Here is a 72,089-nt window from a genome sequence, read left to right as displayed (position 1 = left end):
CTGATCTAACAGTTTTGACCATTTTATCAAATTGATTTTTAATTTTGACAATAAAATTCTGCAATAAATCCCTTGTCTGACCTTTATTGTTCATTAAGAAAACCCAAGTATGCCTACTGTAGTCATCAACTATAGTGAGAAAATACTTATGGCCATGGACAGAAGAAGTGGAAAGAGGGCCCCATATGTCACAGTGGATAATTTGGAAACAATCAGTAGTCAAAGAATTACTTCTAGGAAAAGGTAGTTTATGTTGTTTAGCATAGTGGCAAGCATCACAAACAATATCAGGACTCATTTGTACATAAGGGAACTTTGCACATATCTGTTTCATAGTATTATGTCCAGGGTGGCCTAACCTATAGTGCCACAAATTTACATCAACATGTTCATAAGAGAAAACAGATTTAGAAATGTAATTCTGATCTGGGTTAGGAATGGCTTGTAGATAATAGAGTCCTTTGGACGGTTTAGCATACCCAATCATCTTCAATGTAAAATTCTCCCTTATCTGACAAACCTCAAAAGAAAAGGTTAGATTGCAATTTGAGCCTCTGATGAGACTTTGGACAGAAATCAGATTGAAACAAAAATCTGGGATATACAGGACATTAAAAATAACCAAAACTTTAGAAAATTGCACAGTCCCTGCATGTTCGGCAGTGATAATAGTGTTGTTTGGCAATCTAATAGAAATAGGTTTAATTTTGTAAAAAGTAACAAAGTTTTTCTTATCATGGGTCACATGGTCTGTGGCCCCTGTGTCAAGAATCCAAGAAGAAATACCTTGTTTAACCTCTGTGTTGTCTCTCTGCACCTGGTTAATTTTGTGAGTGGGTTCATCAACCTTCTCTATCATTTTGAGGAGCTTCTGCATCTGTTCAGGGGTAAAGGAATTGAGGGCAGCGTTGGTGCTGACCTGGTGTGCCGATTGAACACCCTCTAGACCAGAACTGTTTTGACAAACATTGCCAGAGCTCCAGTCTCCTTTCCTGTCCGGATTGTTGTCTGGTTTCTTGTACCAAGGGGGGTAACCGTGTTTGGAATAGCACTCATCAATGGTATGATTCATTTTATTGCTATAGGAGCACTGTTTTCCATAGTTAGGGTTCCTTCCTCTCCCCCTTCCTTGACCACGTGGCCCATTACCACGTCCTTGGCTTTTCCAGTTGTTGTTTCTTTCAGCAGTGCTGGCCAGAACTTTGGTTTCAGCAGTTTGGCTCTGACTGACAGTGGCCAAATCTTGTCTCTCTTGCCTTTCTTGTTGCATGATGAGGGAGAAAACTCTATTGATGTTAGGGAGAGGATCCATCAAAAGGATTTGGGTTCTTACAATATTGTATGTGTCATTCAGCCCTTTCAAGAAGCATTTACATGTTTTATTTCTTTGTACTTCAGAGAAATCTTTGAAAGCTCACAGCTGCAGGGAATATCACAGGTACAAGTGGGTATAGGTCTAAGGGATTCTAATTCTTCCCAAAGAATTTTTAAATCTGTGAAGAATTGGCTAACACCTCTATCTCCCTGTTTAATTGAGTGGATGTCTTGGAGTAGATCAGAAATTTTGAAATAGTCACCTTTAGAGAATCTTTCTTTCAACTCTTCCCATAGCTCCTTGGCTTCTTCTACATATATTACGCTTTCTGCAATCTCTGGAGAGAGAGTCTTTATCATCCAAGAAAGAACCATCATATTACATCTCTCCCAATCATCAAACAAAACCTCACTTCTTTGAGGTTTCTTGATTGACCCATCTATAAACTTGATTTTATTCTTGGAAAGGAGAGCCCTTCTCATGCTTATGCTCCAAGAAGAGTAATTGCTGTCATTTAGAACTTGAGAGATGAGAGTGAGTCCTGGATTCTCCCCAGGATGCAAGTAGAAAGGGCTGGTAGGATTAGCAGATTGATCTATGTGCTCCATAACAGTAGAAATCAATCAAAAGGTAAAAACAAGAATCAGTCCAAGAATAGATGCTAGACTTGAAAACAGGGGCAGCGGAAGCAGAGTAGATTTAAAACCTGCTCTGATACCATATTAAAATATGGCCCAATATGTCTCTGAGCACTGTGCGGCCCAATTGTGGCAAAGGCCCGTGAGAACATAATGTCTCTCTTGGACATGCGTACTGACGAAGAGACATCCTTCGTTCAGACAGCCGTGAGAGAGACAGAGCCTAGGGCTCTTCCAGTAGCTAAAGAGAAAATCGGAATGTCGTGCTCCAGTACATGGACGTCCGGGAAAGGAAGATGCAATCGGCACAAAAGCTTCGTCGGAGGTAAGAAAACGCTCTTGCTTTATTTACAGTAATAAAAACTGATTATGAGTTACTTGTTACAACTGAAAAGAAAAATGGAGAACTCTATTTATAGAGTTCTTTGAGAAAAGGGAGAACAACGAGAATGGTAAACTAAAATAGCCGATTACTGTCTTTTTGACCGTAATCTCAATAATATATACATTTAAAAATATATAGTAAAAAATACAATTTTTGCATTTGGAAAAAAGAACAACTCTTCTCTCAACTACATAAGTTGTCAAATATAAAACATTATTATAATATTTAAATAGTAAAGGATGACTTTACTATTACATATAACATCCTTTATTTTCAAATTGTAACATAATAAAAATATCAATATATTGATAATAAAAATAAAATAATGGATAATCATAAGTGTGAATTGTTTTTTTCTAGCTTTCACAATTCACTTTCATTTATCATCATGAACTTATAGTAGTTTAACATCAAAATAATAATATAAGGATGTTATAAAGCAACTTTGGGAATTTAAATGAGTATATTATTGGTTCATTTATCTTTATCAACCACTGAGAAAAAAAATTTAAATACTTATAAAATAAAGCGAAATCAATGAATTTACGAAGAATATTTTGTATTGTTTTGATATAATACGAATTGTTTAAATTAAATTGATGATAATAAAATTACATGTATTATAATTCAACGTTGATTGCTTACACTTTCATTTCCTATATGTGATTTGTCAAATTCCTGAAAATGACACTTGGAAGAGAGGGACAGATGTCTCCAATAAAAGAGATTGAGCATTTTATAGAACTTTCCAAACTGTAGCTCATCTCATTTTCTCAGAATCTGTATCTCTTTAAAACTCAAGCCTCTACCTTTTCTCCTCTTTCTCTCTAGAAATTCTTCATCTCCTTTCATCTTTTCTTCAACCAGCCATAGTATGAGAAATTTTGGGAGTCAAGATTTTCTTTTCCACCGATCAAAATCAAACTTAGAGTCGGTAAGTTCATCCTCTTCTTAGAAATTCTGTTTCCTGGCACATGCAAGCCAAGTTTCTGGTTGCATGTGTTCATCAGCTTCTTCTTCTTATTTCTGATCACTTTTCTGGTATTTTGGGTTGGTCCGTTACCAAAAATCGGTGAACTGAAGGTTCTTGAGATTTTCTGGTGTTAAGAGCAAATTTATGAAGTGGTAGAGCTGTTCGGTCCGGTTAAGAGGTAAGGGAAGTTAGTTAATATAATTATGATCTTCTGAGTATGAAAATGTTGTTTGATGATCTTGCATGTGTATGAAATTGGATTTTTGGTGTGCTCGACATTGTCTCGTGAACTGCCATATTCTGTGAACATGTTGATTTGTTTTCTGTAGTGCTTTGTTACTGTACCGTGTGAATTTCTAGGAATTTGAGTAGTGAAATTGGGGAATTGAGATTTAGTATGGAGTTGGTTGATAGGAAGAGTCTGGACAAGTTGTTTTGGACCTGTTAGAATTCTTAGAACCTTTAAAATGTGGAAAAAGTGGGAAAATAGATCTTTTGGTTATTGGGTTGTTGTTTATGCAGAATTTTGGAGTGAAATCTGGTATGGGATTCCTTGGATTTATGTTAGAAAGATTTAGGTACTCTTGCATAGGTGTAAATGTGTATATGATTCGTGTTTAGAAGATTAGAAGTTTTGAAAATGTTTAGTTTTGTAAAGTCTGATGTGTTCATAATTTTGCAGTAGTTTCTGCAGAATTATGAAGAAAGCTGAGGGTGCGCTGTTGACCGCTCGACCGTACGCTAATTTGGACGTTCGGCCGTGTTCAAGTACTCGGTCATTAACTGGGTCGATCTCTTTAGAGTCTTACCAGTTCATGACCATTCGGTTTTAGGTGTGGGTGGTCTTTCTCTTGTGTTCGGTCTTAACTGAGTTCTGTTTTGTGGAGTTCTCAGTTAATGACCGGACGGTCTTGCACTAGTACTCGGTCTGGTATTGGTGTTCGGTCCTAACTGTGTTCGGCCTCTGATGGGCCTCACCTGTTAATGACCGTTCGGTCAAGCTAGAGTGTTCAGTCCTAAGAGAGTATTGTCTAAGTTCAGAGTGTTCGACTTTAGGAGGGTACTTGTCTTGATAGTGCTCGGACTGGTATTAGTGTTTTGTCTTTCCCTGGTGATTGGTTCTTAATAGTGTTCAGCCTTTTCCTTAACCTTATCTAGTATGGATCGTTCGGTCCTGTTCAGTGGATAATGAAAGACCGCTCGATCTAACACTAAGTGTTCGGTCTAAGTGCTTAGTATTCGGTCCAAGCTCTAAGTGTTCGGTTGTTATAGTGTTTGACCCTCAAATTGTATTTGGCTCATGTTTGAGCCTTATTATTTAAATTGACCGTTTGGTCATATTTATGGGTGATAGTCGTTACCGTTCGGTTCTATACTAGGATAGTGAGAAATCGTTCGGTCTCCAACATTCACAGGGTGTTCGGCCTTGTCTATAGGTTGTGTTGATCTTTCACGTTCGGTTGTGCTCAAGTGTAGCGGTGGTTTTACCGTTCGGTTTGATTTTACTTAAATGTGTTATGAATGAAGAAATATGATGGCAGTAAAGTATGATGTGATTTGTCTCATATGGATATGAAGGAGTATTCCAAGGAGGCATATCTCAGGATTGGTTATTGAATGGTAAAGTATGAATGTGATTATGCTTAGTTGGCGTTTATCCTGATATTCTGTGATTACTCATTCTCAAGTAAAGAAGAGTAACTCATGGGTGAGAATAGCAGGAGGTCCTAGTCCATAAGGTGAACTTGGGCGAGGTATAACGGACTAACCTCGGGTGGCAGCTATTGAGGGCATCCCAGCTATTACATCACCCGAGTGCAAAAACGTCGTAGCTACACAGAATTCATACAGTCCGGACAGTCAGAGTAAAAGTGGTCGGTCATTCCATGTATTATATGTTCGATCATTGCTGGAAATATATGTTTGGTTGTTGCATGATTGACATGTTGGTTTTTGTTTACTCTTATGTTTGTCTGAATGATATGTTATCATAGTTAATTAAATTACACTAGCTTACCCTTATTTTCCTGTCTGGTCATGTTGTCCGTTCGGTCATCTTTGTCATTGCAATGATCACCCTGTGGGTGTGAGCAGAAGGTGAGGAGGGTTCTCTGGAGCAGGCGCTGGTAGAAGAGGATGGTTTCCGTTAAGGGTAAGACCGTTCGGTCTTGTGCTTGTTTTCGTTCTCAGTGTAGGACCGTTTGGTTGATACACTTCTTGTATGACCAATCGGTATGCTCTTATGGTTTGTATCAGTGTAGGTTTCTCTAAAGTTTTTAATTTATGGTTATTTTAGGATATAAGTTAGATTTATTTCCTGCAACTGTTCTATTTTATTGTAAATGTAAGAACTCTTAAGTATAGTTTACAGCTATATTTTTGGGATGTTACATGGTTTTTACTTGCACTGATTTTTCTATGTACACGAGCAGATATAGGTATTAATGCAAGAAAGGATTTGCAAGAAGACAAAGATTTGATTTTATTTTTATCTATTGTAAATATTTGTACTAATATTAAGGAAGTTTGGATTAGTATATTGTATGGTTATAAACTTTGTAAAAACAATATTTTGATAAGGATAAAAATACACTTAGTTTAAATTTTAAGATGTTAATAAACTTTTCAATTTAAAATTTTGGATGTCATTCTACCCAATAGCAAGCTTGATTTCCAATTATTACTACACAAGAAAATAGAATTATTGAAGAGACAATTTGTTGGTAATTACAAAAACCCATTGCTAAATCAAAATCACTGACAAATTATCAACATCCAAAGGTCCTTTAGGGAAAATTTCACCAAAAAATAGGAAAAAATTTCACCGACAAATTATTCTTTGGTAAATTTAGATAGGAAAAATTTGTCAATAAAAACTGAAGAATCTTGATAGTTGATAATTATTTATCGGTAAATATCTCGATATTAGTTCTTTATCACCATCATCTCATTTTTTTTTTCTTCTTCTACTTCTTATACTTATTCCTCTTCTTTTTCTTCTTCATATTCTTCTTTTTCCTATTTCTATTCTTCTCTTCTTCTTTCACCTTTCATCCTCTTCGTCTTCTTTCTCCTCTTTCTTCATATTTTTCACACTCTACAATTAATTTATAAGAAATATTTTGTCAAATTTGACAAAAAAATTAGCATTTATATTACGGATGAATTTACTAACAAACTTTAAAAAAATCCAAGACTTAATAGGTTTTTGGCTCTTAATATTTGAAGAATTTACTCAACATAATGCCTCAAAAAAAAAAATTCCTCTCTTCAGTCCTCATTTTATTTAAAAGGAATCGATGTGGTTCTTTCTATTAAATTGGTGTTGGCCTCATTTCATAAAAATCAATGCTTTACTTTTTTATATACATTGATTTTCCAAATTTATAAATATTTTTATTTAATTTAATTATATGAGAAAGGAAGGTGTGTTCAAATAATGTGATAAAAGGTAACACATTAAAAATAGATTATTAAGATTTCAAAAAAGTTAAAAATCAAATGACTAAGATAAATAATATATAATACATATATAAAATTTTAGATTAAATGCAATTTGTTGACGTATAAATTCAAGACTCCAAATCTCTCTAACATCCCACGGAAAACCTCACATTTAATTCCAGGGTAATTAGTGTGATCGGTAATAAGTTATTTGTATAACATGTAAAGTGAATGATTTGTTAACTTATGATGACTAATTCTTATCAAGAAACATCTACCACCAATAAGAGAAAATTGTGCAACGTAAACAGCTTCACGGGTTTTCCCAATACGTTAGTCCCGAAAGAAAGACACACGTTACAGTGAATTTACTTTTACCATTCAAATTTCAATTATTATGATAATAGATTTGAAAGTTGAACTTTTTCGTCACTGCAAACATCACCTCCTGCAGGGATTATTATGTTTCTTATATGTCGCATTCAGGGAGAGTATTATTCAAATTCATTTAACCATAAGATTGAAGTCCAAATTCCTCACCATCAAAATACAGTAATATATCACCTAATCCAATTAATCTGATTCCTATTTTGCTAATTTTACGAATGTATCAAAATAAAAATAAAAATACCTGTTAAACTAATATTTTAATAAACAATACATAAAAATGGGATAAATTAAGATACTTATATTATGTGTAAAAGAGAAGATTTTATCATGGTATCCAATACCTCTTAGGTGTTGTAAAAGTAACTTTATATTGCAAAAGTTACTCTTAGTTGCGGATGAAAATTAATTGATGTACATGCCCCTAGCCTTAGTCTTGTTCTGCTTCTATTGTTTTTCGCAAGGAACGTTTTTGCTTTCAACGTCATTCTCGCAAAGCAAGTTCCCAATGTTTATTATTTTGTTTTCAACCTTTTTTTTCAAACCGTATTCATTAGCATATTTTTGGAGAATCCTTGAATCACGGGCTTTATGGTTGGTTGGGAAACTCTATAAATAGATAATTGTGCTCACCTCCAAAACACACAACATTTATCTTATTTTCTTTTCTTAATTTCTTCATTCTCTCTTCTTTCATATAAAATCATGGGTTTTCTTTTTTTACTTTTTTTAGAGTTCTTTGCAAGTTTTGATATCTTCAAAAATTTATAGAAAGTTCATATTGTATTTTAAAGGACTTGTCCAACACACAACAGATAAATACTTAAGGTCAGTGATCTACACGCCTTGAGAAATTTTTTTTTCATGTTTTGTATTAGTTTTTCTACAACAATCTTAATCTTAAAGACTTATGACTGGTAATAACAACTCAAACCTGGAGAACAACAATATTGTTTCCGCAACTCAAACGATCGCTTTTGCTCTTTCATTTTTAGAACTAGACTCTTGTCTTCCTCCAAGATATGTCAACATATACTTTACTTTGTGCACTTTCTAACGATTTATTTGATGCGTATTGTTCCTATAAGGAGGCGAAAGACATTTGGGATTCGTTGATTCTCAAATACATTGTTGAAGATGTCGTTAGACAAATGTTCATTATGTAGAACTACTACTGCTGGGAAATGATTGAAGATAAGGATATAAAGTTTCAAATCAGTGAGTATCACAAGCTACTCGAAGATATCAAGGCAGAGAGCATTCTTCTACCAGATGAATTTGTTTCAGAACTTCTAATCGAGAAATTGTCACCATCTTGGATTGCTGAAATACAAACACAAGAAGATGTCACTTTAGAGCTCATCCCACATATAATTATTAAAGATACCAATAGGAATGAGTGTGCTACTGTAAAGGCCAAAGCCTTGCCTACAAAAGCAAATATGTAGAAAACAAACCTGCTCCAAAAAGGTATGAACACAAACCATATCACAATAGAAACAATAATTTTCAAAAAAACGAAAATCCTCTTAGAGAAAATATAGCCAAAGGAGATTATATTATTGCTACAATTGCTTCACAAGTAAATCTGGTGACAAATGTGAGCAAGTGAGTGGTAGACTCTAGTGCTACCAGGCATATCTGTGCAAACAGAAGTGTCTTTACCTCTTACACAAGTGTAGGGGATGAAAAAGAACATGTTTACCTCGGTGATTCTAGGACAACTCCAGTTCTAAGAAAAGGGAAACTTCTACTCAAGCTCAAATCTGGAAAGACTCTGGTCTTAAGTGATGTGTTATACATGCCATCAATCAGAGTTAATTTAATCTCTTTAGCACTACTAGGAAAAATGAGTGTTAAAGTGTCATTCGAGTCTCACAAGATTGCAATGATAAAAAATAATGTTTTGTGAAAAAAATGATACTGTGATCAAGGTCTCTTTATACTCAACATTTCTGAAAATATTAATGAATCTTCTTCTTCTTATATTATTGATTTATATGATACATGGCATGCTACATTAGGACATGTGAAATATTCTTATGTTATGAAATTACAACGACTAGAATTAATTAATATGTATGATAAGCAGAGTAGTAAATGTGATATATGTGTAGAATATAAAATAACAAATAAAACATGTTATCATGTAGATCGTGAAACCGAATTGTTAGGACTAATTCATATTGATCTAGATAATTTGAAAAAATCATGTCTAGAGGCGGTAAAAATTATTTTGTAACTTTTATAGATTATTATTCTAGATACACCAAAGTGTACTTAATCAAACATAAAGATGAAGTCTTTAATGTGTTTTTAACCTATAAAACATAAGTGGAAAATCAATGAAATAAGAAAATTAAGAGGATTATATTAGATAAAGGTGGTGAATATGTATTGTTTAATGAATTTTGTGTTAGAGAAGATATTGTCCATGAAGTAACCCCACCATATTCACCTGAGTCTAATGGAGTAGCTGAGAGAAAGAATAGAACTCCTAAGAAAAGGATGAATGTTATGTTTATTAGTTCTAGTATACTTGATAATCTTTGGAGAGAAGTCCTACTTACTGCATGCTTCTTACAAAATAGAATATCTCATAAGAAATCTGCTAAAACTTCCTATAACCTTTGGAAAGATTATCAACCTAACCTTAAATATCTAAGAGTGTGAGAGTGTCTAGCTAAGGTAATGTTATCTAATCATAAGAAAAGTAAAATAGGCTCTAAAACCTTTGATTACATGTTTTTAGGCTATGTTGAACATAGTGTTGCCTATAGGTTTATTGTTTTTAAAAATGATATACTTGAGAGTAATTATCCAATAGCGACGAAAAATGTTGAGTTTTTTTAACATGAGTTTTCCTTAAAGGTTAATTAGACGTCTCAACCTGTAGATAATAATAATAGTGATGTCTTATGTGAGGATTTAAGAAGAAGTAAATGATAGAGGAAGGAAACTTCCATTGGTAATGATTTGTATACTTATCTAGTTGATAATGATCCAACTAGCTTTATAGAAGCCATTAGTGCTCCTGACGCAAAATAATGGGATAAGGCCATTAGAACTGAAATTGAATCAATTCAGAAAAATAATACTTGGACCTTAGTAGATTTGCTTAAAGGAGCAAAACTAATTAGTTGTAAGTGAATCTTCAAGAAAAGTATCATCCCAATAGATCATAAAGAAGTATAAGGCAAGATTAGTAGTAAAACGTTTTATTAAAAAACCCAACATAGATTATTTTGACACTTTTGTTCATGTAACTAGGATTTTCTCTATTCGAGTATTGTTAGCCTTAGTAGATATTCATAAGCTAGTGACACACCAAATGGATGTTAAAACTGCCTTTTTAAATGGTGATTTGAAGAAAAATATTTATATGACTCAACGTGAAGGGCGTGATGTACCTAGTCAAGAGAATAAAGTATGCAAACTTTTAAAATTTTTGTATGGGTTGAAATAAGTACCAAAACAACGACATGAAAAAACTTGATAATGCATTGCTAAGTGATGATTTTTCACCTAATGATTGTGATAAATGTGTGTATTTTAAATCTGAAAATGGTGATTATATCATTATATGCTTGTATGTGAATGACATGGTGATCTTTGATACATGCAATGAGATTATCGCTATAACTAAATTGTTTTTATGATCAAACTTTGAAATTAAATACATGAGGTGAAACCAATGTGATTTTAGGTGTTAGAATCATAAGAAAGGAAGATAGTATGTTATGATCCCAAAAACAATAAAACTTCTTAAAAAGTTTGGGTATTATAATTTCAAACCTGTGAATACCCCTATGATGTTAACTTTAAATTAATGGAAAATACAAGAAAATCTATCTCTCCATCTCAATATGCCTAAATAATTACAAGCTTACTGTACTTGATGAGCTTTTCTAGACCTAATATTGCTTATGCAATGGACTAAATAGGTAAACTCAATATCCAGATCAGGAACATTAGGATACACCATTTAGGCTTACGAGATACTTAAGAGGTTTAATGAATTATGTCATTGAATATAGTGACTTTCCCGCAATACTAAAAAGATACAATGATGCTAACCGAATCTCTTAATCAGATAAGACAAAATTCACTAATGATTATGTATTAACACTTATGGGTGGTGCGATTAAATGAAGATTAGTCAAATAAATAATTATTGCAAAACCAATAATGGAATCTGAGTTTGTTGCTCCTAAGATAGTTAGTAATGAGACTGAATGATTGAAAAGCTTCTTAGCAAACATTCCACTAAAAATAAAACCAACCTCGTTGGTGTCAATACACTTTCGTTATCAATCCGCAATAATAATAATAGCAAAAAACATGAATTTCAATAGAAATAATAAAACAGAAAATTGAAACACAATTTGATGAAATAATTGCCAAAAAGTGAAACTATTTTCGTTAATTAAATAAAGTCAAAATAGAATCTAACACATCTCTTAATAAACCCTTGAAAACAAATATAATTTTATAAACATCGAAAGTAATAAAATTTACACCACTTTCAAACAAACAAACGATTATGAGTAAAAATAAATCACTTATTAGTATTGATAGTACTAATTTGATTTTAAATAAAAAGTGTTAAAAATTACGTTATTAAAAGATTAAACTTTGTAATTAAAGTTTGATGAAAATTTTAGTTTAAACCAACTTTTCAATGATATCATATCTCTTCATATTTATATATGATTTACAACATCCAATTGATAAAATCATAAGTAAAGACACCCTGTGAGATGTTGGCATGTTCTCATCATGAAAACTAAACACAATCATGACCTAAGAAACACAACAATAACAAAAATTATGAAGATATATTATGGTTTATAAAATTAAAAACAAGTTTTTCTTTTATTTCAACTTTTGTTTCTTGTCTTTTACCATACCTGAGATTAATGGAAAATCAACTTGAATCTTAGCTGATACACATGGAGCCCGAGCTTTTTCCACAACTCTCGTTCTGCTTCCAACGAATTTTTCACAAGAAACGCTTTTATTTTCATGTTCTCCGCAAGACACACTCCCAACATCTATTTTTACGGAATCTTTGAATCATAGACAATATAAGTAGTTCATAAATTCTATATTTATAAAAACTTGTGTTCACTTCCAAAACACTGTAACACTTCTCATTCTCTCTTCTTCATTTCTTCATTCTCTCTTAATTTCTTCATTCTCTCCCTTCTTTTATATAAAATCATAGATTTATTCTTTTACTCTTTTAGTGTTCGTTATTAATATTAATATCCTCATGAAAAAATTCTAAAAAATTTCTATTATATCCTCATAAATTTCTGAAAAATTTCTATTATATTCACTTGTGTAACACTAACAAAAATAAATCTGTAAAGACAATGCATTATACACTTTATAAATTTTTTATTCATTGTGTCAATTTTTCGACAACATTAGGTGACCATAAATCTCTAAAACATTCTTCCTTTAATTATATATTCAATAAAACATTTCCAGATGTAGATCACCATCATCCTTTAATACAATATTTACATACCGATCATAATCCATCACATATCATTCATAATCTACTAGAACATCATATGTAAAAGTGCAGACAAATACCAAATCTGAAGCATCAGCTAAACAGCAAATATCACTTGTATTAAAGATGTATGCCGTACACAATCATGGATTCGCATACATAATCTGTGTTACATACACAATCATGTATGTCGTACAGCAAATATCCCATATGCTTACACAGATAACCAATGGAATGATTTAGTATAGTTGTTAGAAGTGCATATGCATAATAAATATTATATACCATATACCATTCTCATTTTAGATGTTTATCAGAATCCACTTCTTGGAGACAAGTAAAATGCATTCTGAAGAGTAGTATTTCAGAAACGGAAGCTAAGTTCAAGACACTAAATCTTACTTAGAGCAGTCACATCCTAAAAATGAAGAATCTTGTCTAACTTCCATAAACTTTGCAACTGTCTGTCCAATGGACAACACAAAACGCTTTGAATTAATTATATTATCGTATTGTATACTCGCAGAATCACTGAAACGCAGAAAAATTGAAATTGCACAGATTCTGTTAACATTGTTTAATAGCTAACAGATTCTCCACTTGAACGTGTATTTCCAAAAACCGCACCGACAAAACTCCAGCATACATAAATAACGGAAAGTTATTTATTCAACGCAGGGTTCAGATCACTTACAGCACAAAGAACGGAAAAATGTAATAACTTACACAACAATAATGGCGTTTAAATATCCTTCTGAAGCAGCCTTTTCAAGAATGCACGCTTACAGAAAGGGCTTAAGAATGTTCTAACTGATAATAGACTGGACTACTAAGTCAAAGTGTTCGAGGATGTCACATAAATTGTCGTACGCTTTTCGTATCATTTCTTTGTTAAGATTTGCAACCGCTACAACGTTCGGTGGAATTCAAAGGTTTCCCTAATCACTGTCAAGATTTGAGTTAATGTTAAACCGTGATGCTTACGACCCAAAACTCCATCACAATTTCTGTAGCCGAGGCAGAAAAAGCTTACCCTCGTTGCAACCAACGAAAAGATTAAGAGATATAAAAAAGTAAAAAGAAATGAAAGGTAAAAAGGGTGACGTGCGTGCCTGCCATAACAGAAACGCGCAAAAAATACACCATTGTAGACAACACAGGTAAATAAAGTGTTAAACAGATATACTCACCTTCATTCCTTTAGATATGTTTGTGTTCGATTGTCAAAAGGGTATTGGTCTCCAAACAGGAAGGAGTGAGGCCAGCACAGCATGACCTAGTAAGGGTTAGCACTCACTGCCTCACTAACCAAAGCTAGATCATGCTGGCAGCTTCACTTTTTCCTTTGTGATCTTTTTCACCACACCATTTCTCCGAGTTCAGCAGTTAGATGTGGTTATCTTGTACAGGAAAAAAACAAGGTAACAGACATACGGAACCACAAAAGACAAACGGAGGAATGCAGATAAACGCTTGGAACACGGAGGAGTGAACATGTACAATGAAACTGTAACATGCAATTAAAACAAGGTATGAAGAAGAATATGAGGAATGGAAAAAACACCTCGAGGTGATTGAACAAGTAGATTTGTTTCCAAAGTTGAGATATACATGAATAATATGAAATGGTAGAAAAGACACAGAAGCATGAGCTAAAGGGTAGGCTATATATAGGAGAAATGAAAAATGCAGAAGGAGAGAGAGGAAGGTGGGGTGAGAGACATAACCCACCTTGTGCAACAGTGAATAAAAGAAAGGATGAAAGATGCACAGTGAAATTAAGAAGGGAAATTTAAGAGAGAGAGAGAAGAAGTGAGAAGATGCATGATGAGTTGTCTTGGTTGGCTAATGGGGTCAGAGGCATAGCTAGTTAGCTATTAGGGCGGCATGGCAGTGGAGGGATTCTGACTCTATCAGCCTTTTCTTCCTCTGTTGCACCTATTCCAATTGCCACCTCCAACAATATTATATAACTATTTCCTTTTTTCGAACCATTTTTTTCTTCTTTAGTTATGTTTTTTCTTCTTATAATTATTTTACAACTATTTATTTTATACTAATAAGAAAAGTAACTTTAAATTTCGCAATGTGTGTGGGGTAGATTATTTTGTTTTCTGCATTAAAAAAATTAATAATAACAATTAACGAATCAATATAAAATGTTCTTTAATATGTAAACATATTTTAAGGGATATGAGATACTTTAGAAAACATTACAGAAGAAAAAGAGAAGAAAAAGAGAAGAAAAAGTGGTGTGAGGTGTGAAATCATCCTCTAATATATTCGGAAAAGAAACCCTAAAGAATACAATATTCAGAAATGAAATGTTTAAATATATCTCCTGGTGATGAATGCATATAATGGTAAAAGTTTTTCAATTTTGCATTGTGTGGTCCAACAAATGCTATAATATGCATGAAGACTAGTTCTAGAAAGTTAAAAGTAAGAAGGAGATAACTAATATCTCATATTCAAAGTTGACAATAGGTAATTTAGCAATAACATAGGTTTAGTATAATATAAAGCTGTGGAATGTAGAAATTTCTTCATTGTTTCTCTGATACCTAAACAATGTGAAGTATATAATAATATAACACGTTAGAAATTAGAACATAAACGCAGCAGAAGAGTCTTGTGGCGAAGAATGGTACGTATAACATTAACATATGATGAATATTTTGTGAGTACGGAAAGAATGGAATAAAATTGTTATTGGTGATGTGCATGACATAGGCAATTATGAATATAGATTCAGACTAATAAATAGAGTGTTGGGGGAGAGAGAGAAGGGCAGAGCCCCTACAAGAGAAAAACAAAACAATTATTGGGTTTGGGAAGAGAAGAGAGAAAGATGGTGTGGTTTAGAATTTCTATGCAAAAATTGGGTTTGTTTGAATGTGTCTTCTTCTCTCTCCCGCTGTTTATTCAACAAGTGTAGAGTGATCAACCTCAGTTGTCAATTCATGTTTCGGGTTACTTCAATTCAATGTCGTTTTTCAGTTTCCACTTCTCATAAATCGAGAAAAGCAACTAACCTAATACACATATCCCTTTGCTACCATCATCATCATCATCACGCCCCTTCATTTTCTCTCAATTAATATTTTATTTGAGTTCAGGGTTCAGATATTTGGTGGGAGAGATAAAAAAGAAAATGTATTTTACTATGATGATAATGGTGGTAACTATAATGGTCCTATTTAATGCTTTTAAGAATTGAGATTGCATTATGTAGTTGTTATGCAGTGAAGTGAATTCATTTGAAGAAGTGTGTTTGAGTTTTGTTTGTGACAGCTACGTTCTGTGAACTCTGATCTATATCTGGTTATAGCTTCATAGACCTGTAACAAATCGACAATCCAATTAATTATCTACTTCGCTGTCTTCTGTGTTGTGTTTCTCTTGGACATCTCAATTTCTATCCATCTTCTTATTATAATAAATACCACTTCTTCATCCTTTCATAAAAGCGATTATTTTTTCTAGAAATTTAAGTTTAATTCATTTTTTTAAATAATATGTTTACTATAAAGCATGATTAAACTAAAGATAGATTAATCAAAAGTAGAAAGTGTTATATAGATGGAAACCCATAATTAGGTAAAGATAGTTCGTTGAATAAGGTCATAGGTAACAAGTTGTTATTCACAAAGCTTGAGTCAGTGAAAGTAGAATAAAAATGACAAGAAAAAAAAAAACACTTGCATTAATATAAAAGATTGGTGCAAATTAATATTTTAATCCATAGATGTGGTGAGAGTGTTAGAAAGACGAGTGTAATAAGTGTTTGTAATTAAATGAATTTGACTATCTCTTATTTATATATTTCTTACTCTATCAGTCAAACTAAAGAATTGTGACATATTTACACTGTTTTCTAACCCTATATCTATTATTTTGACATTTGTTTCCCTAAAGTTTATCCTCAACACTTATAATAGTAATTATTCTTTTGAAAAATATATCACGTTCTTTGGAAAAGTTTTTTTTAATAATAATAACTTATCAAATATGATCATTTTTAGAGAAATGTTCATAAATGTTCATCCTATTTTTATATAACCCTTAAAAATGATTTCTTCAATATTTTACTTTAACATCCAACAAATTGATGGTGAAGCCTTTCTTATGGCAGAAGCTTCAAAGATTTCAAGAGCTTTTTTTTAAAGGACCTTAATTTGGAATGGATTGACCCACCTCGGGGATTGCACTAGTCGTGACCTTTTCTTAGATAAAATGACCAATTTGTCCTTGTATTTTTTTCAAACTTCACTCTCACTCTCAATATCATTCCACAAATTATTTAATATTCTAATGAAACATTAGTCAGAAATTAATTTCGGGTTTCAATTAAAAAAATATTCTGAAAATTTATTTACCATATTTTCATTTTCTTTTTATTTCAATTAACTAAAAGGAGTGAAATTTCACCATTAATGACAACTAGTGAAAAAAATTGATGCATAATTGAAAAATAGGATAAACTTAATTTATATCTAATTCATAATTATCTAAATATATATAATTTTAAAATTAGTTTCAATATATTTATCTAAAATTTGAAATTATACTTTTGTATTTAAAATTTAATATAATAATTGAATTTGGATTGGATATAAATTAGATAGTTTTTTGAAAAGTTTGAATTAGTTTAAGTATGAAAAGGTAAATTAAGTGTATAATACTATCATATTGAGCTAGATTGAACACATGTAAGGTCAGATTGGGTTGAACTTAAATAATATAAAGTTGGATTGGATTGGAACCACACTAAAGTTAAATTAAGTTAGGTTAGCGAGTTTAGAAAAAAAACTAACTTAATCATAAGTTGGGCCAAGTCCAAGGTAAGGTGTGCTAGGTTAACTCTAAATAAGAAGTGCTTCTCTCTACACCACCACACCCTGTAGGGAGGTACAACACACACACATAGATCTCTACACTAGTAAGATATGTCCACTTTGGGTCAAACTCTCACGGATTTACTTTTGGTACCACTCCAAAAAGCCTCTTACTGATGGAGGTATCTTATGTGTATATAAACTCATGTTCATCTCTTATTTTATTCGATGTGGGACTTTGTTTGTACCCAACATCCTCCCCTCAAACAAAGGACTATGGTTCTCCTACCTCTACCTCCCCTACAGCGGAAGTCTTTTCTCATCCTCGAGTACACCATGGTCAGCATTGAACATCTTCTTTTTCCTCTTTCACGATCCATGGTCACAATTGAGCATTTCTTGCTCTCCACCTCTCATGACTTGTCTGGCTATCTGTCGGCCACCTGCCAAGGCTTCACCTGATCATGGAGGGACTTACTCGTCTGAGGCCAGTCACCAGACATGAACCATGGGCTCTGAAACCATTTGTAGGGAGATACAACACACACACATATATCTCCACACTGGTAAGATATTATCCGCTTTAAGCCAAGCTCTCACGGATTTACTTTTGGTACCACTCCAAAAGGTCTCTTACCAATGGAGGTATCTTATGTGTATATAAACTCATGTCCATCTCTTCTTATTTTATCCAATGTGGGACTTTGTTTGTATCCAACACACCCTTCTTCTTGCACCTACCCATTCTCCATTTACCCTTGGCAGAAAATTAAAGTTGGTGGTAAATAAAAAATTATTTTTCACCAATATTCAACCACCTCATTTAAAGCAGTCCTCACTATATATACATGCACCCCCACACCCATGGAAATCACGTTTCTTCTTCTTTCTCCTTCTTATGCTATTGTGCATCTTATGGTGGTGCTTCTTTGCGGTGGTGTGTTATTGTGTTGTGTTTGTTTGGAGGTGGCATCTTCTTAGATGAGTTTGGTGGTGCAACAAGGTGGTCTAGTGGTAGTGGTACTAGTGCAAGAAGGTGGTCTGGTGGTGGTGGTGGCAGCAGTAGGAGGGGGTTGTCTTAGGTGCGAAAGCAAAATCGAGAACCCTTCAACGGATATAAAAAATTTGTCAATGAATATCAACATTCGTTGAAGGGAAAACGGTTGTCCATATATTAGTTTAATGCTATTAATTTTAGATTATTTATGAAGTTAGTTTAATAATTTAATTATCATGTAGATATATATTTATGTTTTTCCTATTTTTTTAATTGTTTAATAATTTTATAATTATATAAAAAAATAAAGTTAAGTTGAATTATACCCTTAGAATGATGTGCAAATCCTTAAGGGATATCAACATCCGTTGAAGGGCTAACATATATGGGCATTCATTTCCCCTTCAACGGATGTTCATATCCGTTAACGGATTTGCACATCCGTTGAAGCGTCCACGTTTCGAGCATGTTGTTAATTGTTTATATATGGTTAGTTTATTAATTTAATGTTTTTTTATAATGTTAGTATATATTAGTTTAATGTTATTTATGATGATAGTTTAATAATTTCATTATTATGTAGATATATATTATTTTCGTATTTTTTATTTGTTTAACAATTTTATAATTATATAAAAGTAACGAATTAGTTTAATTATATGAATTATATTTTAATTATATTAATATTTTTATATTTGTCTGATTAATTATTAATTATGTTAATGAGAGTTATTATAAAATGGATTAATATCATCGTATGGATTCTCAATTTGATTATAGTTTAATATAAGATTTGTCTTCTTTCATCAACGAAGTTTTAGAGGGAGATTTGACACATAAATTTATCATAAATGAAATCTTTCGTTCTTGGAGCACTTAATTGAATAGGTAAGAGGGGTCGCTTATAATTAAGGATTTGTCGTGATTATAGTAAGATCTGACATAATTATTGGTGTACGGGGAAGAAAAACGTTTGTCGTACTTGGATGTGAAAGAATTGGGAAATATCGGAAATACAAAGCCGATGTGGTGGCTAGTGTATACCACACTCATAAATGTGAGTGTCCGTTTAGATTAAAGGGTAAACCATGTTCAGAAGGCGACGGATGGGTGTTGAAGGTGATGTGTAGACATCACAACCATGAGTTGGCTGAAACTTTACTTGGTCACCCTTATGCCGGCAGGTTAAATATGTCTGAGCAGTCATTACTCGTTGATATGACAAAGAGTCAAGCTACACATGCAAATATTTTATTAACCCTGAAAGAAAATAATGATCATAATGTCACAAAGATTAAGCAAATCTACAACGTAAGACATGTGTATAAACAATCATTAAGAGGGTTCTAAACTAAACTACGACAGCTTATGATATTGTTGGATCAAGATAAGTACATTCATTGGAGTAGGTGTTTCGACGAATCAGATGTTGTTAGTGACCTATTTTGGACAAATCTAAATGCGGTGAAATTGCTAAACACATTTAATATTGTATTGTTGAAGGATTCGACCTATAAAACAAACAAATATAGACTTTTGGTGCTTGAGATTGTCGGCATGACGTCCACGGAGTTAACCTTCTCAGCCGCATTTTCATTCTTGTCAAGTGAAAGGCAAAACAATTTCTCTTGGGTTTTGGAAAGACTTAAAGGTTTATTTTTAACATCTGAGGGCGAACCTAAAGTCATTGTCAATGACCGAGACTTGGCTTTGATGAATGTCATTGCAAATGTTTTCCCTGAGTCATATCAGATGTTATGTCGATTCCACATCCTTAAAAATGTTAAAAAATGTTAGTTGATTCTACTAATGCTTGGGATGTGTTGATGGAGGCATGGGAAAACGTGATGGATTGTGATGATCAGAACATGTTTGGTGAATATGTCAATCATCTTCAATACACCTCAAGGTCATGGCCTTTATTCTTTGAATACATGCCTCATACTTGGATTATTTCATGCAGTACATACTTTGTAAAGGCCTAGACGAACAGAGTAATACATTTAGGGAACATAACCACCAATATGTATGTTTTAATATTCTTTTATTTAGTTGTTTTTTATAAATATTTTTTGCTACTATAAATAGTTTTCTTTTCTTTCAGGGTTGAGTATGCTCATTGGAGCTTGAAGAGAGTTTTGGGCACTAGTATGGGAGATATTTATTCTTGTTGGGATGATATTCATAACGTCATTATCCTACAACAAAACAAGATTAAGGTGTCATTTGAAAGAAATTTATTGCTCACGAGTGACCGTTTTAAAAGATACAGACTTAGAAAACTTATTGGACGTGTATCCCGATATGCATTGGATCTCATTATTGAGGAATTAGAAAAAGTGCAACAGATAGGATTGAATTCATCAAAGTGTGGATGCGTATTGAGATATACATTCGATCTTCCTTGTGCCTGTGAATTAGCACACTATGACCTTGGGATGATCCCTTTGGGTGAAATTCATATCGTGTGGAGGAGATTGAGTTTTCTAAATGTTGAATTAAATGAAACCTAGCTCGAGTTATCCATTGAATGTGAGCTTAATATGGTTCAAAAATGATTCAATGAGGATGATATTAGAGGTAAAGTCACCATCAAGCAGAAGTTACTTGACATTACTTGTCCTGCAATGACATCCATGGTGCCTCCATTACATAAAGTCAAGACAAAGGGTGCATAATAGTAAGTACGACAAGCGAGTGCAGCAACGCCCCAAACATATCTGTCACATGTGTGTATGTCTCTAAACAATAGTAAATATAACACGCAAATAGAAGTGACACTCTTATTTGCAAATATCGTGCATCCAACTAGATGCAATATATATGCTCTGGCAGCATGCTCCTACTGCTCCGCCTCGCACCACTAAAGATAAATTTGTCTAAGCCAGCTGAGCCTGACTTGCAGCCCCCCTGCTTCTTCCATCTCAGCACCAGTCGTGCCACGATCAACGCCAAGAAGCTCGACAAAGGTTGCACGAGCTTCTTCAAACTCCAACTCCTCCACATCGCAGAACTTTCCCAAGACTAGGAGGTCAAGCAACATTGAAACATTGTCAAGAGTAACATACATCTCACCTATAGGAAGATGAAACTACTCGTCTCGAAATGCCATCTCTCAATGAATCCAAACAATAAGCCATTATCAACGTACTCAAAAGAAATGCGCGAGAGAGGCATCAAAGTAGAATTCAACACAATTTGTTGAATTTCCTCGTGGCACGATCCTAATTTATTTATCTTTTTCCTGTGGGAGATCACCTTCAGGATCTCCCCTCGATCCTACACAATAATATTTCATATAAATTGTATTTAACATAAAGAATAAAAATTATAAATTTAGTTTTCCACTCACCCGACCCTAGGAAATAATATAACGTGTTGAACATAGTGCGTCAATAACGATGAATCACGTGGACCTCCAGGAAATCCACTAACAACCTCATCTATATTCGAAACATCGTCATGGTGTTTGTCCTCATCAACATGGGCCTCAACTGCCTCCTCCTGAAAAGCCTCCTCCTCAACCGCCTCCATCTCAACTACAGGGTCATCCTCTACATGATCATTCATAGGAGCTTGACGCCTTCTCCAAGCGAAGCTGTTGGTCTAGTCCTTGTTTCACCTCGGGAAGAACTCTCACCTCGATAACTAGATGACCGCGTGTTCTTGTCATTTCTGATAAAAAATAAATTATTAAATAAAGCAAAATTAAATAAAATATTGTTTTAAATTTAATTAAATTATATAAATTAAAAAACTATCAAAAAACAATTTCAATTAAAAATAAAATAAAAACTAATAATAATTAATTTATCAACTACAAATAAATTAAATAAATTAAACTATTACGTAATTAATTAAAAAAATAAAATAAAAATAATTTCAACTAACTATAATTAAATTCAATAAAAACTATATTTATTAAATAAAAACAAAATTATTAATATTTAATTCAATAAATATAAATAAATTAATTATATAAAATAATTACGCAATTAATTATAGTTTAAAGAATTCAATTAAAAACTATAAATAGAAAAATTTATAAAACAATAAATTAAGAAACTAAAAAGTTACACAATAAAAAAAAAATGGTTGAAGGCCTCAACGAAAATGGGAGATCTGTTGGGTCTTCAAAGGATGTTGATATTAGTTAACGAATATGGACATCCGTTGAAGGTTCAATGGATCTCCCATTTTCATTGAGGCCTTCAACCATTTTTTTTTTTACTTTTTTTAACAAAATAATTTTTTTTAAAATATTAAATCAATTACAAATGAATATATTCTAAATATAATATAAGTTAAATAAATCTAACAAAAAATTAATTAATAAAAGAAAAAAATCAATACAAAAGGCCAACTAAAATGGGGGATCCGTTGGACTTCAACAGATACTAATATCCGCGACGAATCTCAGTATTTGTTGAAGACCCAACGAATCTCCCATTTTCGTTGAGGCCTCCAACGTTTTCTCTCTTTCGTTTTCATTTTGGCACACAACACATTCAACGCATATATTAAACCTAAATCATCATAACATACCCATAAAAAATAAACCTAAATTAAACATACATTAACAATAAAAAACCTAAATCATCATAACAACAACATGCATTAACAAAGCATTTTCAAAGGAACAATAAACCAACCTGGATCAAAGTGTTTCAAAATGTTGAGGAGACTAAACCAAGCACCAAACGAAGCACACTCCTCTTTGCAAACGAACCAACCACTTCAATGAAAAGGGAAGCAACAGAAATGAAGCAAAGCAAACGGAAATGAAGAAACGTAAATGGAGAAAGAGAGGAAGAGGAGTAGAGAAGGAAGAGGGAAAGAGAGAATCCATAAAATAAAATGTGGGAGTGTGGGTGGGGTGCGACCGTGGAGTGAAAAGGGAAAGATATTAGGGTTTGAAGAAAAAGTGGAAAAGTAAAGTAAAAGTATATAATATTTACTTAAGGTTTTTTTTTGGAATTACGAAAAATTGGAGTGGCGTAGGAAGAAGGGTGTGGTGTAGGGAGAAGCACTCCTAAATAAGAACCATGTCAAGGTTAGGCTGAGGTGGTTAGGCCCAAATCAGGTCAAGTGGGGGTAGGTCAACACCAAATCAAATTGGGTAGACCAAATCGAGTGAGGTTTAAGTTAAGTTGAGTTAGATGGTGAAGTTGGATATAATCTACACTGGTTTGAGTTATTTTGCATCCACATTAAACTTAGTTAGCTTGGTTTCACTTCCAATTATAAATGTAACGAGTAACGCCAAATCAAGTCAAATACATCTTGTTACAACACATTTTCTAATAAATATCAATTAACAAATATAAGAAGGTTATCAAGGTAAAATTTTCATTCAAAATAAAGTTATAAGTACTTATATTTTTAACTATGGACCTAATACAATTTTTCAAAAGGATAAATTCATGTAAAATACTTTTATACTATATTCTTCAATTCCCTGTTATAGCTCCAGAGTTAGTATCCCTGTTAGTTCCTATCTTTGACACCGTTCTTATCTTTTACATGATATTAGAATGATGACATCCTTCATGACTTATCTCATGACTACTTTTCTTCCAAGAACTATAGTATAAGGTGTTTTACTTCAATTTCATCTCATGTCGTAGATGTCTATTCTCTGGTTTTGTTTGTTAACAGATTTATTATTGTTTTTCTCTTACTGTTTTGATTTGTGCTCATTATGTCTTTGGATCTCTCTTACAAAACATCCACTAATTCATCAGGCTACTCTCTTAGTTTATTTGTATACCTTTATTCACTTTCTATTCCTTTAACTAGGTCAGATATAGTCTACAAATATGAATGTAAACACAAATAAAAAATACAATTCAAATTTCTTTGTATTTCAAGTCTATATTTAAATACATTGTAATATTATCATCAACAAATCAAACCAAATACAAATGAATAAAAATTTTGTATGACCGAGATATTAATGAAGGAATATATTTTATATCCTAAGATTATGCAAGGCAACTAAACTGATTGGGTATCAATCTCACAAACTTGCATAAATGCAAAGACTTAACTGTAGCATGTAAATTGATTTGACCCCTGACCACTTCAGTGCATTATTATCCACAATATAATAGCATTAGGAACTTGGAAGAGTTTTGGAAAACCTATTAGTCATAATCAAAAGAAGCCAATGGTTTAATAAGATTACTATAATATTTACTATAGCGTAAAAGAAACAAAGTTATCATAACACAAGTCCTATTCCATAGATATTAAGGTATAACATGCGTATCAATATCAGATAAGCAAATCAATTTTGGAGTATTTGGTCTCCATGGGTTTTATTGAATTTCATGTATCAATATCAGATAAGCATATCAATTTTTTAGAGTATTTGGTCTTCATGGGTTTTATTGAATTTCATATCTAGCCGTTGGCATTCAAGAAAAAAAAAACGAGAATATTACAGTATTTAATGAAAGAGGGAGACAGGAGAGCATCGATACCAAATCTATGATATCCATACTTTTTAATTCCAATTATCTACTACAAAGTTAGCTTTTCATGTATGCCTCATTTTTTTTTTTTTTTTTTTTTTTTTTTTTTTTTTTAACTTTGACACCGTGTTAATTTTCATCAAAACTGTATATTTTTCTTTTCATCTAAAACAGAAGAAATTTCTACTGTCCAAATTTTCTAGGTCCATCAGTCATGGGACTTTCTATGTTGGACATTACATAATTATTATATACAAGCTACATTGTCACTCTACACCATGCTCCAAATTCTTTATATCTATCATATCCAAACTGGAACTGGAGAAGAAGACCTAACATTCCAAGATAATCTCATCCAACTCATCAATGTCATACCGAGACAGGTATTCGATTGATCAATGAATTGGTCTTCACCGATCAATGTTATGTATCGTTCAATATATCTTAGCAAAAGAGAATTCCAAAATCCGAAATACATGGTACCCAATTCAAACAATTTTTTTTTTTTAAGTTTCTAGTTTTGCAACAAATATTACAGTTTAATGTAAATACCAATAAGAAAAGGTAAAGCCCTTCTAATATCAATTATCATGTATCATAGTCATCTGAAATTGACAAGTGAAAGAAGACCATACAATTCTTGTTTAACTATTGATAATTTATCCACATTTTAGAGTCCTCACCTTTCTTATTTATAACAATCTCAACGTTTTTACTTTTTTCATGCTGACACATTGACACCGGTAGAGAAAAAGGGATTTTATAACAGACCAAATTTATCTGTTATAATAAGTTAGCTAACGACATTTTCGTAATAAAATTGAGAGTTATTATAATGTAGTTTTAAAAATCTGTTATAACATAATCCGGTGTCGAAATTGAAATTGAAATTTTGTTTAGAATGTAATGTATCGTATCTAGATAAATCTGTCGTAATAAATTATTTTAAAATTGTTAAACATATACGGTAACGTATCTAGATAAATCTGTAATGAAATCTCTTAATTCTAATTCCATTTTCAAATTTCACACGTTCTGTTTGACCTTACTCTTCGCTCTTCTCTATCCCTAACAAGAAAACGGGAGAGGGTTCACTTCGAACTCCATTTCTGACCTGAGGGGCCGTAAAAGGAGACGGCGACAGCAGTGCCGGCGAAGGCCAGGACGACGTCAGGAGTCGAACCGTCGCCTGTGGCGGTTTCGTTTTCGAAGCTCTTTGCATGTGTTGACCGCTTCGATTGGTTCCTCATGACCGTCGGCTCCCTTGCTGCCGTGGCTCATGGCACCGCGCTCATCATTTACTTGCACTATTTCGCGAAGATCATCCACGTGCTGCGAATGGATCTTAAACTCGGCATGTCACACGAGCAGTTTAACAGGTTCACCGAGGTTAGATTGAGATTTTCATGCAGAAACCCTACTTTTCTCCTTTAATGGTTTTTGCCCCTTTGTTTAAGGCTCATACAATCTTTTGCTATTGAGATGTAGTTGGAAACTTTATCTATCAAATTTACTGACCAAAGAGGTCGGAGAGGGGATTAAGAGAGCTGGAAGGGTAAAGAGGATTGGGGGAATTCTGTGAGATCTGACAAGTAGGAACTACCATGGGAGCTGGAGAAAAACCTTTGAAGTCAAGGTTTCTTACTGGAATCGAGGTATGGGAGCTAAACAAATTTCTTTATTTAGTGTAGAACTTGTATGAGAGTGTAATTGTTTGACTTATAATTCTGTTTTATCTCATGAAATTAGTTGAAATACACAACTTGATTTTGAAATGAATGAAGTAGGATGATGAATAACTGAACCGTATAACTCTTAAATGTCTTGTAAATCTGAGTTTAGAAAGAAAGAAGAGCTTGGGATGGCAATCCCTTCTATGACCACACGCTTTCTCCAAAACTTTTTGATGATTCGTGTGTAATTGGTAGAGCTCTCTGTTTACTCCCTTAGTAGGTTAGTATGAGACTGAATTTCCTTGCAAGTGTTCCATAAGGGCGTGTGATATTCCGTTGAAGGGTCATACACTCATTTTGTTTCTTGGATGACTAGTTGTTTACCTGGTACACGTTATTTTATTCCTTTGCCCATGTTGTACTAAAGCTGATCTACCATGCTATGCTGTTTTATATGGTTAAATTCTTTTATATCTATTTACTACTCTGCTGCATCATATTCTTTTGTTTAGCCATCTTATTTAAAATTTACGGACACATCATATACTTGAGATGACCATGTATAGTTACTTCCTTTAAATTATAATAAGAGAATAAACCATGGCTCATGATGACTGCACGCAAGTTATAAAACTTTAGGTGTCTTGATAGAGTACTATTCTCTTCTTTCTAGATGTTACAGCTTTAGTCATTTCTACTGCCATAAACTTTATCTTTTAGTGTACATGTTTGTCCATCACTATTCACGGCATTAGTTTGGCTAATATATGGGCCACCGAACACTTATTCCTGCATAACTTGAATTGGTGTTTTTGTTTCATTCAAGTGTAAGATTATCCTTTTGGTTTAATAAAGGTAAGGTATGAAAATTATGGTCATATTATAAGCTGAAAACAATTTGTCACCATGGATAGTTTTGTTCACTGAATTTTACTCAAATCTAATGTGTAGTTGATGGTTATTAAAGCTAATATGATACAGTTAATTTCAAGAAGATATTACCAATCTTTGACAGCCTAGAGTGACTCTGTCCTCTTAAATTCTTCTCCTCTTAGTGCTAAATTTTTATTCTGTTATTCCTTGATGAGAAAGGTCTAGCCATGTGACAATGTACAGTATGAAAGCCCTCCACTACTGAAAATTGAATAAGAAATCAGCTTGTAAAGCCTCATAAGCTAAAAGGATTGAAATAGAATTAAAATCTCTATGAATGACCTTTCAAATCTGGTTTATAAAATCTGTCTTTAGAGTTTCTGTCTAGATATGTTTGGTTGATGGCTTGAGTTTATCTCTTGGCCTAGCTTATATTTATTATACATGAAAGGAGTCTAACCGTGGGCTATGCTCCTTCTTCAAATATTTTAACGCCTAGTATGGTGCATCCATTTTCTTTTCTGATTTAAAATCCTGAAATCTGATTATATTTCTATGAATGAATCATGAAAATACGTATATACGTATATGGGGTAGAGCTAGACTTTTGTAAGTTTTCTTTAAAGTAAAAGATTGCTACGTGAAATGGTTTGTTTTTGGATGATAAATAAATTAAGATTGTGGTGGTAGGGTCGTTAATGCATGGATCACTTTTAAGTGGTGCAGATTATTTTTATATTAAAAGCATTCATCACTTTTATAAATAAACGATGCATAGTTTACTGAAATTGAAAGTCATCTTATAATAGGATATTTTGGTTTTCTTTGCAAGAAATGAAACGCAAATTTAAAGAGAAATAATTAATGTTAAAAAAAAATGCTAAATGCCTACGAGTGAATCATCTGTTAGGAGTAAAGAATTGGAACTGATATATATATTGAGTGATGGACATTTACACAACTAAGTGCCTGAACCAAAAATAAATGTTAAGAACTAAAATAAGGGTCTTTATTTAGTATTATAAGGATAAGAATATTCAGGTTTGAATTAGGATTTCATTTTACTTTATGTTATTTTATTTTCTATTTAAGGTAAAATTAGAAATTCTTTTTATTATTATTATGTGTTAGTATAAGGGTGGTTGTTTTATAGTTGAGCGTGTGACTAGTATTATGTGTTAGCCTTTGAACCACAATGTTGTCTATACTCTAAGAATCCTGTCTATACTAAGAATTGGTGATGTTTCCCTTCTCACAGGACACTAAGAATCCTGTCTATACTCTCAACATACCAAAAATCGTCCCCCACAACAACAAAAATCTCCTAACCAACTAACTATTTGTTTTCTTCCTTCTTACATAGACATTTAGTTACCTAGAATGAAAAATAACTCATTCCTAAGAACCCAACAATCAATTTCACCAAGACCAAAGAAAAATGAACATATGTGAATTTGCATTTTCAGCATATTTCATTATGTTTAAGCATTGAATTTACATACTTAGGTATATAGGATCATGATTAGATTTATACCATTGCATCAAACCCAAAATTCTGCATGTTCATGATTGCTGTCACAAGCTATTTTGGTTCTCTTTGCTGTCAAATTTGGTTTGGTAAGTGATTTTCGGATTTTTGAGTTTTTAGCCCAGTTTTTAGAAGAAATGATACTTGTGGTCTCTTTATACTTGTTGCCTCTCTATATATGTGTTAAGTAAGTCATTTATACCATTTTACTCAACAATTGTCATCTTTTTTGTGTCTTAGGTAAAATATATAATTTGGGAAGCACCATTCACCACGAGGCTATTAAAGATGTATGTTGCTAGTGGTGGTTGTAGATATTAGAGGTGTAAGTTTTTCTTTCTATTTTGATTCCTTCCTATATTATTATTATGATGTGATGGATGTCTACCTTTTGTATAGGTCTTTGGAAGCTCATTTCTATCCGTTTCTAAGAAGAAGATGGAAATAATCACACCTAATGTAAGAGAAGGAACCGAGCTTCTTTTATTTTAAGTGTTAATAGAAACTTGGATACAATTCAACAGTGTATGTATATTAATGTAATATTTGGATTTAATATATAGTTTCATGTATAAATGATGTATTAAATATTATTAGACAATTTAATGTTTGAAATGAATTATATTTTGTTAGTTTCATTAAATTTGTTATTATATTGATTAAAATTGATTGGATGAGATGATAATACAAGAATATTATTATAATTTCATTGGATGTCAAATGTAATAATCAATTTTTTTTTTAAAAAAAAACATATATTATGACGTACTAAACAATGTACGTTATTATATGTTGATCACATGTTATAATGTACAAAAATATATATGTAATAATAGATCACATATTATGACGAACAAAAACTTTTACGTTATAATACCACTCTATTATAACACATATAAATGAAAGTGTCATAATAAACTGTGCATATTATGACGGACTTCAGAAACTACGTTATAATATGTTTAACATATCATGACGTAAATTTCTGTTATGTTATAAAATGCGCATACTATATCGTCCAGAATTATGTCTCCATTAATTACGTTATAATATATTATTTTATACGTTATAAAATGTCATTTTCACTAGTGTGACTTGATAAATTAATTCTTCACTCAATCCATAATGTTTTTTTTTTAAATCTTACTACTCACATGGAAGTATCTTATTTAAGGATTTATTTTACACTATTTTTGTCTCAATAGCTAGGTCTAAAAAGAAACTTTACTTTCATCTTCACCGTTCCTATGAAAACACTTATGCACACACCTTCAGTATATTGTTTTCCTAACACCTAGTCACCCTCTATTTGAAACTAGACCATGAAACAATTAAATAAATCATGTAACTCACCCTACACTAAAAAAACAAATATTCATTCTATATCCTTCTTATTCAAAGGTGTTGCCTTATTTTCATCAATAACTATAATAATGCAACCCACGTAGAGTCAAATCATCCTAAAGAATAGGTTAAATCATCTAAATGTTAGCATCTTAAATCACTTAGAATTCTTTTCCCTCAACAATAACAAAATGCCTATAGCATATACAATGTTTCACCAAAATCATTCATAGCACTAAATTGCAAACTTAAAACACAACTTTCAACTCTACAAATAAAGGTTTAACAATTGAAATACTTTTACCAAAACCAAACATATGTTCATCACTAATTTACATACTTTAAATAATAATTATGCAAAACATATTGCCTAAGTTAAAACATATGACTATCGTCAAACCACTTTCAAGTTAAAACATTCATATTTAAGACAGAAAATAATCTTAGATTTAGTTATTAGTGTGCACTCTCATCACTAACTCAAGATTCTTTCTACCTTAAAATTGTTGTTTTCAACAACCAAATCACACAAATTAGACTTGCACAATTATACACACTACAAAACATAACAAACCTACAATCCTTAGTCCAATCCTATTATTGATATGCTCCAAACTCTCACATAACTATCACTAAGATGAGCACACAACCTACTTAACAAGAATATAACACTCCACTTCTCACAGTTCGCCCAAGGTTCAAACTACTATGTTACCATAATGTAACAATCTATTTTTCTAACAGATATAATTTAACAAGTACTAAATACAAAAAGGTTATCAATAACATTAGTAACTAAAAGTAAACTAATTCACATTATAGTTCATAGTTTAAAATAATATTTTGTTTCAAAATACATTCAAATAAAACTAGAAGTACTTCAATTTCTAACTATATATTTAATACAGTTTTTCAAAAGGATAAATTCATGATCTAAAATACTCTCATACTAATTAAATCTTCAATTCCATGTTTCAACTCTAGAGTTACTATCCCCGTTAACTCCTATCTCTACTCCCGTATATATAAAATATATGATTATTGCTAAGAAAAGAAACAAGAAACAATAAAAAAAAACAAAGATAAACTAATTTTTCACAAGAACAAACTCAAATAGAAAGAGATCACATCTCTTCACAAAAATTGTCAAATTAAAAATAGAATAAACTCAATTTACTAAAGTTAATGCATATACTACAAGGGCATAAATTCAATCATTAACTTAGTCTTCCTCCTTTTACCCGATAACATCACTCAATTACTAATGGCCCAAACAACAATTTATTCATTATATAATTCATTTCAAAGAGTAAACAATTCACATTCATCAAATCAAAAACACAGGTGTTAGCCCTCATGGCTCAAACAAATATTAGCTAAGTGGTTCAAACAATACATTGAATCTAGACTATACTTCTAGAAGGCTAGTGTGTTGAATGGACTCGTGAGACTCTACATCTATCATCTGACCCTTCTCTCCTCCTTTTATACAATAATAACTCAAGTGAACATCAAAAATCTCATTCGTTATTGACAAGGTGAACTTTAGTAGCTCTTAAAATATGATCATCTTTCATATCATATTGTTTGCCTCGTGAAGCCTCATTTGACTCTCACCACGTAGTTATCATCCTCTATGTGATTAGATAATAGTCGATTTATGATAGTTCCATATCACAAGTCGATTGTAATACACTTACTCATCCTAGATTAGCATTTCCTCTTGGAAATAGCTAAATTTACAATCCCAACACTAAAACATTCACACATATTAATGCGTTATCAAAAATGGGAAACAAAATCCTAATTATAAAAGATAACAGACAATAGAAGCTATTTAGCAAGATATAAACCATTAAATCAAATATGTTCATACTTTTTTAACCACATTTCAAATTTAGAGATTTTAATCTTTTTAAACCAAGGTATTCAAGTACTTTGAGGGTTGTAAAGAAAATTATTATATAATATCAAAACATCAAATCCTATAACTCCAAATAATAGCTTTACATATTAACATCAATTTCACACTCATTCCTTTCACATCATATAGGCTAACTCTTCCATACATCCATAGAATTGTCGTATTAATACATTATCAATCACATTTGCTTTTTTTGCTTAACAGTTCCATCATACCATCATGAAACCACACTAATTTTGGCTAACAATACCAACCGCAATCAATCTATCTAAATCAATAGTTTCTCATCACATTTATAAAAATTTCACAATTCAAACCAAATCACCCTTTCCCAAGATTAATTAACTACATTAGTACCTTAATTACTATTACAAGTAAAAAATTCATTGAAATTATCTTTATCATAAAATTATTCTCAATGACACGTGATACAGCTAGTGTCACGCTACACTTTTATTGTCACGTGACACGTCAGTTTGACACGTGACAATTTATTTATTATTTAAAAAGAATAAAAATAAATAAAAATATATTTAAAAAAATACAAACTAACAGTAAATATCTAATTGGTTCAATTTTTTAAAATAAGAATCCGACAAAGCAAATCAAAGAACTTGTATGTGACTTTTAATAAAATCTTAAATAATTAAAATAATTAAACCATATTATTTTTATTATTATATGATTTGGTATAATGGAATCTTAGCTACCTCTTTGTAGTCGTATATAGAGTTATGAAATCATCAATGAACAGAAAGTTTTAAAGAGAAAGAAATTAGGAATTTAATTTCAGTGTTACTTCTTGTTTTTCTCCGCTATGCATCTATATATTATTTTGTCTGCTAGACATAGTAGTGCAATTTGGAATTTGTTATTTTGAATTCCACTCTTCTTTTTCCTTGCTCTTATCCATGAATGCAATGTACTTATGTCTTTTGTCCTTTTATAATTGTCATCCATTACAAAGTGTAAGTATGTTCAATTGAATATACCGTTTTCCTTTATTTAATGTTAGTCTTTTTTTTTTCTACTTTCACGAATTACTGAAATTCCATGATCAAAAAATTGAAGACATAGGAATGGGTCGGGTCAGATGCGTACCTACTCGTAATGAAAAAAAAAATCGTAGATATCTACGGATACCGTAAATAATTAAAAAAAATATATTTTATATATTTTTTAAATAAAATTATAAAATATATATATATATATATATATATATATATATATAAAATATGATATAAAGTAAATTAAATATAAATTAAATTTTAATTTTAATTAAATTTAATCTAATAAAATATAAATTGATTTTATTTTTAAATAAATTTAATTTTAAAAAAATAATATTTTTTTATTATTTTTTACGGGTAGCGGGTACCCGCGGACGGATAATTTAATACCCGCACCTGACCCCTTTAGAAGCGGGTATTAAAATATCCGCTACCCATTCCCGCAGGTAATAAATATCTGCGGGTAATAACTACCTGCTGCGATTTTACCCGCGAATATCCGTACTCGCGGATATTTTTATCATCCTTATTGTTGAATGTAGTGAAAAATTATATATGAGATAATTTTCCTTGTGTTGAATATACTTATAGGGTTCTCTATTTATAATAGAAGAAATATGGGTTAAGCCTAAAATACAAATAAAAAATAATAACAAACTAACTAAAGATAAAAGACAAATATAAAATAAAAATAATATATTTAACACTATCTCTCAAGCTTGCGCATACAAATCGTATGTACCAAGTTTGTTACTACTAATATAATCCATAAAGACTTAGTGAAAGTACCTGCTTCTGCACTCGAGTGACACCAAATTGCTAATGATTTGCAAGACGACATAGAAGACGAAATACCAACCCAAAAGACTCCCCCTGAGCAACAAACTTGGGAGGTTGCTCCATGTAAATCTCTTCTTGCAAATCACCGTTGAGGAATGCCACCAGTGGATAAAGAGGTAATTGTTGGAGAGTCATCACAACTATAAATAAACTAACAAAACCCATATTTTCCATAGGAAAAAAAACATATATACGGGTCAAACGCAATGGTGACAAAAAAAGGAGGTCAGAAAAGACACCAGTGGAAGAATCCATGGATGAACAAGAGAGAAATCATAAAAAATCCAAAATTCTCCAATCAAGGTACCCGAAAAAGGAAAAGAGCAACCTCGATGCTCTAAATAGTTGTCTGAGAGGAGACGAGACGTGCGATGATGAACTTGAAAGAGGAAAACAAGTGACATCGACGCTCTAAATTGCTACTAGACATGCCATCATGCACGACGAAAAAAGGGAGTAGATCCACAACTTCAAAAGGCGTTGAGAGCGCGTAGAAGATTTGATGAAGGCGTTGTTGATGACATGGTGGTCGTCTGACCGAGACGATCAAAACCATGTAATCGTCAGTCGAAACTTGGACTCTGATAGTGGCAGCGGTAGATGACGGCGCCGTTGGCGACAGTAGATGGCACCACCACTGGCAGCAACAGATGTAGTGGCAGAGGCACCAAAAAACTTTTCCTCAAAATAACCTGGCTCTAGATACCATGTTAAGAAGTGAATTTTAATTCTAACTAAACCCCACAAACCAACAAATATCGTTAGGATAGACTCTAACATAGCTCTAATACTATATCAGAAAGTGGTTTAAACAACAAGAATATTTTTCCTACCACTAAAGCCCACTTGTGTTGAATATACACACAGAATCCTCTATTTATAATAAAAGAAATATAAACTAAATCCAAAATACAAATAAAAAATAATAACAAACTAACTAAAAATAAAAAATAATTATAAAATAAAAATAATATATGTAGACTTGCTTATGCTTTTAGAACATGCTGTAAGAGAGTGAATCTTTCTTTCCATATTAGAAGTGATTCCTGACAGTCTAATCTATAAACAAATAGACTGCTCCTTCCTGCAACCCATCATTCCGAATTTTATTTTCGGAAAACACTCACAATTTTGGAAATTTTTTTTGGAAATTACACCCAATTTTATTCCGGAAATTTTTTTCTGAAATTATGACAGGGTACAGAGAAAATTGATAAGATGCAGGAACCAACAGCCAACGATTGATGTTGAATGGGTAAATTAGTAACCCATACCCAGTCAAGTTACAAAGTAGTGAATGAAATATCAGCACCAAACAAACTAATGTACGTGATATTTTCTTAAATCAAGTATTGGAAAATCAGACAATCCCTAGTTATATTTTTTATGCTAGTACAAGAAGTTGTACTGATAAGATAAATAATAGTTGTTTCTACCAAATGTTATCAGATGAAAATATATAATTTTGTTTACATTTACTGTATTATTTTACTGTGTCAGTGTATCCAATGCATATTAACATGATTGAGAGCAGAGCAGCAATTGAGAAAGTAGCTCTGGAAATTATGATTACGAAAGCATTAGATTACAAACTATGAAGCTGCAAAGGTGAAAAGTGAGTCAACAAGCAAATAATTAAATGGGAGGAATATTCAGAAAAAAAAAATGTACAAATGTAAGGCAATGACCTTAGTTTCCTCGTTTTCTTTCAGGGGCTCAATAAAAGAAATCCCCAATGATATCATGGAAAAAGAATTCCTGAGAAAGATTGCACTCAACCCACAATCATACCCTCAAATTGGGTCATAATTGCAATCACAATTCATTTCTCGACTAGCCATTTACTATACAACTTAATTACACACTACAATCACATATTTACATAAAAGAAAAAAGCGTAGACCCCTCTGGCAAAATCAAAAATATTCTCCGCCAGTCATCCAAAATACAAGACCGCGGGCAACATTTGCTTTCTCCTCTTCCACCTGCAATCCATCTTTCTTCACAGATGCATCACCCACCAAGTACATTGTACTCTTACACGAATTATGTTCTAGCTCTCTATACCCTGTGTTCTTATCTTTCCTTTTACAACCTTGTTAGCTCTCTTTCAATCTGGCCAGCATTCTTTTGCAATTCTCTCAAATTATGAGCACGATCCATCTTTCCACAATTGAGATCCACTAAGAAGCCAACGTTAGGATTCAACAATTAAAGGCTGGCCAAAAGCTGAAGTCGGCAGAATGAACCACCATTTACCAGTTTCACCCCCGATTTAATGAACCTCGTAGACTCTCTTCAGGCAACGTCCAGGAAAGCAAATGACCACCTGAATCCCCGCTCAGTAACTGTTTTAGGTCAGTCGTAAGGTGGAGGGCTGTAACAGGATGCTTATGGAACTTCAGTACTTTGCGCAAAATCAACTTGTATTCCGGTTCTTTTCCACCAAGATTTAACACTCCCGCCCCTCCAAAACCTGATTTGCTAAGGGAGCTATCCGGGTTGGAGCAGTGAACCATCTGCCACACCTTGACAGCTCCACTCTGATGACCTGTAGCATACCACTTTGTGTCCAACCAATCAGAAAATGTACTGCTTGTCACAGAGAGAATAGAATCAGATGGCAGTTGTGAAGTTTTTATCAGTGCGAGGCAATCCCCATTTATGCTCCAAACAGCCAGAAGAATACCAGCTGCTGTGACAATCTCTCCAGTCAAGTCATTCACAAAAATTGCTGAAACTGGTGCTGGAAATTCTGGGAGCTGTCGTACAAATGACATGGAGCTGAGATCCCATATTATAACTGTGCAATCATCTGACCCGCTCACAATAAGCATATAAGGCTGGCTAACTTGGAGGCATGTAATTTTGGCTGTGTGACCACAAAGTGCCTTCTCCAACTTCAAGCGTCGAAGTGCACGGGCCCCAAACTTGCTCACTCTCCATACATTAACCAGTCCGTCATCAGCACCAGTAACCAGAATTTGACCATCATGACTAGCACTAACGCACTGAATTTGATTACCTCCATGTAAATTTTCATGTGTTGAAAGAAGCTTATCTTGTTCATAGCTCATAAATCTCAAGCTACGATCAGGAAAACCCCAGGCAACATATTTGGTATATGTTCTTGGTTTAAGCAGATTATTAGTTCCAGCTATGAGAATTTTATCATGAAGAGTGACGATTTGGGTGATAGGGGAAGAGCTTTTGCGAATCTCATGTGCAGCAAGATGACTGGAATGTTTAAGGGGATGGGGCGGAAGCTTTCTGTCTGTACGTCTTTTCACATGGGGCTTGAGGAACAATTGTTTAGGGGTCTGCCCAAAATGATTAATTTGGGCTAAAATGGATGCTTTCATAGCGGGATCTGTAACAGAGTCTATGTCTACACTTCCTTCATATGTATAATGATAGAAGACATTAACTGATTCCTCGGCAGCCTGCCATAGTAAAAACAAATTATATTAAGAAAAAAAGATAAAATGAAGGAGTATGTCTTTATAACACATTTGTTGAGAACATTTTTATTGACGCAATCATCAAGAGATGTCAGGTCTCAGTTTAACCATTGTAAATCTACGTCAAAAGGCACATAATGAAATTTCCAAAAGTTTTGGGAGAAGGATTGTAATCTATTAAAAAGTAATAAAAACATTGGTGATCACAATAAAATCCTTGTTATCAAATCAAGTGTAAATGCATAATATTGCACAAATTAAATGCCACTAATTAAGGTAACCCCATTTAATATAGCACATTAAGACAGTCAACAGAATGGAGGCAAATACGACTTGGAATTATACAGAAAGTAGTGAAGTGCTAGAAATAAAAGCATTGTTTTCCCATACATTTCATAACGAAACAAAATATAAGACATCGTTTGGGAGTCCATAATGGGCATGCCCTACAACTATCAGATCACACCCTTCCATATGCATGAATGCGTGTCATTGGAGTATAGTTTTACTGTCATTTATTACTTTTCTTGTACAGAAGTAGATAGTTTAGAAGGTCTTTCACAGCTGACTTCTCTAACTAACCTAGACTGAGTTTGATAACAGCTTTTAGAAGCTATTGACTATATCCTTAGTAATATATAAACCTATTGTAACTCAAACACTTGAGCAGAGAATTCATTTTTCACCACACACAGAAAATTCTCTTAAACTCTGAAATTTAATACATGTGAACAATTAAAGAAACTGACATTAGATTCTAGAACTAAGCCTTTAACAATGCAATAACACAATTTAAAAATTATAAGAACAAACATTAGTCATAGAGGTACAAGTATATATACGGCAAAACAAGACAAGACACCCACCTTCCCTCTTTGCTTATATCCAAAAATGAGGTCCATCCAATGATGCAAATTTTCTGAGACATAATCAGATTCAAGAGCTTCCCTATGCTTACTGATGAACTCTCGAGTGCTACCTTTGGCCCACGGAGGTAGGATAACATCCCCAACCTGAAAAAACACCATAATAATTAAATTTACGAATCAGTTCACTTGCATTTTTTATTCTTGGAGAATTTAGAAATAGCAAAGTATATATTCACAATAGGTAACCTTCTCGCCAGATTGTTTCTCTCCCAAGTCAAGATTGAACCGATTCTCCAAGAACTCGGGCATGTAGAAAAATTCTGGAATTAATTCCTTCACATCAGATGTGTTTCCCTTTCCAGCAGCACTTAGCCAAGTGTCCCTTATGCTATTGAAAAGACGATCAGCATGGTCAAACTGACCACCCTGAAGTTTTTGATTCTCTGTACTAAATGGTGGCAAGCGGAGAAGATAGAATAGGACAATTCCAGCACTAGAATAATGAGATCCATAGTGAAACTTCGGGACCTCCGGATCATCCCAGCTTTCGTATCTAAAACACAGTGATGAAGCTAATGGGCATCAGAAGGAGAAAAAACTGACCTCTGTGATCATGTTCCATGGTCAATATTATTTTTGTACAATTTAATTATTATTATAATATCTTACTTTAGGGTAAGTCTATCAACTATAAACAATTTTCTTGCAAATACAAATAATGTCTTGCATATCCTTCCTGGTATTATAGTTCTAGCATAAGCCCAATATTTCTAGTTCTTTTTTAATGTTATAAATTTGTCTGCGTGCTCTTGAAATCCCATAAAATATTTAGCAAAAATCCCCATGCAATGGATGACTACAATACAACATATATAATCAAAGAAAAATTGCACATACGACAAAATCATAGAACATTGAAAGAGACCAACCTTTTTCTGAACTCATCTTCACCTTCAGGTGTCTGGCAACCCATTGGTTTATCAAGCCTGCGAAATGTTTTCGGATTGGACAAATCAAGATTTTCACTTTCATAATCTGCAAGTACCCACGGAAAAACTGGATATTGGGTAAGATCACTATATCCACGTCCTGCCAAGGTGTTTAGATGCATGAGGTACTGAAAATTACTTATTTCACCATTTTGCCACCTTTTAGAAAATGATTTTGCCATTATCTTGAAAAGACGGCCACCCTCGTTGCTTTCTTGTTTTGATGATCCTGAAATAGTTGTGTCCAACCTGATAAATAAAGCAGACAAATTACATTAAAAAACATGAAACAGGCTAAGACATGCACCCACACACCTAAAAATGTACTATGAGGACCAAATTAGAAAACAAAAGCAAAGCTAAAATATATGGTTCAATAATCCTTCCGTCTCTAGATATAAGGCATTCATAACTACTCCACACTTGTTAAGAAAGTTGGCTAATTTAATAACAATAAATTTATCTTTAATTACGATATTTTTCCAAACTACCCTTAAAAAATTAATCCGTGTAGATAGAGATAGTGATAGTAGTGGAGTTTGATGTTTTAAAACTGAAATTTTCAATATTCTCAAATCTTTGAGAAAGAAACAAATCATAACATTTATTATTTATTAACTAAAATAACCAAGGGTATTTTGGTCAAAAAATAAATAATGCAATGGACAATTCTAGAAGGGTCTTATAAAAAGGGGATCAGGAAATTTCAAAACAATGTCTTATAATTATGGACAGAGAGTATTAGACAACTTAAAATAAAGCACCAGAATGAAGGTACATATTTTAAATCCTTGGTTTTTCTTATGCTACAACTCATCAATATTGTAGCAAAAAACTACGATAAAAAAAAAAAAAAAAAAAAAAAAAAAAAAAAAAAAAACTAAATTTCCAAAGATACGCTGCTTGCAATTGCTAATACGTTATGAAAAAACATATAACTACAAAAAATCCAATACCAAGCAAATTATTAAAGCCAAGGACATAATCTTACATGCTATTCCGAGGAAGATTTAAGGCAACTAGATTTTTAAAAACTTCTTCTCTCTCTTTTTTGTGGAAGACCAAGAGATCATTACATCCATCCATACTAAATATTTCAATAGCAACAGGACGAAGTTGGTAATCACGTTTCAAAATCTCATGAACACTGTCAAACTTCCACATGCGCCAAGGATGAGGTAAGTTTCCACTGGTATGTACTTTCTCCTTACCCCATGCACCACCACTATACGCCCATGCTCTTCCCCCAACCAATGATTTAACTGGTGTATTCCATGACAAAGTTGATTTGGATTGAAAATCCACACTGCCAGTAAAGTCTTTCTTGACACCCAAAGCCTGATCAATAACTGAGAGCTCATCTTCACACTCCTTCTCACAAAAGCAACCAGAATCATCAATATAAAAGTTTTCAATCACATACAAACAGAATTCACCTATCAGGAAAATGCCATCATGTTTGTCAAGACCCATAACCCGTTCACAGTTGTATTTAAATCGGATTTTCTCAAATGGTTCCAGAAAAGGTCTGATCAAGTATTCACCATTGTCGTGCAGTTCTTTATCAGATTTATCATCGACAATCTTAACATCATCAATTCTCATTGAAGAGGATTGCCTTGGAGAACCCATCTCAGATCTTCCGTGTGTGCTTTCTTCTATTGGGAAAGATATTGCACTAGACTTAGCACCATGCTCAAGTGCAGAATGGAGGCTTGCTTCATTCATGCTGCTTGCCTTGTCATCATTCCACTCATTCTTATCATAAACACCATCTTTGACACTATCCAACTTATCAAAGAAAGGTTCATCAAACTGCTCACTGTCAGAACCATTCTGCTTGCTATCATCAGTCAAAAGTTGAAAATAAGGTTTTGAGTCTGATGCATCAGGACCATTTTCAATTTTTCCTCTAGAAAATTCTGCTTTCTCTAACTCAAACTGTCCCTCAAGAATATTCTGTATGGTATCAATTTTCAGTTTGCAGCATTCAAGTTTTTTCCTCATTCGGTATGGACCTTCAATGGGACAAAGCTGCCATTCTGGCTCTTCTGTGAAAAAAGATTTACTTAATGGGAAAATCCCACGTTCATGCACAAGTTGCTGTAGATGGCATTGCCACTCACTCTCTGCATGTAGAATCCATCCATACTTATCTTGCCTAACAACTCTCAACTCAGTAGACATTGCATCACGAACTAAATCCAGTGCATATCTTCTCTCATTTACCTGCTCCCAGTGCCTTAAATCCAATTTTGCAGCTTCTCGAGACTTCCTTGCCATTTCTTTCTTACGACGTCCTTCCATGCCTTTGATTCTAACTCCTGGAAACTTTGCCGATCCTGCAATATACTGCACCCACATAATTCCAGCACACTGCTCCAATACCTTATTAACAACTTGTTCAACGTTTTGATACCACTCAAAAAACTCAGATAAACTTCTAGTCAATAATTTATCAAAACCACCATGGAGCACATCAAGTTGCTGCCCTTGATTAGGTCTAGAAACAAGCAAGTCTTCTAAAGCGGCTCTCCTATGTACCAGAAGATACTTGAACACATCAATGGAAATATTTTGTACAATTTGTCTTCTATCACGGAGAAGAGATATCAGATTCACACATAGACAGCAATTAAGATCTGTATCGGTGTTGCTGGGACAGAATATAATTCTTCTATGAGCAACCAATAATTGTAAGACTGTACTAATGTCAATTCCTGATTCATCTTGAGAAATAGAGGACACTCTCTTTCTTGGTTCATTAAGCAAACCCAACCGCAGAAGAAGATCATCTTCCCCTATATTGACTAAGAATGACGGGAGAAAACAATATAATATCATTCTATTAGTGTTCTTAAGAATTGATTGGATATAAGCCTCTAATTGCTTACTTCCTCTTGATATTGATAAGAGCCTCTTTCCACTAGGAGCAGCTTCTTCAATTCTACCATCTTTGTTTGCCAATTGCAGCATTGATAATAAGAACTCAAGAGTTTTCATTACTGCTGAAGGCTGAGGGAAAGCACCCATGTATACCCGGTCCACAATCATCGAGCACAAAGCATCCAAATTTGAGGACCAGCGAATCTTATCCAATTTTTTCTCATCTTCTTCATCATCACGTAACAGTCTCCTTTCAAGGAAGTTCATAAACCTACTAAGGCATAGACCTTGGAAAACTAATACAGACTCACCATCAACATGTAGATGAACACTTTCCAGGATGCTCTCTATGAGCTGTGATGCTTTGATCTGTTCAGTCACAAAATCAGAAAGAACTTCTGCAATGAAATCCAACACAGCAGTAGCCCCAGCAGAACATGGACCACCGCCATATCCAGAATCGTCTGTGTCCAAAAGCAGCTTTGAGGTAATAACAAAGTGAGCATTCACAGAAGATGTCCCTTGAGAACTAGACTTTTGATTTGGAGATAAATCAAACTCTGTAGCAGACATGGCAGAGTCAAAAGAAGGAGTGGCAGTCAAGGGAGACTTAGCTTCATTATGGCTTCCACTTCCCAGCCAAGATGCCAATGCAACAACTGGTGCTGAAGCAGGCGTATGGGGAACTTTTGAACTGGACTTTTCCGAAAATACAGGAGAGTCCAGCGCAGCAAAGGAGACCGAACTCTGGGAATCTGGTGGTTGGAGTATGTCCAAATTTCCTTTGATGCTGTGAAAGCTGAATTCATGGGAACTGGAAGCAACAGAGCCTTGATCAGCATTGTCACCATCCAAGCTCTGAGCAGTTTGTATGTCTTCACGGACAGATTTATTTGGCTCCAGCTCAGAGACAGTAATATTATTAGGTGATTTCTCACCAGCCATAGAGTTTGGTGGTGCAGTCATATCATCAGAACTCGAACTTACCTGTCCTCGAGGAAAACTTCCAACACTGATGGAGGTTTTGATAGACTGGTCTTGATCCAGAGGCAAGCTAGAAAATGTATTTTGGGAACTGCATGTATCATCACAGTCATTTAAGGTTTTCTCTTCTGTCACTGCCGAGAGTTCTTTGGCCATTTTAACAGCATGCGCAGCCCTGCAAAAGCAAAAGGTTTAGTTCAATAACAAGGACTCAATTCAATTAAGATGATCATCAGATTAAGTAGTCAACATATGATTAAAGAGGAAACAAAAAAATTAGAGAATACAAATAAATGCCATGAAAATAAAAGATATAGAGGTCATCTCATAACAAACCTCACACAAGAAAAATATAGATCTATGCAGTTTTCAAGAAATTCTGCACGTCTACAAACAGCAGTAAAAGGGGGACACATTTTAGCCAGATCAACCATAAATCTTAGAACAGCAGTTGCAGCAGCAGGGGCTGATGCCTCCCCACCCATAAGGCGAGCAGCATATGTCTTGTGCATCAGAGCTTCCCCCTGAAGCTCACCAGCCATGTCTGAATTTCCATCCACAAGTTCAGCCACAAGGCTTGCACCAACCTGGGAAAGATTACCAGTTTGGTGGGCAAGCATTGCTTGCATGCTTACTCTATCAAAAGTTGTTTTTGCCATGGCAATTACAGAATCCAACAACTCTACAAACTTCAGTTCTGTTAAACTTCCATCATTTGGCATAAGGGCATGAAAGTCCAGCATTCGGACCTCTGGTAACCTTGGGTAAACTGGCTTGCCAAATATCAAACAAAATAGAATATAGTAGATGTCTGGGGAATCATAGAAACTGGGAAGCACCCGAACTAAACCTTGATAACCTCCACCTGTGCGAAATTTAATTGCAAATGTTGGAGAGGAAGTAAGACACACACCAAGTAGAGTCATGACCCATCTCATACTAGTGGGATGAACTGCTTCATCAAGAAAATACGTAATTAACTTAGAGGAAACAAGTTTATGCCACAGCTCAAGCAACTCTTCTGATCTAATAGTGACTTGTAGATCAATAAACATCTCTAGTAACATATTTCTGACAATTACATGTTTACCCATTGATTCTCTCATAATTGGACGCTGTGGAACCAACCCTGGGGGATCAAATGTCATAATCACAAATCTAACCACGTTTTCAAGCTCAGAAGATAGAAAGCCATCCTCCAAAATGACCCCAAGCAGTACGACCAATTTTTCAAGGACGGGAACTTCAACATCACCCCTTTGCAACGTCACTAGTAAATGCTGAACAAGGTTAATTCGCCTCAAAATTGTAAGATTGTGATTTCTGTACCAATGCATGGACACTAAATTTTCAAGAAATCCAAGTAATGCAATTTGGATTGAAATTGAGGCCGTTACCCACAATGTCCAATCCAATAAAACATGTTCAACCATGTCTGCATTTGATAAGACAATGCAATTTGAAGTTTCAGCAGCAACATCAGTATTTTCCAGCTCTGAAATGTGACTAAATGAATCTTTTTGTGCAGAAAAATCATCCATGTCCCCAGGAGATCCAACTGAAGAATTCTCATCTGGAAACTTTGACAAAAAATTATCCTCAAGACCAGTTTCCAGCAGAGATGAAGCAGGAGACAGAATAGTCTGAATAGTCTCCAACTTTTTTGGTTCAGAAAAAGAAGCTTCACATGCAGCAATTTGAAAGAAGATATCAAGAGATTGCATGTCAAATAGTGTCATTTTACGACGCAGAAAAAGGGCAAGTAGATGGTATCCCCTATAAGTTTGCATGTCCCTAAGATTCTGAGGATTTTGATGAAGTGCACATGCAAGGAGAGTTAGAGCCATATGCAGCATATCCCTAGTTTCTGCTGCTTCAACAAGAGCAAGAACAAGTTCCATCCCACCAATAGGGCTGATTGTCTCTCCAATCACACCTTGCTTACAGATATAAATATCTCCACCAAGACGTCCAAAACGTGGAATACCTGCAATCTCCAAAATTAAAATAAAACTGATATTGAAGAAACAAATCAAATAAGAGAAAGAAACATAATGTCTAACTTTTCTAAATTTAGTTACACACCTCCAATTGGAGAGGCAGCAGCAGACATGGGATCTACCAGATTAAGCATTGAAAAGCTACCGGATGAACGAATGAATTCCGTGGTAGTTCCATCAAATGCAAAAATAAGTTTCTTTCCAGAAAGCTGTAAAGAAAGATTTCCAAGTCTCTCCAAATCCCAGACAATTCCACTTCCATCTGCTTTTAAGTCTCCCTGCTTGCTTGTAGAATCCAGTCTCTGACCATTAGCAGCCAAAGTTAAATCAGCATCTAAAGAATCTAATATGGCCATACTACCACCACCACAGGCCTGGTTAGGTACAAATTGTAGAAGATCTGTGTCCTGGAATAGTCCCCTGTATCCTCTACCAAGTATGTACATAAAACAAATACATCCTGGGGTAAGCACTTCCTCAAAAAGATAGCAAGAGCGCAGTTTCCATGCCAAGTCACTGACTCTAGCATTTCCAACTGATGTCCCAATAGTAACCTGCAATTGTTTACCAGGTGGACATGGTGAATATCCTAATTTCCCAGTGTGTCTTAACTTTCCATTCAGATAAACATATGCAAAACTAGCTTGGAACAGCCCAGCAAGAGCATTGGGTTTGCTGTGAATGACTGCAAGGTGATGCCACCTTCCCTCTTCAAGTTCCAAACCAGAAAATGATAAGAAAGAAGAGTTGCTGGTTGCAAGGGTAAGAACACCATCCTCCTGGAGATATAATTCTGCATAGGTTGCAGTATCATTGTTAGTAGCACCAACAGAAAAAATCCTTAAGATATGTCGCTCATGCAATCCACTTGAACCAGAGCGCTTCTTGGAAGATGCAAATTTTGAAACGTCAGTGTCTTTTGATTGTGATTTTAAAAAATTACGAAACTGGAACCAACAAACAAATGAATAACCAGCAGCTGGAGGCCATGATCTTTCACCCAAGGAAACATGAATGGCAGCATGCCCAATCTTGCTCATATCCATCTCCACAAATGGTGCCAGAGAAATATTTTCTGAGGCCGTGTCTTCCATAAGAATTAACTTTTCCATCATTTCAACAATTATATGACCTGAATTTTTCATCCTCATTTGCAGAACATATCTAATGAGCATACGAAGTTCAGATGCAGATAGCCTAATCAACAAAACATATTTTTATTCAAATATAAGTACAATAGTAGATTAAAACGAATAATTTTAGAAAAACGGCAGAAAGGATATTCTCCATACCTGTAAGAACCAAGGACTTCCACAATTTTCAACGCATAAGTGAGTAAAGAAGACGAACCCGAAAGAAAAGGTTGGATTGTATCCAGCAAAAGTTCCACACAGCCTAAATATAACATAAAAAAATCAAGTGAGCACTAAAGAATAACAAATAACAACAAACAATATAGTACACACCTGTAGACGTGAGGCTTTCCTGATTAAAGGGACCAGCACGGGCTAACTTTTCAATCAGGTCTAAGAGTTTTAACTGCACCATAGGAGTAAGCAACAATAATGAACGAATCAGAACCTTAACAGCACTAGCATTGTAAACCCGCTCTTTTTCAGGATTAATTGGGCCTGATGGAGTCAATAAAAGATTATGAGACGACTCATTCTCAATTGCATTTGATTTTGTTAAACCCTCTGATGCTAAGAAAGGAGGAATAACAATTTCAAGGGCAAGTTCCAACATCAACTGGATGACTTGTTTTTCATGCTCCACGCACAATAAGCCAGACTCACTAAGAAGATCAAAGAAAGTTTGTGATGATATAATTGTGTGCAACTTCATTCTATTAACAGCATTGTCAGATACTCCAGCAGTTACAACACGCAACAAATACGTAAACACCTTAATGTAAACATTCAATGAAGATTGATCTGAGTCCCCTCCATCACTTTGGAACCCATGTAGAGTTGTGAGTAAAAGGGAAAAACCAGTGGCATCACCAAAAACCTTCTGAGCAGAATTATTAACTCCCAGGATCCGCCATAGTGCTCCCATAGTGTCACACTTTGCATCAAGGGAAAGCTGGTATTGGGATCCTGAAGCACTGTTAACCATTCCACTTTTCAAAATTTCAATCAACGTGCCTAATTCATCAGGATGAGCCTGGAAAAAGTTACAATCAAGTCATCATGATGATTTAAAGTGAAACAACACCTAAGTAATTTTGTAGGTAGGATGCATCCGCACACATTCAAGAATTACTGTTTTGTGATTAGCAACACTTATTATGAGCAAATAACTGCAAAGTCCACTCCAAATATAGAGAATAGAATTTATTTTAGAGAACATGAACAAACCTGAGAGGTATCTTCAATTATAAGACATGACAATATCCTAAGGACTCCTGAACGATGTACCTCAGACACCAGAAAAGGTAATATCACAGTCACACCACCAGATGAGCGGAATGAAGCTTGATTAGCCTCTGCTTTCTTCAATAAAGACACCATACAGTCCCAGGCAATAGCAATTGTATCCTCTACATCAAAAATAGGAAACTTGCCAGAACCAGATTCCATAAGCTTGGGTGATGTAATAATACCATCCTTATTGTCCATATGTTTCTGGAAATTGTTTGAGCTATTTTTCCTCTCCAACTGCCTTGAGTTAACAGTCTGTTGATCAGGAGCCAAAATCCTGTGTTGCTTCAGATCATCTAGCATAACTTCCAAAACACCAACTTCTCGCAAAACTTTCTTGTATTGTTGGTCAAAAGACAAGAGTTTTACAAAGAAAGAAAGAATTGTCTGCTTCAGCTCTGAGGTTATTGGTTGCTGCAACAAACAGCAAAGTGAAAGTAGCTCTTGCTCGGGAACACAATTTACTACAGTCACAGCATACTCCAGAATTTTCAAGATTATCTCTTGCAAATGAGAAGGAAAACCGGCCATATTTAGGATTAAAAGTGGAACAGTTCGTAATTGCTGACACAAGCTATAGTTCTCTATGTGGCCTGAAAATAATTTAAAAAGTCTATTTAATACTTCAGCCTGCAACTTCCAGCTATTAGCTTTGAGGAGAATATCCTGTAACATCTGTACTGCTTCAAGGTCTTTAATTTTATCATTTTCCTTCTCCCAAAGTTCATCACCAAGCCAATCAGAAGATAAGGTACGACTTTTGCTGTGACCACCATCCCTGTTCTGAGTAGATTTAGAACCCTTGCCTACATTAGCACGTGGAGACTCATTTGGTCCGGTTTGAGCTAGACAAACAAGGACATCTAGCAACCTAGACAATGTGGGCGAAAGATATTCACTGGAAGACTGTTCTTGTTCATTGGAATTTTTCTCTCTGCTATTTTGGGATCCATCTGAAGCAATATTTTGCTCATCAAATGTATCTGAATGAGCAGATTGAAATCCCTGATTCTTTGTCATGTTGGACAGAGTTAGTGCAAATTGAACTAGGAATTGATATCCATGGGCATTATGTATATCCTCTCGAAGTCTGACATTAGCAGCCTCTGCAGAACCCATATAACAAATCAGAACTACACAACATTGGCATGCTTTAAAAAATAACTGTAAAAAAATATCTTTAACCACATTTTAGCCAATGATATTGTTATGCGTATAAGAACATTATCCACTGCTCTTCTGATAAAATTAAAAATTACCAGCTCTATACGACAACTCTACACACTTGAGTAACAAATCAACAATGCCTACTGTATATGCAGCATCTCCACAATCAGGATCAAAATCTTTCACAGCCAATAAAAGAACTTTTATCTGCATGGAGGAAAAATAATCACAGGATTAATTACAAAAACATATAATGAATCCTATGAACAATATGGATCAACATTAGTGCAATATTCTACAAAAATGAAACTGCACCAAAGCCACATGCACTAACTTCATAATTGATAAGTGAGTTAAAGCATCATCCAACAGAGTCAGGGGCCACAAACTTTAAAATTTAAAACATTCAGACATGATTTTTTAATAATTTTATTTAGGTTACTAAAGATGAGACTTTAGCACACCAGAACTATTGGTTCAATACAACAATTTCATGAACTATATGACAACTTTCAGAACAGTATTTTGTTTGAATGAAGAAAAATCCAGTATTAATGTTTTGACGTTATGATTATTATGTTAAGATTGATAGATTTGTGTAGAAATACCTAGAATTAGGCAGTTGATTGCTGAAGATATGTTTCTACAAGTTCTAACCTGGTCAGTTACATATTTCACATCAAATGCAGAACTAAGTCAATGTAAGTAGACTGATGCCCTTGTCCATTTTCTATGAATAATCAAACTGAACAAGAAACCAAATCAACCATTCAAGAACAGTGTTGACTGTTATTATAAATCCAACTACTTAAATTTGTTCATAATTTCTCCCCCATGCTAAAGTGTTAGCACCCCTGCCTCATGTCTATAATTTTTTTCAACGTCCATCCCTTAAGCGCTGCAAGGAGGAGCCTGACATGACCTTACAGATTTTTTTGCAGTTGATAACAAATCTGAATTTCTACTACAAAACACATTTTTCTCAAACCCGCAACATATTTTGCAATTATGTAATTAGTACAACGGATCATGTGATATAATGTTTTGTAAAGTGTAGAACATCTGATAGCATAGCAAACCAGTTTGCTCCTCATTTACATGAGATTGCAAGAGACCAAAAGGAGATCCTTTTGTCACAAGAAATCTTAAAACTAACACCAACCCTCCCCTTCACCAATTACTAAAAGCAAAATAACAACAACAACAACAATAATAATAGTAATAATAAATAATTTAAGCTTCTACTACTCTTGGAAACATAACATAATGATGTATCATTGCAAACCACCCCACAGATGTTGTTGAACATTGACATATGCCATCAAAGTGCTAAAGATGAACAAAAACTGCATGGTAATAATATGTAAACAAGAAATACAATATCAGTTCTGAGACAACTTCTTTGACATAAAAAGTGTGTAGTTATGGAAGATAGATGACATACCAAATGATGCTTGCGGATGTACTTAGCCGTGCTTCCATAGTCATTTACCAAAAGAAGACTAAGTATCTAGAATTGCAAAAACATAAGTATTCAATATTCAACCATCAGAATAACATTATCGGTTCAAAATATTCATCATATGAAATATTTACATCAATTCCAATACTAATTTGACTGCAGACAAATGTGCCGCAGTTTACCTGCATAGCATGTCGATGAAGTTGTATGCTGTGCAATGGAACAAGTCCTTCCTTATAACGAGAGAAAACAATCAGAGATCCCTTGGCAACCATTTGAAAAAGAAGCTGAAGTGAATCATCCTCTATCAAACTCTGTGCTGCTGATGGATGGCTTGCTAGAGCTTTCATGATATGCACTACACTTCCTTCCACCTGCATAAGAAAAATACTTTAAAATGCAAACTAAGAAAATGCACAAAAGTGATTTTACAATATCCCAACTAGTTACTCATCACCAAGTTATTTTTTATGGTTTATGCTCTCAGGCTAAGGAAATATAGAGTTTACAAAACCACAACTAGACTAAATAAGGTGAACTCTTTAAAAATAAATGGTTTGCCTACAATCATGTGTAAGAAATAAAAATGCATATTCAACGCAAGTAGATCACGCATAGAACAGAACCTCAAGCCGGCGGTTTTTCCCAACTTCACCATCATAATCATTTTGTAACATGAGGTTTTCTTCATGATCAATAGCACTATTTGACCTTTGAATGGTTGCATCAGGATCAAGAAGGGCATTCAGAGCTTGAATGAGACAGCAAAATATTCCAGAGTCAAGTAGAGATTGCTTGTCAATGGGCTACAAAAAAAAGCATATACATAAAAACTTCTGCTTAAAGCTCAAGAAAATTTAGGTATGGTTACACAAACACAATGAGTCGCAGTAACACCAACCACCAGATTACCACACTAAGTAACAATCCTAACACAATTACCTGCATTAATTACACAAATATTTCCATCCAAACAAATAGCAGACGGAAACACAATTGCATATTTTTCTGTAAACAAATAACATGTATTCTATATCTCCTAATAAAAACTGACTTGGCAAAAAAACTTTCTCAGAAGCATACCCCAGAGACAAGGATTTCCACTGAAGTTAATAAATTTGCCCCAGGACTGATTCCATCCTGCATGGAAAAGAATCTCTGTAAATATAAAAAGCAAATAAAAAAAATATGCAAAAAAGACATATAGAAATGACTAAGAGAAACCTTTGTGACTTCTGAGAAAAACTTTAAAACTTGAACAGCACTCAAAGATCTTGTTTTACTGCTGATTTTTAACTTCTCTATATCTGTCACAAATGCTCTTCCCACAACAAATGAGAATATATGGGTTTCAACTAACCTGTTTACCATTAACATTACAAAAGCCAGTTAATAAACTCCAATCACCAAGATGAATAATACATTTTAACATTTTTAAGAATAGCATGTATATCTAACCAAGAAGATGCAATCTATATTTTTCAAAATCTTCAGAATGAAAATGGTAAAGATATAAACCAACTCCCAAGTTCATTTAATGACAATGGTATCCAGACATATATTCATGCCAGAAGCTGTTAAGACTGGGAAAGGGCAATTTGTTAAAACAGTTAGGATATTGATTAGTTAGTTAAGGGGCTAATGAGTTAAAAAAATAGGAGGATGTAAGGAGAAAGGATTAATGCTTGTTTGTATCATTTGTAAATAGAGCATTAGCTCTTAGTGAAGGGAAAACCCTTAGAGGAGAGATTGCCCTTCTATTCCTCTTGCTTTTAACCCTACAATATATAAAATCTTTCTTTTCTTTCTTATTCCTAATTTGCTGGTTGGTAACAGAATGAGACAAGTTTTCACCTTCAACTGAAAAACAACATCCATAGTTTTAAAATAGCTTGTAGTCGTCTGAACCACAAGGTGCATCAACTAGATATTTAAAGTTCACTTGATCACCCAGAATACTTCCAATTTAAGCCCACTTAAGATACAAAAAACTTAAATATCACTCTTTTCGCCCTCATCAATATATTCATTCCAAAGCACTAGATCATAATAAATAGCTAAGCACATGAGTAACGCTACTGCACCATAAACAACCAAAGCAAATATACATGCAAAAGAATGTTGCAACTTCTAACTGACAATGCAAAGTAGGTTTAGGCTCATCATTCTACAAATCCAATAACTCTTTCTTGAGGACAAAACATTTCCTACTACCACCTAATCAAAACGATGATGCTCATATAGATTACGTTATGGGTAGCAGTGCAATAAAGCTAAGGAAAAATTTCGTTACATTGTAACTAACTGAGCTACATTAGCATGCTGCTTCACTAATCTACAAAAGGCATCTATGCTGAAATTCAAGGCCGCTTCTTTTTCCTGCAAGGAAATGTGAAAACAAAATCAACTACTGATTTATCATCATCAACTACAACATGCGAAATTTGCATGAGACTGTCAAATAAAATAAGCAATGACAAAAACCTTCTCAGAGCTGGACGATCGAAACTCTTCCCAGAATCTCTTGAAGTCCAATTCCAGTTCATGTTTGTCCCTGATTTAAAGATATAAAAGGTCAAAATATCGTCTAACATCTTAATGAGAGTGTGTCATAATAAAAAGAAATCCATGAAAGTCATTCTAACCAATCATGAAACACAGAATTTGAAATTTGGTGCATTAAATAAAGGTATTTTAATATACAGTACAACTAATACACTAATTCACCAAATCATGATATAATCTAATGCAGGAAATGTGCTGAAATATGTCAATGCTGCAATTTGGCAACAAAATCATGCATCAACTAACATCCTCAATGAATGTGTGAAACTAAGAACTGACATGTTTTCATCATTTAAACAATTAGCTAGTCTTCAGTCTTGCAATCAATAAACATGAATGTTTTGCAGCCGCAAATGGCTAAATAAGCAGAAAAGCAAACACGCCCAAAAATTCATACTCCCATTTCGTAATTAAGGTACCCATGATGCTGAAATGACCTATCAAGCAGTTAAGCTCCAATAACTAACGAATAAACCACATTCACCAGTACAAAACTGGAACGTTAGCAGTGAAAAAAAGTCAACAAAATGGAGCTAGTTGCAGACTCCCAAAAAGGGAAATAGATTTAGTAACCATGCGGACAAGTTAAAACTTATCATAAAAAACGGCAATCCATGTGCAACAAAAATACAACTATCACATGTGAATCCACTGCAAATTCTACAAGGAAATTAACAAGATACGGAAAACACACAATTTTGAGCACCATACTTCAAGAACCAAGCTCTTTCCTGCCCAGCACTGTCCCTTTCATATACCGAAAACTGACCTCAGAACAATCCTTAGCTCCTTACAACTTAGCATCGACAACTCACATAAACAGTACAACTGCAGCAAACAGAAAGTAATAGGATCTTACAACTGCACCTAACTCTAAGCTGCGCGTTAACCATAATCTATTCCATCCTTCCACAGTTGAAAAGACACAAACTACAACCACCTCTCTCTACCTTCTATTATATCTTTTAATCTCTGTTCACGAGCAAATCAAAGTCAATGCAACACTCAAATCATCCAACTCGAACAACAATTTTTCATTGTTCAAACTTCACCACATAACTAAGAGCAGCATAAACCCAAAAGAGAAAATTAAAAATAAATAATATATATATATATATATATATATATATATATATATATATATATATATGAATATAAGGACCTGGTAGGGGACGAAGAAGAGGATTGCAAAGCTGAAAAGACATTGTTGTCGCGGGAAGAAGAAGAGGAGGGAGGAGAAGCAGAAGGAGCAGCAGAGGATGGCGATTGAGTGAGGCCAACCTTCTCTTTGAAGTCCTTAAGCAATGTTACCCATTTCATCGTTTCCCTTTGGATCCTTGAAACATATAAACACCTCTATCATCCGATGACCATTCACCAGATCCACCAACTACCTATTTCCCTCCGAAAAGGGAAAAAACAAAACACCATTCAAACCAATCACCCAAACCAAACAATCTGCGATTCCAGCAGCAGCAAATGCGCTCCCTCCCTGCCGATCAAAAATGGCAGCAAGATCTACCAGATTGTGATTCCCAGGTTATGCTTTCCGATTTGTGAATTCAGTTCTTCTCCTCCTTTCCTTTTCCAAATTTTTTTTTTATTTTTTTTTAACTCCCTTCTATCAATCTATTTTTTCTAACTTTTCAGAAAATGTTTGGGTTGTTCGCAGCCCTAGAAAGCAGGGGAGGTAACGAAAGATGAACAAAATATGAGTAGTGTTGTTTTGGAGGAGAAAGAAAAATAAATGCCAGTTACTAAGTTTCTTCAAAACAGAAATATTACAAATATTTTAAAAAAAATGAAAATTTTGGAAATCTTTCGGACGGCCACTCGCACCTCGTTGCATCAACAAATCAAGTTTCTCTCTCTTCCTCTTTCTATTGCTAATTGCTAATATATTATGAAGTCTATCTATTGAGTTTTGAGTTTTCGCGCACACACCTGCGCCACGTCAGCGTCAGTGTGGGGTCCACGAATAGGAAGAGCCCACGTGGAATCCCGTGATTGAAGGCCAATACGTGAAACCCTCGTCCCTCCCACTCTCTCTTATTCTTTTTCCTGCGCTCTGCTATGCTTAACACCCTTCAATTCAATTTCACTGTTATCTTCTTTTCATTTCTCATTTGTTTGCTACATGTGATTAATTTATTTATTTATTTATTTATTATTTCAATTAATTTTTTCATTTTATTTGGGTGTTTAATTAACATATATAATAATATTTTTTTCATTTCTTAATGACAAAGCCTAGGTTTCTTAGCGTTGGAGAAATGGCAATAGAGTTGTTGCTCAATTTCATTTTTACTTTTTCACCTTACCAACCCAATCTAACAGTCTTACATTATATGTGCCATTTGGATGTACCACGAAATTTAAGTTCTTTAACACGCTATAGTTTCGTTATTTATTTATTCATTTATGAAAGGTATTGTATATATTTAAACTTTCAATCCTGGTCAGACAAAATTTAATCCTTTTTCTAAGGAATTTTAGATCAAATTAAAAATAATGTATCTAACTTATATCATGTAAAGGATTTTTTATAAATATGTTTTAAATGATTAATTTTAAGAAAATAACACACATGATGAGATCACCTGATTAATTTTTTATTTTTTATTATTAGAGCACTATTTTTGCGAAGTTCAATTACACGGGAAGATAATTTAATTTTTATTTTAATATTTTTATTATTTTTGAAACATTAAGAAATTTGAAAATTAGTGGTGATGCATGCAAAAGCAGAAAATTTGACCCTGACTAATTATTAGTAGCATCTTTAGACAGTGATTTTACAAGAAAGCACAGTAACTAGTGTTAGCTTGGAGCAACTTTCTCTGATCTAGTAGACCAATTAAATGTTAAGGGTGATTAGCGTTCACTAAACCCAGTGCAACAATGTACCATTAAAGTGTTATTAGCACCAACTTAAGATATTTTAAAATAAAACTGTACTATAAATTAGACTAACTTTAATAAATTTAAAAAATTAAATAAATTTTAAGTCTTTTATAATTTTGTATATATTTACTTCAATCATTATTAGATTTTTATGATTTAGTACTCAAGCATCTTATATTTTTCTATTAAGATAGTGGGGTATAATGTGTATCTTAACTAGGTGACGTTGAAATGTTTTCTCATCACTTTACTTATTTGTATCACATGCTATTTATAATTTTTTATTTAATAATTTTATTATTAAGTATTATTAACAATTTGAATTACTATAATTTTTTTTTTACATCACAACATCAATATTCAACTTTACCCACAATTTTCTCATGAAAAAAAATTCTTGACCACCTTTTCCTCCACATAGAAGTGGTAAAAAAGCTTCTAGAAATAATGTTATTGTCTTAGTCAATCATAAGGGAAACCATATGTGAACAATATGATTCTCTTTCACATCCAAAACCTCTATCTTTCACATTTCGTAAGTGTGTGTTGCAAAATACATAGGTAGGTATCGAACTAAAAAGTTATTTCTACAAGAGAAATACCTAAAACTTCAACGTCGTTCTCAGACAGAGAAAACATTTTGGTGAGTGTTATCTTTTGCACTAAAGAAGAACAATTTGCAATAGTTGAAAGTAAATTTTTGTGAATGTGATTGAAGTTCCAACAAGAGATATTGTAGATTTTATAGTTGATAGGATCTTATCCGAAAAATATTACGATTATTTCTGAATATGGATTCATTTTGTAAATGGATAAAATATGAGATAAAATAAAATCAAAGAAGACGGGGAATAAGAAGAGATAGCAAATGCCAAAATTTACCAATTGATAAGTAAGTGAAGATTCGCCACAAAGATATCAATTAGAACAAGTGTTTTATAACAAAAACTAAGAATTCTCTCTTAAATGAAAATCAATTACATAAATGACCAACCAAATGTATTTACATATGTTTTTTTAGAAACATATATAAATCAACTTAGATATCTAATAACCCTAAAGAAAAGTTAAAATACATCAGCTTGAAAACTAACTTCAAATTAAAAACACAAAAACAAAATGGACTTGTCACCCACGGACACATTTGTTGCTCAATGACAATTACAATCTATAAAACCTAAATTAAATGCTCTCCTAGCAAACTTATAAGACTTAAAAGAAAATTACATTGACTTAAAATATTTCAAAATTATTCTATAAGTGAACTATAAGTTATGATCTTCATATTCTTTGCATTAACATCCTCCACCAAGACCAAACAAACATTAAGTGCAACTTGTTGTGCCTCTCTCTTGACACTTTCAAGTCATCTAACTAATTGATCCCTTTGAGGAGTAAGATAGGTAATGTAAAATCACTTTTAGAAGGATCTCTTTATTCGAAAATGTTGCATTATTGAATATTGTTAATTCTTGTAAGAAAGGTTAGTAAAAATAAGGTTTAATACATCATTTGGTCCCTACTTTTAGGGGTTTGGTTCAAAGTAATCCTACCTTTTAAAAAAGTTCAGTAAGACCCCATATTTCGTTAAAAAATGTTCAATTCGGTCCTTTTCACTCACGTCGTTAAAAACATAACAGTGCAAATGCCTACGTGGCATCTCATAAGCACGTGGCACACGTTAATAGGTGGACTTAAATGATTTTTTAATTTAAAAAAAAAGTCACTGCCACGTCATCATCACCATCTCCAGATAAACCCTAATTTCTCTCCAAGAAACCTTAGCCGCCGCACCATCCAGCGTCGTCACTGCCATCCTCGCCGACAACCGTCTTCTCCAACGCATCAAACGCCATCACCAAAGTTATGCGACGAGAACGCGAGAAACCCTAGGTCTCCACGATTTGCTTGCAGGTCTGATTGTGGTTGCAGGTGGAGACAAGCAGCGGCGCGATTAGTGGTGGAGAAGAGTGGCGATTTGCGATCTGCAGCAGCTATTGATTTGGCTGGTGGTTAGTGGTGGACAATTCTTTGGAGGAGATTGGACGGCAGTGCTACTGGCGCGACGACGATTTGGCTGGTGCGAGGGTGAAAATGGTGAAGATTGGTGGTCGCGACATAGCAAGGGATCGCGTTGGGTGGTGGCGCGAGAACGAAGGTGAGATGCGAAGGTGATGGAGGTGCAACAAAAGGGAGAAGACACTTTGGTGGTGGCGCGTGATGTGTTGGAGAGGACGGCTGCCGGCGAGGATGGCGGTGACAACGCTGGATGGTGCGGCGGCTAGGGTTTCTTGGAGAGAAATTAGGGTTTGTCTGGAGATGGTGATGATGACGTGGCAGGGACTTTTTTTTTAAATTAAAAAATCATTTAAGTCCACCTATTAACGTGTGCAAGAATTATTCTCTGACTTCTCTCGTTGGACAAGATTAATGGCTCGTTACACGAAAGTGCGCCATTAGAAACCTTAATTTTCAAACAAAATGTCATTCAAAACCCCAAAACAACTTAATTACACTTGTACACATTTAATTGGAATTACTATTAACAAAAAACATAAAAATAAATAATTTCCACAAATTAAATGCAGAAATACTCATTTTCAAATTAAAAACACGAAGAGCATAAGTATTAAAAAAATTTAGGGTTTTTTTCGTATGATAGAAAAAGTAAAAGATACAAGAATATTAGTTTTTTTTCAAATGAAAAAAAAAGATATAAGAAGAATATCAAACAAGAACCTCGTTATATATATCCAAAATTATATTTAAAAGGAAATACCAATTTGAATTTAAGAAGAAACTCAAATCAGAACCTTGTTCTGGATACCAAAATGACATGATCCAATCCAAGAAAGATTGCGATAGTTTATGAATTTGGATTCCTTCTGTAAATAGATAAAATATAAGATTATTTTTGTATCAACTGATGGTTATCAGTGTAAATGGTTTGCAAGCATTATGTAGGGAAAAATTGAGATGTCAATGATGGGATAATTGACATTCTTTCTGGGATTGCAAATTAAGCAAATGGAAGGTGGAACCTTCGTATCTCAGAACAAGTATTGTAAGGAGATACTTAAGAAATTTGGAATGGATATTGCAAAGGAGGCAAATACTCCTATGATGACTTCTTGTTACTTGGATAAAGATGAATTAGGTACGAAAGTAAACCAAACTATTTTTAGAGGCATGATTGGATGATTCTTATATCTTACTGCTAGTAGGTCTGATATAATGCAAAGTATGTGTGTTTGTGGTAGATATCAATATAATCCTAAGGAATCACACCTTGTAGCAATTAAGATAATTCTTAAGTGTCTTAAGGGAACTATTTCTTTTGGATTATGGTATCCTTCAAATGTTTCTCATAGTTGAATAGGTTATTCTGATGCTAATTGTAGGGGTTGTAAAATTGATAGAAAGAGTATTAGTGGAACCTGACACTTCTTTGGATGCTCTTTAGTCTCTGGGAACTTTAAGAAACAGGCTTGTGTGACACTATCAACCACAAAGGCTAAGTACATTGCTGCTAGAAATTGTTGTGCTCAAACTATCTAGATGAAATAATAATTAGAACATTTTAATATATTTCTACATCATATTCCATTGAAATTTGATAATACAAGTGCCATAAATCTGATTAAGAATCCTATAATGCATTCTAGAACTAAACACATAATTTTCTCATAGATCACGTCCAAAAGGGTGTTGTGAAATGGAATACACATATACTAAGAACCAATTAGTATATATCTTTACTAAAGCATTGCCTAAGGTAGATTCTTTGAGCTTAGAAAAGACTTAGGAATACTATATATGACCATTAAACTCAATACTCATAATTGAGTTTTTCTAAAAGTTTACGCGTAGATAATTGATTATCAAACATGATAATTGATTATCCTGAGTCTTGAAATATGTCATTTTGGCTTTAGAATAATTGATTACCAAGTGTGATAAGCGATTATCCTAAGTATGTTATATTATTTAAATTTGCAACTAGAATAATTGATAATCTAGATTGATAATTGTTGTCCCTCTTGGGTTCCAACTCCTTGATATATTTGTTCCTCTCCCAATCATACCAATAACCTACAAAATTGAGGAAATTAGTGATCAAATTCATAAAGTATAACCTATCTTCACTTATTTACCAAATTCAACTAAAACAAGAGTTTAAGCAAGCTTCAAAGTCAAAAAGGGTTATTTTAGTATCAAAATAGCATCGCAAATAACGGTAAATTCAACTGTTATAAATAATCGATTATCTTAAGTATTGGAATAAAAAAATTTAGAAATAATAATCGATTATTACATAACGTCTTTAAGTAAAAAACTAGTCGTTACAACGACTATAAACAACTAGATTATCCATAATATGACCATTAGGAACAAGATTTTATAAATAAGAGCTCTAAAAATTGATTATCTTCTCCTAAGCACTCTTATTTCTCAACCACCTTGGATTTTTACCCTTTTCAACAAATTCTAAGTTTTTACAATTCTCAAACCTTTTACACTCAACTTAAATCCAAATCACTTGATAAAAAATGGCATAACCATCACGTAGGAAGATCCTTACAAGGAGAAGAAGATGCCATATTGTTCCTACCCCAACTACTAGGCCTGCAAACATAGAGAGATGGGTTTCTGATCCTGAAAGGAGAAGAGAGTTTTTATCACTTTCTAGAAGAACAAAAAGCTTATCGCACCCATATAAATTGGTTCAATTTTGTTGAATTTCAGTTCCCTCAACTCTTGGTCAATCAAGGGTTGAAGCACTTGGCAGATCTAAAAGGATCTACTACCTCAATCTGGTTCGTGTATTCTACTACAACTTTAAACTCTGAGATGGTGTAGCCTCTTCAAGAGTCAAAGGAGTTGATATTATACTATATGATGATATATGTGCCAATGTTGCCCTCTTCTAATTCGTGAAGATGTTGTGAACATACACGTTGGGTTTGAAGGTTTCAAATAAAGTATTAGTTTTTTTGTCCTTCTTGAAGAATCCTAAACAACCATTCACAAACAAATGTTGGCAGAAGGATTGAAAATGGTTGAACGTCTCATCCATTATCTCATTGTCTGGATTCCTCTCCCCAAACAATCAACCACGCATAATGCTCAGAAACAGACCTCCTCATTATTCATGTACTGTTGAATCATGTTACTATTTAATGGTCCAACCTAATAGTTGACACTATGCACAAGGAAAAGAGGTTTCCAGTTTATCCTCTTTCTTACTCCTTGTTGATTTCAAGGATATGTGACTATAAAGGAGTAAGCACTAAAGGAGAAAAGGTCAGCCACACTCTGGCCTCAAATGAAATTCGCCAAGGGGCACTTAAGCAAATGAGGTTCATTCCTCATGAAAATGTCTTCATTCATAAAGGAGATGTGCTTATTGAAGAAAATGAAGATGATGAGGAACTGCCTTACACTCCTCATGTTGCTAAATCTCCAAGTGTTGTTGTTGAATCCTCATTGATGGGGTTGTCGCGGCCCATACAAATTTGATGTGCAAATAAGAATGCAGTATAAACTAGGAAGTGACTCCTAGGTCGTCTCTCAAGGACCAAATGTGGTTCAGGACTTAGGTCAAAAACGCAGTGGGGGGGGGGGGGGGTTGAAAGTGCTTTTGTGACTAGAAATGAACTAAATTAAAGCATGAAATTAAACATAAGAGACTTAATTAAAAACTCTAAAAGATAAGTGGGAAGTATGAAGATCGAACGGTCTTAAAGTGAAACCAAACGGTTGTAAAGAGGAGACCGAGCGGTCCGTAAAGAAAGGAAATGGAAGTGCAGGAAATTTGGAAACCGAACGGTAAAAGCAACTTAAACAGCAAAGGAAAAGGCCGAACAGTCTTACAGGAATCCGAACGGTACTAACATTGAGACCGAACGGTCTCTAAAGAAAGGAAAAGGAAATGGAAATGAGCACAAACATGAAAGCTGAACGGTAAAAGTAACTTGAACAACAAAGGAAAAGGTCGAACGGTCTCTAACAATGAAGCATGTTAGAGACCGAACGGTATTAATTTAAAACCGAACGGTCTATAAAAATTGCAGAAACAGTAAATGTGCATAATCAAAAAGCAGCACAACGGAAACGAAATTGCAGAAACAAAATGTTGGAACAGTAAACGCGCAGAATACAGAAAACGTAAATGCAGCTGAATGTAAATGCACCAAATGAACTTAAACATAAAACGCAAATCCAAAAACGCAAAACGTGAATGGAAACAATGCTTGCAAATTAGATTAACAGTAACTCGTAAAACTGTAAAACGCACCAGCAAGGAAAGAGATGATGAACAGTAAAATGCAACAGTAAAGAAGACAATGAACAGTAAAATGAAAAGGAAAAGTGGATGCAGCAATGATTTCAACTCTTAATTTGCACTGTAAACAAGATTCAATACATGGAAATGAAAAAGAAACAGAACCTAAACCTCCCAAGAGGGGAGGAGGAAGAAGATGCTCCCCAGAACTAAGTGGCGGCGGGAGACTTTTGTAAAGTGAAGGTGATTTTGGGGTATATAGACCCCAAAAGACAAATCTACCCTTCTAATGGGCTTGTCCTACAAAAAAGACCTAAAATTTGGGCCCCAAGGTCCTAAGGTTGACCCAATAACATTCTATGACGAATTTACATTCTAACACTGATCTGGCCACCCTCTTGAAGTCCCAGAATGTGCTTCCAATACTACTGCTGCTGAGTTCTCTGGTCATCTCATCTGACTGTTCGGTCATTAAAGGCTCTCACCGTTCGGTCAACAATGGTCTGCAGGCTCAGGAAATGGTGTGCAGTGCAGTCTTCACAAGACCGTTCGGTCAAGAGCAATTGCTGAGACCGTTCGGTTCTTTGGTGCTCGTCCATTCTGTTCAGGCTCTAACTCACCGTTCGGTCACTACAAAACCATTCTCATGCTCTCGGCCATTATGTTGAACAATGCTTAGGTGGTAGCTGACTGTTCGGTTCAGGGAAACTCATGCACAAATGTTATTCCGTACGGTTCAATCAGTTGAGGTGGGTTTCCACAGACTGTTCAACAATTCCTTCATCTAACCGATCGGTAGTGTAGTGCTCGGCCATTCATTGCAGGTTCTCAGCAGCTGTTTGGTGTGGGCTTCAACAGACCGCTCGGTCTAGCACATTGTCAAACCATTCGGCCATGAAGGGCTCAAACAAATTGTATACCGTTCGGTCATGTCTCTCACAGACCGTTCGATCAAGAGTCCAGTCAGACCTTTTCTCAACCTCTCAAACAGTAATTGTCCTGCACATAATGATTGAAATAATTAAGCCCAAATAATTCAAATTAATTAAAATAAGAATTAGTCTTGAAATTGGGCCCAAATAGTGAAAATGCAACAATAATTGATAATTAAGCATAATTCACTAACAAAGTATGGTGCAGGAAGCTAAGTGTATAGTGAAAAATGGTGACTCATCACTCATCTTCCATGGAAGAAAATATTACAAACCTCAATAGAAAGATGGAGGAGTTATTCCTCCTTTAAGCCTCTAGGCATGAAGAAGTTTGTAACCTCATTAACAACTTAGACAATAAGATGTATAATATAGAGCTTTAGTTAGATGATTACATGTTTAATGATGAAGTTAATGAAGAATTTAAATAAAACATTTATTTATATATTTTGTTCAAAATTATCTGATGGGGAGCTTCACTTAACTTGAGGTCATATTTTGAAGGGTTGCTTAACTTTACTTGGGTTCATATTTTTTAGGGTAGCATTATTTATTTTTTATTATGATAAAAAAGGGGGAGAAATAGGCTAAGTTTTAAAGCAATGAAAATATTTCTAAAGTCCATCTAATACTACTTTCTTGTCTAAAAACTGTTTGTGCAATTTCCTTTTTCCCTACACTCTTTAACTTTATTATTCTTGTTTAAAGTAATCTACTTTTGTTATAAAATCAATTTATAACAAGAAACAAAATTTAAAAGATAGTTTTATTAAGTAAACCAATTCACTCTTCTCTTAATTTTGTCTATACCCAAACATTCCGCTGCACGATTCTAATAAGCGAGAGAGTACCAAGAGACTAAATTCCTTAAAAATTTGCACAGGGTGTTCGAAACGTTGGAGCTTTTTGACTTACAAATTATGCACTCTCGCTCAACTAGTCATTTGTTTGTCCAACGAATCTACATAATTATTCAAGCAAGTTGCTCTTATCGATGTCATTTTATAAAAATCTTTTTTCTACTCTTAATCAATTTTTATGTCTCACAAATTGGATAAAACAAATTAAAAGAAAAAGAAGACATAATATATATATATATATATATATATATATATATATATATATATATATATATATAACCTATTGTATATTATTCTTATAAATCATATCATCCATATATTTGTGCATGTCATCAACAATATGTATGGGTTATATTAATTAGTTAAAGAAATACAAAAACCATGTAGCACTATTAATTAAATCAACCTAATTATATTTTGGAGGTTTTGTTTCTACTTTATGGAAATACAGCAAAAGCTAAAAATTTATAAACAAATATATAACATTGATGTAGTGTGAGTCCAAAATGATAGTAGATATTTATTTATATTATGTTTTTTAATTGCAGCTTCTAGGTTGTTAAATAAAAGGTTTGTTATTGACCTAGTATTTAGGGGAAAGAGCTACTTTTTAGCTCATGATCTTTGTTGGTTTTGAATTTCAGTGTTTTTTCATTTTTTAGACTATAAGTGTGTATCATTGGTTCCATAATAATATACAAAGAGTGTAGACTTACAATATTCAATATTCATTATCTGTCTTTAGTTTACATCAGGTATCAGAGCTTCTTCACAGGGGCCAGAACCAACAACGTATATTCTTTGTGTAAGAGTAAATTTACAAGGGGTCTGAACCAGGATAGGAGTGAGTGTAAACACTAGTAGGGTGCAAACCGTGAGTGTGAGTGGTTAGAAAAGGTTGGAGCATGTCATATTCCAACAAGTATGTGCAACCATCAATTCTCAAGTTTTATGGCCATTATGATCATTGGGCAAAGATGATGGAGAACTTTCTCCAATCCAAAGAGTTTTGGAATTTGATGGAACATGGTATTATGGATGTTTCTAACAAGGTCAATGCAACAGAAGCTGAAAATAGATTAATGGAGGAGCAAAAGTTGAAAGATTTGAAAATAAAAAATTATCTCTATCATGCAATTGATGGGGAAATTCTATACATTATTCTCAATGATGAGACGTCCAAGAATATATGGGACTCAACGAAACAGAAGTTTCAAGGATCAACTCGACTGAAACGAGCACAATTGCAAGCTCTACGCAAGGATTTTGAACTCCTACAAATGAAGGATGAAGACTCTGTGAATTCATATTTTTCCCAAACCCTGAAGAATGTTAAGAGCATGAAAGCATGTGGTGAAAACATCCAAGAATTACATAATATGCTCTATTGAAGAATCGTACAACATAGAAGCCATGACCATTGATGAACTCCAAAGTAGCCTTTTGGTTCATGAATAATGAATGATGTTGGGTGTAGATGAAGAGCAAGTAATGTAGGCTGTGACATATGAGAAAAATGGAAGAGGAAGGGGGTTTCTTTCGAGGAAAAGGTAGAGGAAGATAGTTATTCAACAAAGCAGATCTTGAATGCTTCAAATATCACAGATTAAGACATTTTCAATATAAATGTCCTTGGTGGGAGAAGAAGGCAAATTATGTTGAAGTAAAAGACAAGGTGGGACAAGAGAATGAGTTCTTGTTAATGATATCCATAAAGTTTAAAGAGGGGAAGGAAAATGAGTGGTTTTTAGATTCAGGATGTAGTAACCACATGAGTGGTAACAAAATGTGGTTCTCAGATTGTTGTGATGGAAAAAGGTAGTGTTCGGTTGGTGGTGGGTGTTGTCACACGTGTGATATCACAGGTTTATTATGTTTTTAAACTCAAAAATAATTTATTGAGTTTAGGAAAACTTCAAGAGAAGGGTTTGTCTATAAATATTCAAAACAACAAGTGCATTGTTGTGCATCCTAAAAGAGGGCAGATTATGAAGGTTAACATGAGCAATAACATAATGTTTGTGCTGACAACTATCATGGCTTCGAAAAATACTACATGTTTTCAAGCCATACTAGAATAGATTTCGCAACAATGGCACAATGGTTTGGGACATTTAAGTTATGATGGCTTAAAAATTCTTGTTTATAAACAACTGGTGAACGTGTTGCCATCTATCACTCCACCCAATGATTTGTGCACACATTTTCTTGCTGGAAAAAAACACTGTAATGCTATGTCAAAGAGAAGATTATGGAGAGCATAAAAAAATTACAATTGGTTCGTGCTAACTTATGCGGTCGTATTCAACGTGCATCCAACAACAATAAGAAGTACCTCCTTAGTTTTATTAACGATATGACCTGTAAGACTTGGGTATATTTTTTGAATGAGAAGGCGGAAACTTTTTCTCTGTTTAAAAGTTTCAAGCCATTAGTGGAAAAGGAAGGTGGAGAAAACATTATATGTTTACGGATAGATAGAGGAGGTGAATTCAGTTCTAAAATTTTTGGTGATTTTTGCAAAAACTAAGGTATACAAAGACAATTGTAATAACTTATACTTCTCTGCAGAATGGAGTTGTTGAAAGCAAAAACAGAACTATCATGAATATGGTTCGATCAATAAGAGTCATAGATGCAATGGAGAGAAAAATAAAGGTCATAAAAAAAACAAAACATAGGAATTAACATATCTCTGCCAATGAGAGTTAAGCAAATCAGAGTCAAATGGATATTCAAAACCAAACTCAAAGAAAATGAGAAATATTGACAAGTTCAAAGCTAGGTTGGTGGCTAAGGGATATGCATAACAATATGGAGTTGACTACACATAAGTATTTGCACCAATGACCAAGATGGATATCATACACATCATTCTATCAACAACAGCTCAATATGGTTGAAATATTTTCCAATTAGATGTGAAAAGTGTTTTTTTTTTTTTGCATGGGGATTTTAAAGAGGAAGTTTTTGTGCAATAGCCCACTGGTTTTGTAAAGAAAGGTGAAGAAGAAAATGTATACAAGCTGTGAAAGGCATTGTATGGACTCAAACAAGCACCAAAAGCTTGGTACAACAAGATAGAGACATACTTCATACATAATGGCTTTGAATGGTGTTATTGTGAACACACATTGTTTACAAAATCAAAGGGAGGTAACATTTTAATTGTGAGCTTATATGTAGATGATTTAATATACACTGGAAATGATGAGAGCACGTGTGATGATTTCAGAAGCTCTATGATGTCAGAGTTTGATATGTCAGATTTAGGAAGAAAAAAATATTTCCTTAGAGTAGAAATTTTGCAACATACACATGAATCTTTATGTGTCAAAAGAAGTATGTCCAAGATGTACTATCACAGTTTCGGTATGAAAGAATGTAATGCAGTGAAGAATCCTATTGTATCAGGTACAAAATGTCAAGAAATGATGAAGGAACCAAAGTGGATGTCACTCTATTTAAACATGTAGTTGGAAGCCTCGTGTACTTGATTGCTACAAGACTATATCTAATGTATGGAGTAAGTCTAATTAGTAGATTTATGACAAATCCTATTGAGAATCACTGGTTAGCTGCTAAAAGAATATTGAGATAATTAAAAGGCACTGTAGAATTTCGAATCTACTACAAGAAAGGAGAGAGTTCTAGCATAGTTGGCTATACAAATTGTGGCTTTGCTGGAGATGTTGATGACAGAAAAAGTACATCTGGTTTTGTATTTTTCTTAAGGGTATGGAGTTATTTCTTGGTCACCGAAAAAACAACATGTGGTAACATTATCTACAACCGAAACTGAGTACATAGCAGTTGCTTCTTGTGCTTGTCAGAGTATTTGGATAAAGAGAATTATGGAGACTCTCGACATTAAAAATCAGGATAAAGTTATAGTTTTATGTGATAATAATTCAGCAATCCAATTATCCAAAAATGTAGTCTTTCAAGGAAGGAGTAAACATATAGATATAAATTTCATTTTCTAGGAGATTTTGTTAAAGATGGAAGCATTGAACTAAGTTACTACAACACACAAAATCAAATAGTTAACATAATGACTAAGCCTTTAAAGCTAGAACAATTCCTAAAACTCATAAACATGTTACATGTGGTTGAAGCATCTGAAGTAAACTAAATGTATTTTCAACATTTAGTTTGAGGAAGGAAATGTTAATAGATATTTATTTATATTATATTTTTGAATTACAGTTTCTAGGTTGTTAAATAAAAGGTCTGAATTAATATTTAGGGGAAAGAGCCATTTTTTAGCTGATAATCTTTGTAGTTATTTGAACCCACTTTTCTTGCATAAGGATAGATTATTTTTCAATTTTTTTCATTTTTGAGAATATAAATTTGTATCATTGGCTTCATAATAATATACAAAGAATGTCTTTAGTTTACACAGTTATGTGACCAAGGTTGGTTAGAGACTGACCTCAAAACCTAACAAGAGACAGCTACAGAAAGAATGTAACGTTGTTTTAGGATACATGGTGGTTTGGCTGCAAGTTCAAAACAGACAAATAATTAACGGCTTTTGTCACTTTCAACAACCTCTTTTTATTTTATTTTTCTTTGAATTTAAGATATTGTGAAAATTAAAAGTTCAGTAACAACGAGTCATAACAGTTTACTTGCAACACATTGCAACCCATGCAGATCCTAAAATATTGTTATTCTTTTATTCTGAGTTACTGAAGAGTTAATGTGAATATTGATTTCGCAAGAGATCCGTTCCTATTATTATTCTTATGATCACGCTTCTAGTATTAAGCAACACATTAACTTATCAGCAAGGCTTTTTGTTTTCCATATACGCATTTAAATTGCACTTAGTTTTATCGAATTAAGTTAAATATAAAGTTGGATATAAATTTATCTTTTTTTTAATATAGTATTAAAGTTGATATATTTGATACTAATTCATATATTCAAGATGTCTAATGCAAACTGGTTAAATTATATAAATATGTATAAATATTTTAAGATTGAATTAAGTTTAAAAATTTACTTTTAATATGACAACATAATTTATTTAATTGAAATTGTTTGGGTTTCTTTTGTTACTTCTTATTGAATCGTTTTAAATCATTTACAAATATTTAATCTCGTTCTTAGTTTTTGACGTGAAAAAATAAATTTAAAATTTTCAAATTAATTAAAAATAAAAAAAATATAATAATATATAATTGTGTATACATATTTCTATCACATGTTTAGTCTTCTATGTCTTTAATATAAAAGGATAAGTTAAAAAATCTTACATTACTTATATATATATATATATATATATATATATATATATATATATATATATATATATATATATATAAATATAAAGTTCACTAAGAATTTACCTCGTATGTAGAAAACAAAATGATTAGCAATTTTGAAGAGACTAAAATAAATATTGTTTTAAACTTAAATCAAACTTATTTATAAAAATTAAAAATGAATTTAAACCTGAATTATGAAATGTATTTTCACTTTTTTTATTGTAAGATGCATGGATAATGGACTAGTGGTGGTGGCGCGTGGAAGAATAGAAAATCGGATGAGAGTGACAGAATGTGGAATAATAGAAAACACTTTTGGAAATGAGAGGAAAACTCAAGGAAAGAAAGGGCATTTGAAAATATATAGGTTTGGTGGGGTCCACAGAGCATGGCAAAGCGCGTGAATGTGGCCCCCGTTGATCATTGAAACTTCAAAGAGAAAAAAACGCGCGACTTTCGGAAGTGGGTGGGTCGTAACTTTTCCCTTACCCATATAACTTATTCTTATTTATTATATAATAATAAAATTATATAACACCTTTTCTTAATCACATTCCTTTATTTTCTCTTCTATTTTTTTACTCATTTATACTTTAGCTCATTATAATATCAAATTATGATTGATTATATTATTTATTGAATGAAATCAACTTTTAATATTTTAAATAATATTTCAAGTTCAAACTTTATGAATGTAAAATGTGGTTAACAAAGTTTGTGTATGAATAGTTAATGATATTGTTTTTAGAAACTAATTATCAATTGTAGGGTGGGAATCAGAGATATATTACAGTGGGATTTTTTTTTTTCACATTTTAAATTTTAGAGATGGGAACATGCAACTTTTTAGTTTGATTTAAAATATGAATAATGTGCATTTAGCATAATAAAATGATCCAAAAATCTAGCTACTTTTATTAGAGTTCATGACAAAATTATCTAAAAAAGTAACTACTTTTTTAGACTTGACCTTTATTTTAGAAATAAAAAATAAATGTTTGTTTACATTGTAATCTTGCCAATATTTTTTCTATGAATGCGTATTTTACCATTTCCTCTGCACATGGAAAATTTTCAATATTTACTCCTTAATCTATCATCAAAATCCAAAACATAATGAAGAAGATGTAGTTAAACAATAATAAAAACTGAATATTTACTCTAATAAAAGTTATGTTCAAGTTATCGTAATTTACTCCTCTTAGAGAACATATGTGTAAGTCATTAATATAAACTTATAAAGTTTGAGTTTCTCTCGTTTAAAGATTCATAATCAATATTCACAATCACTCTTTAAAATTAATGGAAATTTATTAAAATTACAAACTTCTGTAAGTCTCGTTTCTAATTCAATAAACATTTATTATATTTCTTTTAATTTTGAAAGAAATAACAATTGATAAACAAGAAAGAATATTGAAATGCTATAAATTTCACCTAAGGTGTCTTTTTGTTCAATTAAAGGAATAAAATTAATCAAACATTTGATGAGTCAGAGTCAGATTAAGAAAATCTACTAAATAAACCCAAGTTATTTGTGGGATTTTATTAGAGTTCACAATTTAATACATAAGTTTTACTCAAGCTTTAAATAAGTTTTAACTTTTAAATAAGTTTTAACTTTTAAATAAGTTTTAACCTTTAAATAAGTTTCTTTTTCAAAGTGAATTAGAGTTAACGTTAAGATAGGTTTATTCTAGTTATAAAATTTTAATTAACTCTTAAAACTTACATCTTAAGCTAGAGTCAAAGTTTGAATCAATTAATCTTGAGTCAAAAGTCGAGATGAGTCATTTCAGACCAATATTTGAGATATGATGTCTCAAGTCACATGTCGAAACAGACCAACCTGAGTTGTAGGTTAAGATGGGCAACCTCGGATCAAAAGTCGAGACTAACAAGTCTAGACGAAGATCAAAATGAATTGTCTCGAGATGAAGGTCGAGATAGGTAATCTTGGGTCTAAGGTCGTGAAGAGTAATTGTGGGCCGAAGGCTGAGACATGCATCATGGGTAAGGTTACAAGAAAACACTGGAAGAGGGGTTGAATAGTGTTTTCATAGCACTTTTCGCGGCTACAAATCTGATCATGATGTACGTAATGCTTGTGAGTTAGTTGTACTTCCTTCATAAACATTATTTTGTTGAGTTCGTTTATAAGACTAACTCAAACTCATTCCCAATATATTTGTAGGTAGTAACCCATTGAGGATAATGATGCTCGTTGAAGACATGTTGTTGACTTAAGTGTCGAGAGATCACTTTCGTTAGTGATAAATCGTTTATCAAATAAACAATGACACATAAACAATTTTTATATCGGTTCACTCGCTAAAGCTACGTATAGTTCTTCTCCAAGTTAACTTAGAGGGTTTCATTAAAATATTCAGTGAACTACATTTTAATATTCTAACCACTCTTGGTGTCCCTAATCGAACTGAGTAACCACTATTACTCAGACTAGTTGAGTTTAACCCACTCTTGGTTGTGCAAAATTCTTCACCATTCTCGGTATCCCTAGACGCTATTGGTTTCCTTCTGATACACTGTCTAGTTGAGTTTAACCCACTCTTGGTTGTCCTTGTCCACCCGTTACTGCGACCTCGTCTGAGTTTCACCCACTCTTGGTTTTGCAGTATTCTTCACCACTCCTGGTATTCCTAGTCAGCAAATAACCTTTAGTTACCCTAAACTACTTAAGTATTTGCACCACTCCTGGTATCCCTAGGCACTTCCTGTATCCCTCGACACACTGCCTAGTTGAGTTTCACCCACTATTGGTTGTGTAGTATTCTTCAGCACTCCCGGTATCCCTAGTCAGCGAATAACCTTTAGTTACCCTAGACTAGTTGA

General features: G+C 33.5%; 2 protein-coding genes and 1 long non-coding RNA gene across 3 annotated transcripts; 1 reads left to right on the top strand and 2 right to left on the bottom strand.

Annotated features, from left to right (window-relative positions):
• Window positions 1-1,359: 1,359 nt before the first annotated feature.
• On the bottom strand, window positions 1,360-1,923 carry LOC148194373 (uncharacterized). Its single transcript, XM_088097210.1, has one exon. It carries the CDS (start codon window positions 1,921-1,923, stop codon window positions 1,360-1,362), a length of 564 nt encoding a protein of 187 aa, XP_087953336.1.
• A 24,053-nt stretch (window positions 1,924-25,976) lies between these two features.
• Window positions 25,977-29,686, top strand: LOC124833997 (uncharacterized). The gene is made up of 3 exons (XR_007028451.2): window positions 25,977-26,366; window positions 26,466-26,632; window positions 29,292-29,686. It is a non-coding gene; the product is annotated as an uncharacterized LOC124833997 (long non-coding RNA).
• Window positions 29,687-35,835: 6,149 nt separating this feature from the next.
• On the bottom strand, window positions 35,836-54,873 carry SPI (BEACH-DOMAIN HOMOLOG A1). The gene is made up of 19 exons (XM_047308574.2): window positions 54,138-54,873; window positions 52,895-52,964; window positions 52,704-52,789; window positions 51,635-51,770; window positions 51,494-51,550; window positions 51,037-51,216; window positions 50,593-50,784; window positions 50,393-50,458; window positions 49,041-49,155; window positions 47,719-48,887; window positions 46,825-47,524; window positions 46,651-46,753; window positions 45,444-46,555; window positions 43,695-45,345; window positions 40,480-43,533; window positions 39,429-39,737; window positions 38,746-39,052; window positions 38,497-38,643; window positions 35,836-37,612 (listed from the first exon to the last, which is right to left on the bottom strand). Exons 1-19 carry the CDS (start codon window positions 54,293-54,295, stop codon window positions 36,434-36,436), a joined length of 10,791 nt encoding a protein of 3,596 aa, XP_047164530.1. The 5' UTR covers window positions 54,296-54,873; the 3' UTR covers window positions 35,836-36,433.
• Window positions 54,874-72,089: the final 17,216 nt, after the last annotated feature.

The sequence above is a fragment of the Vigna umbellata genome, chromosome 8 (genome assembly GCF_029865625.1).
Source record: "Vigna umbellata cultivar VRB3 chromosome 8, Vumbellata_1.0, whole genome shotgun sequence".
Classification (NCBI taxonomy): Eukaryota; Viridiplantae; Streptophyta; class Magnoliopsida; order Fabales; family Fabaceae; genus Vigna; species Vigna umbellata.
This window is presented reverse-complemented; position numbering and strand designations above follow the sequence as displayed.

Excerpts from the sequence above, each read along its gene's own strand:
- LOC148194373 (XM_088097210.1), bottom strand. The coding sequence starts at position 1,923 with ATGGAGCACATAGATCAATCTGCTAATCCTACCAGCCCTTTCTACTTG.
- SPI (XM_047308574.2), bottom strand. The coding sequence starts at position 54,295 with ATGAAATGGGTAACATTGCTTAAGGACTTCAAAGAGAAGGTTGGCCTC. Across the intron at positions 43,534-43,694 it reads CTATATTTTTCTTGTGTGAG|GGCTGCGCATGCTGTTAAAA; the intron begins GTTTGTTATGAG and ends TTGCTTTTGCAG. Across the intron at positions 39,053-39,428 it reads GAAGATGAGTTCAGAAAAAG|ATACGAAAGCTGGGATGATC; the intron begins GTTGGTCTCTTT and ends ACTGTGTTTTAG.